The sequence below is a fragment of the Panthera leo genome, chromosome B1, assembly GCF_018350215.1.
Source record: "Panthera leo isolate Ple1 chromosome B1, P.leo_Ple1_pat1.1, whole genome shotgun sequence".
Lineage (NCBI taxonomy): Eukaryota > Metazoa > Chordata > Mammalia > Carnivora > Felidae > Panthera > Panthera leo.
The window spans coordinates 16930686-17002012 of record NC_056682.1 but is presented as its reverse complement, the minus strand read 5'-3'; the positions used below and the strand labels follow the sequence as shown (position 1 = coordinate 17002012).

Genomic DNA, 71327 nt, shown 5'->3' with positions numbered 1-71327 from the left:
AGGGCTTTGGCTCTCGTCAGGTCACTGTAGCTAGCAGGATGTGTAGACCTACTTACTGGTCCAGGCCTGCCTGGGTCACAAGTGCATAGACCCAAACTTGGAGGCAGAAGTTTCCCAGAAACAAATTAGGATACTGTTTCCAGAAAGGTGACTACATGTACAGTCACAAAACAATGGTTCGCTACTGGAGTTGACCTAATTGGGGTATGTGATTACTCTTATCTGTTGGTGGAGAGTCACCCTTGTGAAAGATAATTCCATTACGTATATCACAAAACCTTCTAAAATATTCACACACCCTCGTACCTAACATTGCTTATTTCCAAAATGTTATTCTACAGAAATAACTAAATGTGTATAAGCATGTGCATACAAAAATACCACGAGTAAGGAAGATTACTAGGCTGCAAAAAATGTCATGTATATAAAAAAATAGCTATAAATGGAAAGGTGAGCTATAAGAAAGTATCTATAATTAATAACATCTTCGTTAAAGGTGTAAATAGACGTGTGTAGAAAAATATCTCAAGGACTAAAAAAGATTTTTAACAGTGGCCATTTCTGTAACGTAGGACTTCAGACAATGTGCACTTTCTCGTTTGCTGCTTACCTGCACCTCTAATTTTACTAGAATAATTTTTTTGCCAAAAAGATAAAATTGAAGTGGCCTCAGTCCATAGCATCTCTGGCTTCTTACTCCTCAGTATTCAGTGGATTTGTATATGGTAATGATCATGGTAAAAGCAGTTAGACACGGGGGCAGATTTCCATTTAGAAGGGGGGGGGGGTCAGCTTCTTCCTGAAGAAATTATATTCCTTTACAAATGTAACCCTTACCCAAGAGGTATTTACATCTTAGCCATACATCTGGGGGGTAAGTAAATAATCAGTGAGGTGTGGTCTTTTTAAGTGAACATAGACTCAAAATCTACCCATAATGGTGGCTCAGAGAAAACGACATTCTATAACCATGAATGATAAACAGTGTCCAGAATCATCTGTATTCCCTGAACATTTAATGGAATGGATAGAAAGGGAAATAAGTTCAAAACCCGATACTGAAACCAGAACTACTCAAATGGATGATTTACTAATTTAAATTTAAACCAAATACTTTCATTTCTGAAGTAGTTCCCCAGTGGCCTGAAAGAGTAAAAATATGCAACGGGTACTTACGACACGACTTGGGTCGGACCCAGACCCTACAAAATGCCTACCCTGAATATTTAGATAAAGCTGATTTGTAGAATATGGTAATAATAAAAATTGAGGGCTGAGTGTTTAAGACCCGCTTTGTAGAGAGCCATTTACAAATAGAAGTTTCTGTTAACACAGGCCCAAAGACATTCTCACTTTGGGGCTCCCCAACGCCCATGTGTCTAAGGCATTGCATCTGAAAAGTAGCAGTTGCCTCTGAATATGAAAAGGATTTGTGTCCTGACTTTTGGGGTCTGCCTCCTTCCCGAAACTGTATGTTCAGTGGTTTCTCTGGGGCTGGCATTCTTGTTAACTACTCCTTTCCCACACACAACCTTAGGTCTTAGAGACAATCCACTCACCACAGGAAACTGTAGCAAACAAGCAAGTGAAGTAAGCAGCTTGCCTGAATGAAATCATCCTAAAAAAGAAAGCAACACAGGCATAATCCTGCTGGTTACAGATCATAGTTGACATGAAGCCTAATTTACGGTGATAGAGATTTTCTTATCAATGTCTGCCTCGCAAATCTAAGCACATAATGACCAGTACAGGGAACAGGAGCTTTCTGTATATTTAATGCCGGGGACTTCGCACAAGATTCCCACTGAGACCTCTAGACTACCGCTGTGTTTGTCCCTCACTTGCCACCTATGTGGCTGATAATTACCGAAAGGGAGTTGGTAGATGGAAACCTCTTGTTTGGAGCAAGAGGAAAATTATTGTAAATAATGGCAATAATGTCGGCCCAGAGTCCCTACGTAAAGAAAAGCACTCAACATGATCAAACTCATTTAAATTTTAAAGCTGTCAATATTCTCTTTGCTTTTAAAATGTCCTGAGACTAAAAGGTTTCATGTATAAGAACATCGAGTTTCTTCTACACTCACTAAATAGGCTGGAAATTACAACGTATACTGAGAGCTTCTTCTCAAAGAAGAAATATGCTTATACGCTTAATTAAAAAAATACACACACACACACACACACACACACACACACACACACACACACAAATTATTTGGAAGCAATCAGAATAATAGAAATTCTCTACCTGAAAGCGAAATTGCTTCCGTGGTTCTGGAGGTGAGGATGTCTCTCGCCACTTAAAAATGGATGGTTCAAGGCCTCCTAATGGAGCACTGCAGGCAGTATTTGCTTGGCTCCAATATTGACTTTGGTTTTTGGCCAACAGTTCCAACTTTTTGTCCTGTCAACATATTCTATGAACGTCCATTTCCTGTGTTCAGCTATCTAATATGTTAACTATTTCATGTTAGGGCCACCCTATGCACGCACAGATTTCCGTTTTCAGAAATGTTCATAACAACCCCAGGTATATGGAGTCATGCAGCCTAAATCTCATCTAACTGAACTTTTTCCATCACAGTTACCTGGATGACAGCTGACTAAGGGATGCATAGCTCCTTCTGGAAGGATCTTTTGACCAATGCTATCTATGCTTTTCCAAACTCTAGTCAAAGAAGCGTGCAAAGTAGTAACACAGAAGTTTTGAGTATGGAAGGGAATTGGTAGATGATCAGGTCCTTCTCCTACCCGATTCAGGAAACGAGATATAGCGGGAGCTGACAAACCACGGTTCACAGACCAAATCTGGCCCAGTGCCTGTGTTTTGCTTTTTGTGTGTTTTTTTTAATGTTTATTTATTTTTGAGAGAGAGACAGAGCGTGAGTGGGGGAGGGGCAGAAGGAGAGGAAGACACAGAATCCCAAGCAGGCTCCAGGCTCTGAGCTGTCAGCACAGAGCCCCACGTGGGGCTCGAACTCACGAATCATGAGAGGGACGTTTAACTGACTGAGCCCTCCAGGCGTCCCCCAGGCGCCCCCCAGTGCCTGTTTTTATAAATAAAGTTTTATTGGAACACAGCCACACCCATTCATTCATGTATTGTCTATGCTTGCTTTTACCCTACAACTACAGAGTTAAACAGCACGGTCTGCAGGCAGAAAAAGATTTACTATCTGGTCCTTTTCAGATAAAGTAATCTGAAACCTGCTATAAAGCACTCGTGGCAGAGTTTAGACTTCCCTGTCAGGATGCCTCATCTGGGAAAAAAAAAACAAAAAAAACCATACTGCTTTTCCCAGACGTCTGCTCCTGCTCAGGGAGTTCTATTTTATTCTTATATTTAATAAAAATTCTCCTTGTATACGGAGATATACCTTCTTTGCAACCTCTATCCTTCAGTCCTAGATTTACCTACTCGATCTACCTAAAATAATTTATTCTTTTTTGTGTGCTTTTTAAACTGCCTAAAGACCATAATCACTTGCCCACTAAATCTCCTTTGTCTTCTAACCCTCCAAGTTACAGTACATCATTCTGGCTAGTAAATTAGATTTTTAGGGAGTTGAGCCTTATGTAAATATTTTATGCATATTACTGCAGTGCAGAGCCGTGTTTATTAAAAATGTAGCATAATGTTGCCGGTAAAATATTTTCTGGCTGTAACGAAGTGGCATATTTCAAATATGCATGCTGTGCTGCCTTGTAGATTCGGGGCATTAACTAGCACACCAGCCGTCAACAGAAAGGAATGTTCTACCCCGTGCAGTATAAAAGAATTTAAATAGGGGATCTCACCTGTTACCAGCCTCAGCAGAAAAACGACGAGTGGAACACATCCACCTTTGCCTCCAAAGCACAGCAGAAACCCTCAGAGGTTGTCTCCCTAAAAGGTGCGATTACAGGTTTTAACCTACTCGCGTCGACTTCAGTGTTCCATTTTAATACCTCTTACAGCAAAACGCAAGTCATGCTCTAGCAAGGCAATAAAAGTCAAAAATTTCTTCTTGGAAGAACCAAATGAGAAATAATTCGAAGAGGGGCAGGGGTAGGCCGAATTCTAAAATGTCCCCCAAGATTTCCCAGTCTAATCCCGGGGACCGAATGTAGGAGGAGACGCCCTGTCTGTCCCCGATGACGTTGCCTTACGTGACAGAAACGATTTTGCAGGTGTAATTAGGATCGCTGAACAGTTGATTTGGGGCTAATCAAAACGGAGATGATGCGGGGGCCTAATCCCATCACGGAGGCTCTTTAAAAGCAGAGCTTGCTTCTGTGGTTAGCCTAAGGAGAAGGCAGACACCAAGGGCGAGAGGGACTTCGTTGGCTTCGACACCGATGGGGCCTGCGGCAAGGACCCCAGAGTGGCCTCTACTTCCAACAAATGTGTAATGACCTTGATGGAGCCCACACCTTGGTTTGGGGCTTGTGAGACACGAAAAAGGGAACCCAGCTAAGCCCACCTACTGACCCACAGAACACAGAAGGATAAATTAGGGTTGTTTTAAACTGCTAAGATCGCAGTCATTTGTCACATGGCAAAAGGACGCTAATATAGGTCTATTTATCTGAAGTGAAAGTGGCTTGGAGAGAGGGGGGTTTGCAGCGGGACACTTTGGGGAGAGGGGAATGGAGGAGAGTCCCTAGTGGAGCACAGGGTGCTGGATGGGAGGCTGGGCTGCAGACAGGGTGGTGATCTGCCCTGGGAGCTTTCAGAGAACCTGGGTTTTGTTTTGTTTTTTTAATTTTTTTTAGTGTTTGTTTATTTTTAAGAGAGAGAGAGACAGAGGACAAGCAGGGGGAGAGCGAGAGAGACAGAGACAGAATCTGAAGCAGGCTCCAGGCTCTGAGCTGTCAGCACAGAGCCCCGACGCAGGGCTGGAATTCGGGGAACCCGAGATCATAAACCCAGCCAAAGTCAGATGCTTAACTGAGCCACCCAGAAGTACCCCCCTCCACACTTTTTTTTTTTTTTTTTTTTTTTTTTTTTAAGAGAAAAGCCTTGAATTTCTCATGAAGCTGTTGTGGGGCCAGGAGAAGAGCCGACCAGGAAAGAGGCAGATGAACAAAAGCTACATTGTGCAGCTCAGTAAGAATCTCAGTTCACTGAGAGCTGAGAAAGGTCTTGGGAGGTGCACCTTGGACGCCTGAGGGATTTCTGCGGTCCGCATCGCTGTGGCATTAAGTGTCCCTGAGAAGGGCCTGACTTTAGGCTCTGTCCTTCCCGGTGCACTTCAGTGAGATAGTGTTTTACATATGTAATACCATTATTATAAACACATACGTAAGTAAAAGATATAGGAACAGAATAAATTACAAAATAAATAATTTAACAGAACTGCCGTGACTGCCCTTGTGGTGAGGCTTCAGCTGGAAGGGGAGAGTAATCTGCTCTTTGTAAGGGATCCGGAAGAGGAAAGGGGGCAGTAGCAAACAGGAGAGGCCATCCTTCAGCATCTCATTTAAAAAGAGATCTTCTATCCATCCTGGGTCTTTACTATGCTTCTTTTTCTCCATAGCACCTACCACTAGCTGACATCGTGCTACCCATTTGCTCATTTTTATGTTGTGTTTCTGCGGCACACCAGCTCCCACCTTGCTGTTAGGCTTGGGTCTCTAGCTCCGGAGCCCTGAGGAGTTCTCGGCAGACAATTATTGAAGGAGAGAGTGAAGTGGTGAATAAATAAGAAATTAAATGTTTTTAAAAGAAGGAAGGAAAGAAGGAAGGGAGGGAGGGAAGGAAGGTGGGAGAGAGAGGAAAGAAGGGAGGGAAAGAAGCGGGGAGGGAGGAAGGGTAAGGAAGGGGAGAGGAGGTGAAAGGTGGGGAGGGGAAGGTGACGGGAGGGGAGGGGAGGGAGGAAGGAAGGGAGGAAGGGAGAAAGAGAAAGAGAAAGAGAGAGAGGAAGGAAGGAGGGAAAAGAAAGAGAGGGGGCAGGAAGGGAAGAGAAGGAAAGAAAAAAGAAAGAAAAGAGAGAAAGAAAAAAACAATTGAGAACAGGGTGGTCCTTTTACCCACAGTTGTGGACCATCTAAGTCACGTACGAGAGTCACTGTCACTCTTGTAAGCAAAGTTGAGCTGCTGGTCACTGATAACACTGACAATTATCGGACTAAGAGGCAGACTGGCTCTAACTCTGTGAACGGCCCCTGTGGGGACCAGGTGTCCTCTTGAGGCTCCATCCAATTGCTCAGGAGGAGACACTGCCACCCTCGCCTTTCATCAACAACTTTGTTTCTGGTGGTAACGGATCAACAGTAGATACAACGTCGAGCGTCACCAACGGAGTAACAATTAATTATGAAGGCACAGGAGGCCGTGAACCCAGAAGCACGGTCACAGGCTTGCGGAGCTGTGGCCACATGAAAACAATTAGTTGTGCCTGAGCGGATTCAAAGTTTTAATTTTTTTTTTATGTTTATTTAGTTTTGAGACAGAGAGAGACAGAGCATGAGCGGAGGAGGATAGAGAGAGAGAGAGGGAGACACAGAATCTGAGTGGGCTCCAGACTCCGAGCTGTCAGCACAGAGCCCGACACGGGGCTCGAACTCACGAGCTGTGAGATCATGACCTGAGCCGAAGTCGGACGCCCAACCGACTGAGCCACCCAGGCGCCCCGAAAAGTTTTAATTCACTCTATGTCCATAAGAATAAAACTTCAGACCTGAGCAAAAAAAGAGACCGAGAGTACAAATAGGATCAAGGAGTTAGGCCTGCATCCTGGGAGAAGATTCCTGTGCCAGCACACCCTTTACTATTCAACTCAAACATAGAGATTTAAATGATATACAGTATTTAAAAACAAAACATTCTAGAAATAAGATAAATAATGTCTAAATACAGTAATGATTTTTCTTTTGAGGAAAAGGCTGTCCTATGTTTTTTGTATAGGAGTTTGAGCATCTCCTCGATTTCCAAGAGACCTACATTGACTAATACCAGGAAAGATAGGAAGGAGTTCACGTCCACTGTCCACCACAACAACAAGAAAATGCTGGGTAAGAGGAGACAGTAAGTGACGGGAAGGAAAAAGAAAGTGCCAAGGAGTTATCTCCTAGGAGCACGAGAGCAGGAGTAGGGACAGCTACAGGCTGGGAGTTAGTTTAGAGACTGAATTCAGTGCAAAAGGGCCAGAGAAATAACCCATTTGGCGAATTTCTGGACAAGAAGCACAGGAGAGAATACACAGTCCTTTTGTAGTAATCACGGGTGAGAGATTTATCCCTGGAATTTGGAATACAGCTAGCCAGAAGGAAAATGGGAGTGAATCTGGTTTAATGAAAGCAAGAAAAAAAAAAAGACAAATTAGCCTGGGCAATACATCAGGATGAGGCTAAGAAACTAGACCCTTGTGTTAGGCTAATCCCAATTTGTTCTAAGATAAAGCAGGGGCCTTTTAATTTTCCTACCATCTAGAAACGATGGGAACTCTGCATTTCCTCAAACGCTATTGCATTTTTCACTTCGTACACATACAAATATCAAATCACTGTTATGCACCTGCAACTAATATAATGTCGATTAAATCTTAATTTTTAAAAATCCTATCACATTTCAATGACTAGCAGACATATGTTATCGGCTGAGGTTATCCAGCCTGGAGGAGAAGTAGTGAACAGCACAAAGGAAAGAGGATGAGGACAGAAGACCACGTCCGAAGAATAGAGCACCTTTCTCCTTCCTGCAGCTGAGCTCACAAACACTGACTGGCTTTGGGTTAGAAATGAAAGACGATCAACCTAAACAAAATGGCAATACCCTGGCGCCTGGGCTCCAGCGTGCAGGTGAACAATTGAACAGTGCACAGGGCGGGCGTGTAGCTGAACTTGCCCATCCCCGGGAATGTGGGACTCAGAGCCTCCAGGATTCTCTCTGTTTCTTTTCTACGCATCTTCTCTCCCCTGCACCTTCTTCCCAGAGCTTCAACTGCCAACTGATCCCCGGTCTCACAACCTGAAACCTCCATCAATTCCCAAGGGGAGAATCTGAGCGGACCCTGCTTGGGTCAGTCCACTTAAGACGGTGAGATTGCCTGAGAACATCACGTCATCAACGAGAACTGTATATTTACAGCGTGCATATATGTTGGGGAAGCAAAAAGGCGAGAAACAGAAGAAAATTGGGGGAGGTATTGATCATGGGACAGTTTCAAAGATAAAGGGGGTACTGTTCCTAAAAAAAGGAGGGAGGTTTCTAGGCAGACTCAAAAATTTGTCATGTTCCTACCAGCACCTCTTTAGATGCTGGAAAGCAAAACGTTTTGATCTTCTAGATACAGTGTGTGTGTGTGTGTGTGTGTGTGTGTGTGTGTGTGTGTATGTGTGTGTGTGTGTGTGTGTGTGTGTGTGTGTGCGCGCGCGCGCACGCCGCACAGGCAGCACCTCTTTCGTTGTAAGGCAGGTCGTTTGGTCCAGAAACTGACATTCTTTTGTTGTCTGTGACAATGAACACAGCATCAATCAGTTCACTAGCCCGTCACCTGGAGAGGTTTCCAGCCTGCAATGCTGGGTTCCAATGATGCTTGTGGTTTTGCTGATTCCCAGGCCCCTCTAGGAGATTTCACTTGCTGCTATCAGCCGAGCAAACTGTGCTGGGATTTCTACTTCGTGTCCAGTTAATTCTTCAGACTCAGGAAGACTCAGCATCAGTCTCTGACGGGGCACAAGGAACATTTTGTTGGAACATCTGCGTAGCAGTGATGACACCAGTTCAAAAGTGCTATTTCCTTTATTACTCATTACGAATCAGTCACCCGCTAATGTGTCCTTTAAAGCTATCTATATTCCAAGATGACATCAATTCTCAGAATAAAATATAGCACCCATGATTAAAATGTAATTTATTTTTCTTGAGATACCTCTTTCAAGCAGCAGTTAGACAAGTAATAGGGTCATAGATACTTGATTATTCTCTTATTAAAAAAAAAATCAGCATCTGCATTTTGATACCATAGACCATTCTCCCTCTAACACGTTTACGAGAGTTTCCAACTAAAACACAAATAACAAATTATTCTGGAGCTACATGAAGATCTCAGGCTAAAAGGTAACATTAAGCAATGTTTTACTTTAATTTCACATCCAGGGCAGGGCCACTGAAAGAGAGAGAGAGAGAGAGAGAGAGAGAGAGAGAGAGAGAGAGAGAGAGAGAGAGAAAGGAAGAGAAAAAGAGAAAGAAGCAAGTTTTCAATCTAAATGCATAAAATTGAGAAATAATACTAATTTCCATGAATAAAACTTTGATTATCCATAGTCATCTGGAAATAAGATTTTCTACATATATCCACTTTCTAGCTAACAAAGTTAAGCATATGCTATGAACCTTTTTCAACTGTATCATATACTTCCTTGACTTTTTCTCATCAACTAAGCCACTGGGTTGTCCGCACTGGGGTGCCCTGGGATAGTAAAGTGGGTAGAGCTGCTGACCCTGGCCTAAATGACTCAGCCTGAAGCGCTTGCAAATGGCTTTGGTTTGCAATCTCTCCCTGGGACAGCCATCGAAGAAGAGAAATTCCATCCTCTTAGTCTGTTGCTTCTATCTGCTATTGCCTTGGGAAAACTGAAGCAACAATGATACTATGTTCATTAAAAGTCACTTTGTAAAGGCACTGACTGAGGGGATACAGGTATTGCCTACGGAATTAGAACTCAGAGAATGTCAGTTATCAGCTTGGTAGGTATGTTCCGGAGGACTGAATTTACTGGAAGTCTAACCCTAAACTAAGTGAGATATTCCTGAGTTACTAAATACAGATGGGTGGCTTCTCTTTCCCTTTAGTGATGGAAGAGCTCTAGAAGAAATATCCCAAAATCGGAGGCAGAAAAAGCTGTATTCTAGGGACACATCTAGCGACAGACCTGAGTTCCATCAAATAAGGGCATAACACAGCGCAGTCTGTCATGGTGGGAATGGAAGGATGCACAGACCTCCATTTCCAGCCCTGTCACCCACCAGCAGCGTGACTCTGGGCAGTAACTTACCTTCTCATTGATTTCAGACGCTTCGAATAAAAGGGAGTATAACTAGCTAAGTTCTAAGGTCCTCCCAGCCCCAAAAGCCATTACTCAAACCTCTGAGGCACTGTGGGGGATTGGAAATTACCGAGAGGCGTCTTTCCCAACTGTGTATGATATATAAGGCTAGTTGTGATGCTATGGATAATGAAGTCACGGCTATCGGCACCTGGTCAAAAGGGAAACAGGAACAGAACTTATGAGTCAACTTAAAAAATTATCCAGTCCAGGCAATATAATCTGAAAAGTGCCATAATAATTCTTCTTCTCATATTTGATGTCACTCATATAATTTTAAAACTTGAGCTTCTTAGGTCTAAGTACTTAATTACCCACCCTTTTCAAATTAAATGCATATGTGCACATGCATATACATGTTCCCCAGTCAGTAAGAATACCTTCAAAAAATTCTGGAATCTCAATTAAATTATATTCTTTCGGTGTGCCAATTGAATTGAATTGGCCTGTGGATCCCTCTGCTGAGAAACCTGTCATATGTTTACTTGGGTGTCGTCACTGGTTAACTCTACTTTGGGGATCGAGACCAGGGCTGAGACCTATGGTCGTGATGCAAATATAAAAACTCTTTGGGGAGCTTGATCCCAACAGAAGTGGGGACAAGAAAAAAAAAATAGGTCTAGGGACTCAGAGTATTGAACCCAGATCTAGAAATCGTAAATCCAGTTCCTTTCAAGAAAGACCGTTCACGTGACAAGGGCACAGCCCAGGACTATGGTTAGGACGCATCTCCGTTTCTCCTCGTCAGCTTGATCCAGATGCCATTCGTTGGACGAAGAATCAGCTCTCCCGCCAGACCAAGTTCTTCTCTTTTCTGGTTGGATTCTACCCAAAAGTGTCTCAGGATGCAGGAGAGAACGACCTTTTCTTCCATTGTGGCAAATTTTTGACCTTCAAGTTAATGAAAATGGCATTACTTTAAATATGCATAGATCTCAAAGGTGAGAAATCACCGGTCCTATTAGAGGAAGCAAGCAATTTTATATTTTCACAATAAGGAGAAGCAGAGTTACTTGAGGTGCTGGTTAAAAATGAAGATTCTTAAGCCCCCTTCCCCGCCCCTACCCAGTGCAGCCCAATAGCTGGGGTGGGGCAGGTATCTGTATTTTAGCAGCAATCCCAGATGAATTCTAGGGTCATTGAAGCATGAGAACCACTACTGTAGATGGCTTATTGGGCCTTTAATTTAATTTACTACAGAGTCACCAAATAGGCTTCAGATTCATCCATTTAAATCTGACCTCATTTTACTAACACCTGCATTTACATCCTCATAAAATGCTAGAGATCCTAAAGCCAAAGTGTGTATGATGCATGGTGATGTGCATCCATCTTGTTTAAGTACTTCAGCTGGCCATATGGTAAACATTCTTTTCTTCTGTTTTGCCAAATGCGATTCTTAAAAGCAACAAACATAGATATTAGGTTAAATAAAACTGCTACAAATACATTTTCTACCATATAAAATATATTCAACATGGACCCCAAATCTATAGTATTTTAAAACTCTACCATGAAACTGATTGTGCTGTATGTTATGAACTGAATTCTGTCCCGGTAAATTTATATGTTGAAGCCCTACCCCACCCTGTACCTCAGAATGTGACTGTGTTTGCAGATAGAGTATTTACAGAGCCTAATTAACTTAAAATGAGGTCATATGGATGGACCCTACTCCAATCTGACTGTTTTCATACAAAGAAGAGATCAGGATACAACACACACAGGAAAGACCGGGAAGATACAGGAAGATACGGGAGAAGACGACCATCTATAAGCCAAGGTTTAGAATGATCTCTGAAGAAACCAACCTTGTTGATATCTCAATTTCAGACCTGCAGCCTCCAGAATATGAGAAAATGAGTATCTGTTGTTGAAGCCACCCAGATGGGAGTACTTTGTTATGGTGGCCCTAGCAAACTATTCTACTTTACGACAATCTTTTTCGAGACAATAATGTAGAGTGAAGTGGAAGAAAAAAGAAACCAATTTTTAAGAGACCGTAGCCTAGGAGACATGACATCTCGAAGAAATTATTGTGAGGGGGCGCCTGGGTGGCTCAGTCGGTTGAGCGTCCGACTTCAGCTCGGGTCACGATCTCGCAGTTTGTGGGTTCGAGCCCCATGTTGGACTCTGTGCTGACACCTCAGAGCCTGGAGCCTGCTTCGGGTTCTGTGTCTCCCTCTCTGCCCCTCCCTCACTTGCGTGTGTGTTCTCTCTCTCAAAAATAAATAAACGTTAAAAATTTTAAAAAAGAAAAAGAAAGTATTGTGAGAAACCCACTACCACGTGGGCTGGAAAGATCAAACCAATTCTGATGGATACAAACCTATACAGTTTCTGGGTCCAGCAGAGAAAGGCACATATGCGAATGGGTGGCGTCCTTGCAAATTCTCGGGAAAGAACCGTTCCGGCTGGAATTCCTCAGGATTTGGGAAGTATCTTGGATCTCTATGCAGTGCATAGGGAACGATGATTGCTTGAGCGCCTTTCACAATTTTGTAACCCGCTGTCAAGAAGTAGGCAATATGCCATAAGAATGGAGCAAGACAGATGTTAAAAAAAATCCATCTTCCCTATTATTCTAATCATAGAGTTCTTACCAACTTCACAATCTTCAGTAAGATTGCGGGCAAATAAGGGGACAGAAGGAAAAAGGCGGAGGCTCTCCTTAATGACACATTCCAGGTATCTAAGTTTCTTCAGGTCTTCTACGGTAGCAGGACGATCAGACTTCCCTGATCAAAGTAAATACACGAGATGACCATGAAAGAACCATATGGGCTTGGGGAACGGGACATCAACAAGGAATTAATCCAAGCACCGGATGTTAAATACCTACAGCCAAAGTAGGATTTCTCATATTATACATAATCAAAATAAAATTAGACAATGTGTTAAGTGAAAGAAACAAGACACAAAAGGCCACGTACCGAATGATTGAATTTATAGGAAGGGCTCAGAACAGGTATATCCACAGAGACAGAGAGGCTGACAGAGACAGGGGCTGGAGGAAGAGGGAATGGGATGTGGCCGATTAATGGTACAGGGTTTCCTTTTGGGGTGCTGAACATGCTTTGGAATTAGAGTAAAAGTGGTGCAACACTGTGAATGTACGAACTCATATACTTTAAAATGGTTAATTTTGAGTTCTCAGAGCTTCCAGATGTGCATCTTCTCTTGAGCCAGATTCTTGGACTTTCCCCACAACATGGCCCCTAATCGCCTTTTGTTCCTGTGTCAAACAAAGAAACTAAGATGGTCTTGCCTTCCGGCCAGAAGAGACATCAACCTCCCTGGACTTACCAAAGGAAGAATGAGAATAGCAAGGAGCAACTGTAATGAAATCAGTACAGATGGACTTAAGGAACAAGCCAGTGGAGGGATTTTGAAAGTAGAACAGAAATATAACAAACGCCACTGAGCATGTTTTCAAAGGAAGTTGGAAATGATCGCCAAGATCCCAAATTCTGGGGTAACAACACTTGGGGTAACAGCCATCCACAGATCTGTATTCCTTGGAGAGGAAGACAAAGAGGCATTGCATTATCTGACCAGAGTTGAAGTGACAGATTTAGAAGATATTAAATCAGGTTATGGAACAGATGTTCACTTTGATAAAAACCCTTCCTTCAAAAACAAAGTTCTCTCCAAAGAATTTCATCTAGATGACAGCGTGATCCATCTTCAAAATCTACTGAAATCAAATGGGAATCGGAAAGGATTTGATAAAACATTCAAGTCAAATGCAAAATAAAGCCATAGGAAGAGGGAGCATGAGGAACCAGGGAGCTTCTTTCTCTGGCTTACTGGCCATCTTGATGGAGGTACAGATGAGTTAGGAAGGGACATCTAAGATGATGTTTGGTAAAACCCATCACAATACTACTTGGTTCCTGCCATGGATGATGGAGAAGGGGGTGGTGGTGGTGGTGGTGGTGGTGGAGGACGAGGAGAACGCACTAATGAAGAATAGAATGAGGATGATGGATTTCAATCTCCTGTCTTAATTTTCTCCAGCCCCCTTGTCCTCAGCCATGCTGTTCTTGAAGTCTCTTTCTCCTCCTTTACACAATGATTCTCAACTTATTGGGATGGGAGGTGGGGGGCAATACCTTGAGCATAATACAGTAGGAAGAGAAACTCTACCATTTTCTGTTCTTAATTCATTCTTATCTTTTTCTGTCTCAACCAAAACTTCATATAAACAACACATGGGGAAAAAAGAAAAACCTTCAGCTATCTTAGCTCTGCTGGAAGCTGGTGGGTGCCCGGTCCCCACGTGGGAGTGCCTAGAATTCTAGCTCTTTTCCTCCTTTTCCTCAGTACTGGGCTCAGAGATTACTTTGTGTCTCTACGTGATTATGGACACAGTTAGCATTTACCAAAATGTATCTGGTTACTTTCTCTTGGTTTTTATTTTAAAAAAAATGCATTTCTAGATCAGGGAAGTGTGGGTTTCAGATGTTTGGGTCGGGGAAGTGGGCATCTTGACAACATGGCTTCTCCTTCAGCCATGTTTAATTGTGATGTTTAATGGAAATCTTTATAGTTTAACATGACACTTTAGAAATAAAATTCTCTCCTAGTGCCTTGAGCCCTACCGCTCCATGGGAGACTCGGCGAGCCTGTAAGACCGTATTTGGGATTGACATTCTCTATTGTAATTTTGTTCCTGTTTATTTTTAAATTTTCTTTTTGTTTTACTGGAGGGAAAAGATGATGCTTGACTTTAAACATGAACAGGGCACAAGTGGCTTTGTTATAATAAAACTAAATACACACAGATAAATGGTTAATTTTATGTGTAACAAGAGGAATTTATACCTGCAACTCAATACCCAAAGATGAGTTGCTCATGAAATTTTAGAACTAATACTGGGGATAAAAGAAAAAGTGAGGGACAATCAGTAGAAAACATGAGAAGCGGCAAAATAAGGCATCTACTAATAATGATGCTTTAATCACATGAGATCAACAGCAAAAAGTACAACAGCAACAAGCTGGATATCGTAGAGGTTACGAAATGTGACCATGTTTTAAAAACACTTGTGAGCTTCTGAAAGACCAAGTTTACTCACCACAGACAATATGAGAGAATCGAAATCAATCCAGAAAAAAATAAATAAAATGACGATAGAAACAGAGCCCAAAAGTTAAGATTGCCTCCATTCTACAAAATAAAGTCTTCCTTTTTGAGATGTCTAGGCCTCACACAATCCGAACTCAAAACTACTTGTCCAACCTCATCTCTCAATACATTGTACCACATGTGTTAAATTCTAGCTGCCCCTCACGATTCACTACTGTCCTCCAAACTTTTCCATTTCTGTGCCATTGTCCATCTGGTTCTCCTCTTTCTAGAATGTCTTCCCTCTCCCGCTTTTTCCTTCCCCACTTCTCTTCTCTCTGAAGAGACACCATTTTGTTGGCCGGTTGACCCAATCTTTCATTTTCTCCTTCCAGCTATGGGAGCCACGTGATGTGTGATTCAACAAAGGATAAAGTTGATGGCACAATGCATAGCCTCTGTGTGGTCGGCTGGTAATGGCTCCTATATATGTCAGGTGCTAATCCCTGGAACCTGTAAATATTACCTTATTTGGGGAAAAGGTACCTTTACAGATTTGATTCAGTTAATGATATAAAAACAGGGAGATTATTCTGGATTATTCACCTGGGCTCCGAATGCCATCACAAATGTCTTTATAGGAGAGGATGAGAGAGATTAGACAGACACACAGACACACACACACACACACACACACACACACACACACACACAGAGTGAAGAGAAGGGGGTGTGAAAATAGAAGCTGAGATTTGAGTGATGTGGCCATAAACCAAGGGAGAGGCTGGTGGCCACCAGAAGTGGGAAGGAACAGATTCTCTCCTAGAGCTTCCAGGAGGAGTACAACCCCACCAAAACATTGACTTCGGCTCAGCAATACTGATCTTGGATTTCTGGTGTTCAGAACTGTGAAAAAAATAAATTTCTGTTGTTTTAAGCCACCCAGCTTGTAGAGTGTATTACAGAAGGCACAGGAAACTAATACATCCTTCATCCCCTCCTCCCCTTCCTCTTCATCTTGAAGATACACACAAGACCTCGAACAACAATCAAGGGCACAAAAGCCAAGATGGTGAAGAACAGAGAGAAAAAAAGAGCAAGACTGAGACTCTGTGACATCCCTATTGACCTCAGCCTAGGACTCCTCACCTGTTGATTGCTGGTTGTGTAATAGAAATAATGGCCTCGGAACTGGAGAGTGTGATGCTAAGTGAAATAAGTCCTACAGAGAAAGACAGATACCATATGTTTTCACTCTTATGTGGATCCTGAGAAACTTAACAGAAGTCCATGGGGGAGGGGAAGAAAAAAAAAAGGTTAGAGAGGGAGGGAGCAAAGCATAAGAGACTCTTATAAACTGAGAACAAACTGAGGGTTGATGGGGGGTGGGGGGGAGGGGGATGGGTATTGAGGAGGGCTCCTTTTGGGACGAGCACTGGGTGTTGTATGGAAACCAATTTGACAATAAATTTCATATTTAAAAAAATAAAAATAATAAATTAAAAAAAAAAAAAAAGAAAGGATGGCCTCTCCGCTTCACCCAACTTCCCTCTCATTTGTGGCCAGACGCAATCCTATGGGAAACAGCTCTCCTGGATTCCCTCTCACTAACATCACCTGCTCCCCACTGCTCCCAAATATCACCTTCTTCTTATCACTCAAGTGCACAGCCAGGACTCCATACTTTATGGACAATAGCTGGTTCATCTAGTAAGCAGTGAGGTCCTTGGAGACAGTAGCATTTATCTATGCACCCCCAGTGTCTAGCCTAGGGCAGTCACACGCCAGGTGGTTGGCCAATGCCTGTAAGTGAAGAGGGGAGGCCTGGCAAAGGAGACAGTACTGGAAGGGATCCCATAAGGGAGGCTTCCTGCTTATTACACTGTCTTTACAACAGGTCCTACAGCACATCCTGAATGAGCATGAATGGCGTCTGTTTCGGCGGACGTGGGACCCACAGAGCAGCTAATGTTGGGGCCAAACATACCAAACACTTCCTCCAGTTCCCTGTCCACGTGTTTCTGGACTTCTGGGTAAGAACCCAATAGATATAAGGACCAGTTTATTGCTGCTGCAGTCGTGTCATGGCCCTACAAAGGTGAGAAGAAACAATGGCTTAAAGAGCAGAGCTATATCGAGAAGATCGGACAGGATGACTCCATTTTGAATTGGATCTGACAGTTGCAATCTGACTCCAGAACATAACAAATTAATCCCATACAGCATCTCACCTTGGTGACAAACAAACATATAAAACAATCCCTTCCTGCGTAGACGGACGCTTGACCATCACATGGAGCTGTCTACTTGGTAAGAAGTGGCTCAGCTGTGCTGATAAGGGGGTGGGCGTTCCAAGGAACGGGGTAGGCCAGACAGTTTTGAAGTGGGGGGCGGGGGGGAGGAAGTCTGGTTTTTCTGAGCCAACTTGCCAGAACTGTACTTCTCCACTTCCCCTATTTGCAAGGTAGGCTCTACCCATTGAGTATGGGTATGTACCCAGGGAGTACATATGCAGTTCTGAGTAATTCTCCAGGGCAAGAAGTTGATTAACAGCTTCATTTAATTTTGCCAAGTTCTAGGCAAAACACTAAGCACTAACTAGGTGCAGAAACTAACGTGATTGTTCTTCCCCAGAGCTTCATGAAATACTTGCTACTATAATTCACATTTTAGAGATCAAATACCGAGACAGAGCTTCCCATTTTGTTTTATCTGCTACCCAGAGCGAAACTAAGCATGGAATTCACAGGAACGTGCTGCTGGGAGAGGGTAGGGGTAAAAACCTTCATATGTAATGACTGGCTCCCAGGCAGTTAAAGGCACGGCCCCAAGAGCCTGCATCCACGTTATGGAGGATGTCACATTAGGTCACGACGTGATAGTTTGTGGTATGCCTATTTGATGCAAAGGAGAAAAAAAAATGTAGAATTTCAGACTGTTAAAACTGGAAGAAAGAGATCATCAGGCTGGTTGTCTTCACGAAGGTGAGAGGGATGTTTGCATGCCCTACACACGTATGTATGTGTACGTGTAGGTGCATGCATGACAATGCATGTGTGTGCACTTGTATGCATGTGTGTGCACTTGTATGCATGTGTGTGCACTTGTATGCATGTACGTGTGTGCGCGCATGTGTGTGCATACAGGGTGGAGATGTGAGAAGGTCTCTCCACTTCAACATCAAATAATAATAGCCAAGATCTACGGTATGCTTCCTGAGCACAATTGTTGGTACACTTGAAAACATCATTCATCTAATCCGTGAGGCCCGTGCTCGAACAATGAGGACACCGAGGCCCAGAAAGGCTCGATGAGGTGCCCAAGGTTACACCTCTAGGACAGCTTATGGTGGGGGATCTGGCCCCAGAGCCTACGTGCTTAACACCTCTCCACTTTTTAGCTCCGTGGGTGTCCATTTTCCACATAAAATTTCTTTCCGGTAAAGCGCTCTGCTTAAAAAAAGAAGTTTAAAAATCACTGCCCTAGCCCATCTCTCTGTCGTACACATAGGAAAGCGATGACAGAGATCGGGGAAGATTGGGAGCATCTCACAGGGCCAGTGAGCACAGAGCCGGGAGGAGAGCTCAAGCCTACAGACGCTTAACGCGACCCGCTTTCAGCTACAGGACACAGACCGACCTCCCTCGAGACAAAAGGACGGATGTGCTCTAGCATTGCATCTAGACGGCCCCGGGGGGTGCAGCTAACACACCCGTGAGCATGTGCTGAGCCATCGGAAATGGTGGATGCCTTTTGCTCACCTCCGCTTCCAACATATTACCACGCGGTGCTTAAAAAAACCATTTATTTATCTCTATCTGGCAATCCACATATGTTGAGAGACTCACCCCTTGTGATATTTAATACAGTTAGAATTCTCTTTGTCAAAAACTGCATCTTTTATTATTACTATTATTACTGGAAGACCGGAAATCTTTTTTTTTTTTAGAATCTCAAACTGGTTAAATTGTCCATGGGGCGGCTCTTGTTCTCTTTCTAAGGTAGGGCAGCTCAGGGCAGTAGCTAAGGACTCATTGGTAGAGGCAGGAAGCAAACGGGCTTCTTTCAAAGGAAGTAGTGAAGAAACAGACTAGTGGGTTTCACAGACTAAAAAGAACATAGCAATTGTTGGCCGCTCTTCTTCTTGGAAAAGTCTGACAGACCTTAGATTTTCTTGAGGGGAAAAAAAAATGTGTCTATGCCGTACCCACCATGACTCAAAGATTTTTCTGAACACGGAAGTTGACCTGATACTTAATCAGGTTCTTAAATTGTGTAAATTTTAATGCTAATCTGATGACCCTTCCTTAGCTCTATGAAGCTACTTAAAAATTTCACTACACTTTAAAAAAATAATGTTGTAGATTCTAAAAAAATAGCTGGAATTTATTTAATGATACCTGAAAATAACATGATGATATACAATACCTCAAACATGAAAGTGTCCACTTCTTCTCGAACCTCTTCATGACTTAGCTTGTTCCCTTCATCATCAGTCACATTTAAAAGCAAGTCAAGAAAAGCCCTGCGTTTATTCTTGGAGGGGGAAGAGTCCTTGTCACCACTTCTATGTTCTTCGTCTCTCTTCAGTTCCTTGGCCCGTTCAGAGATGACCTGTGATTTAAACCATCATATGCTTTGATTTGGAATTCGTTATAATCTAACAATACACTCTCCTGTGCAAATATCCCAGCTTCTTTAACTTATTTTTTCTAAACCTTTCCTATCCTCAATCACCACTTAGGCTCTTGTAAAAATATAGTCAAGCTGCCTGTTAACATTTTATGGCATTCTTTGATAAGACTTGTAAACATGAATTTCATTGTCGGACAGCTTCAGAATTTTCAAGTGCCGTTTTTACAGACTTTCCAGTGGGGTGTAACGGTCTACTAGATGGTACCCTAGAGTTCTCCTACAGCCTGGTTGATTGCCCTATATGCATCGTTAACACAGACTGGCAACCTATATCCAAAACAACATCATGATCGCTTTGTAATTTTTGAATTGGAAATAGGAACAGCCAGTTAATTTTAATCTTTTCTAAGTTAAAATGATACTAGAAAGGCCCTTTGCCTTTGAAAACCACTGTCTAATACGAACATCTTCCAGAAGACCCTCATAATACTTGTCTCTATGTTCTTTTAACATAGCACCTTGTTTGTTAATAAATATTCATAGCTCATACCTCATTTTGCCATTTTAATAAACTCCCTTACTAAACTAACCTACTTTAGAGTAGGGAACATACGTGTCTTATTATTATATCTCTAACACTTGGCAAAGTTTTAGCACTTAGCAACTGCTTAATTAATATTTACTAAAGCGTGCCTGGGTAGCTCAGTCAGTTAAGCATCCGACTTCAGCTCAGGTCACGATCTCACACTCCGTGAGTTCGAGCCCCGCGTCGGGCTCCGTGCTGACAGCTCGGAACCTGGAGCCGGCTTCAGATTCTGTGTCTCCCTCTCTCTCTCTGCCCCTCCCCTGTTCATGTTCTGTCTCTCTCTGTCTCAAAAATAAATAAAAACATTAAAAAAATTACTAAATACATTGAAATGTAATCAGGTTGCCTACTTTTTTCCATTATTCAATTCAAATTTTATGAGACTCAGGCTTCATGGTCCTACACTGAGGATATTAACAAAAGCACAAAAATCTTGGACTTAAAAAAGTCCTATGGGGCGCCTGGGTGGCTCATTCGGTTAAGGATCTGACTTTGCCTCAGGTCATGGTCTCACGGCTCATGGGTTCGAGCCCCGCATCAGGCTCTGTGCTGAGTGCTCAGAGCCTGGAACCTGCTTCAGATTCTGTGACTCTCTCTCTCTCTGCCCCTCCCCCTCTCGTGCTCTGTTTGTATCTCTCTCAAAACTAAATAAACATTAAAACAAAATTTTTTTAAGTCCTAGAAATGGATAGTAGCAATGGTTGCATAGCAATTTGAATGTACTTAAAGCCCCCCAAATTGGACATTGAAAACGGCTATAAGGGCAAATTTTTATATTATATCACACTAAAAAAAATGAATTGAGGACTTACCTTATTGGTAAAATTATGTAGGATCTTCAGGTTCCTTTTGTGTTCCCATCCTTCTTTATACATAAGAAACAAAAAGTCAAGCCAGAGCCACGGCATCCTCATTCTTCGAGATATCAAATCACTCATCCTGTAAATGGGATACAAATACGGTAGCCGATACACCAGAAATGTCTCTTTCCTCGGCACCTATTCAATGCCTGCTCTTAACGAGGGAAATAAACGGGAATGAGGAGGACTTATCCGAAAGGCTACTAAGAGCCCTGTGCTTCATGCTCAACAATGGATTCACGGGCTTTTACACGTCCAGTGAAGCTTAACATTTTAATGGTTTCATTAGCAGAAGGAAGAATTTGTTATAACACATCCGGACTAGATGGGCACCTGAGGCCTGCTTCTCCTTCTCCAGAAAGAGTTCCTGACCTCCCAAGGCCGCTGTGGCTCTGGGATCACCCACTGGGATGAAATCTGCCAGTTTTTAACATGCACTCATTCGCTTAATCACGCCTCCGGAGTGACAGAAAAGCAACTGGTCGTCCCCTTCTTCAGAGAAGTGTTCACCGAATACCCATGTGTCACACAGCTGTCCCGAGTGCCTCCCTTGTCATGTCCAGCAAGATAGCAGCCAGACCTCTGTGTGATCTCCTCCTTCGAGACGGGCTTAGACACCGATTCTTCAGAGAGGCTCTTGCCGACCACTCACCCGTAGGACGTAGCCCTCTTTCCCTCTCTAATGTCAACTTGATCGTTTCTTTCTAAGCAATTATTAGAGTTTATGTTTACATTCATCTGTTTCACTGTGTGTGTCCCTGCTTTCTTCCTATTTGTGTGAGGCGATACAACTAGTCAGGACTAGTGCAGTGGATGGCAGGTTATAGACGCTCAGTACGCATTCATGAAAATAAGGTGAAATGAGCAGTGAACTTCAAGATAGGATGTGTCAGATCAAATCCTGGCCCTGACTCTTAATAGCTGAATAACTGCCAGCGAGTTTCAAGGTAAAAATTGATGATTTCCATGAAAAAATAATACATACTCAGCAGAAAACATGGGAAAGGAGAATGAACAGCCACAAAAACAAAACACAGTCAGAAAAAGAGACGCACGCACGCAAACAGTAATAACCGTAACTGATATTTTGGTATAGTGCCTTCCAGTGTTTTCTTCCTATAGATCATGTTTTTCAAATGTTTACTCATTTATTTTGAGAGAGGGAGAGAGCAAATGGGGGAGGGGCAGAGAGAGAGGGAGAGAGAGAGAATCCCGAGCAGGCTCTGCTCTGTCAGTGCAGAGCCTGATGCAGGGCTCGAACTCACAAACCGTGAGATCATGACCTGAGCGGAAATCAAGAGTCAGACGCTTAACTGACTGAGCCACCCAGGTGCCCCTCCTTCTATAAATAATTCTTTTTTTTTTTAATTTTTTTTTAACGTTTATTTATTTTTGAGACAGAGAGAGACAGAGCATGAATGGGGGAGGGTCAGAGAGAGAGGGAGACACAGAATCCGAAGCCGGCTCCAGGTTCCGAGCTGTCAGCACAGAGCCCGACGCGGGGCTCGAACTCACGGACCGCGAGATCATGACCTGAGCCGAAGTCGGACGCTTAACTGACCAAGCCACCCAGGCGCCCCTATAAATAATTCTTTATACCTGGTGGTTATTATACCAAAAATCTGGTTTTGCCTATATCACTTAGTGTCATAATGTAATCCCTCAACATATTATAAAATAATCGTTTTAACTTAAGGCATCATCTGGGTGTGTTATCATTTACAAAACCGTTCCTCTACTGCTCAAATACATGCTTAAATGACTGGGTTAATTTCAGTATAAAGTTTCATTTTGAAACAATGAAAAAGACACTCACAAATTATCAGCAATCCTTTTCAAAGCCCTAATCAAGAACCATTTTAAAGACAATCCAAAGGACTTCATTTACCTATAAATTGCACGGACGTACTCGGAATCATCATTACTTTGAGCGCCAACGTTCTTCCCCATGGCTGTTTCTGTAAAATAGAGGCAAGAAGAAACCGTTCAATTCCATCACCTATCCTGCGTTCATTTTCTAGCGACCACCCCTTAAAAAGAAGACGTAGGTCCTGCTCAGTTCTTATAGGTTTTGAAATTGTTCTCTCCCCCTTTTCTCTTGTACCTTCTATTCCCTGTTGCTGCTGCTGCTGCTTCCTTCCCTCTGACCTTCCTGGCATGTTGGCTTTATGACAATCCTGCCCAAAGCCTTAGCAGGGGCTGCTGCTTCTCAGGCGGCTGAGCAACGGGACCATCCTGAACAATCCAGGAGCCTTTCCAATCCCCTCCTTGGCCTTCCCAATGGAATGTTAGTTTCTGTGTGGGCCAGTCTACACTACACCGTACCTTTAGAAACAAATCACTGAGACTTACCACAAATTATATCTAAGGCACAAAGAGTGATGTAAAAAAAGCAGTTAAAGGCTTCTTGGTTAACATGTTTTTCAAGCTTATTAACCAATACATTTGCTTGTTCATTCATGACATCTAAGAAATCTTCCAGAATTGTAAAATGGAAAGTGGGTGTTAACAATTTTCTCCTAGATCGCCACTTGTTTCCAGTACTAGAAATAACAATACATGGTTACAAATAAAAGAGAAACAGAGTGTAAATTTAGCCAGTTCAACAAAATTCTCCCGAAACAACTTAATCTATAGGTTCTCGCGTGCTTTGGTCAGAATGACAAAGACTCATATATATATAGTCACAGAATGTGGGCATTTTAGATCTTTTTCTAAATTGGGTCGTATTTAAAGGAGCCCTCATAAGACTTGACAAATGGAAGAATTTGTCTCAATTTCTGAGTTTCCAAGTTAGAATATTTTGTCTCCCCTCGATTACTACCTTAGTCCTCAGATGATCCTGATGGTCTGTGCTTCTCCTTTGATCTCTATTCTCTTTAGATTCTTCACAGACCCACAAGGGTCCCACCTCTCTCTTGGTGGGTCCTCTCCCAGAGGATGGAGTCCTATTTTTGGACACCAGCTCCAGGACTGAGGTTTTTGTGCTCCCTATACTTGGCTGGGGCTGACTGCCCTTTTCACTGGATTTTCAAGATTTGCCTGTTCCAAACGCTCCTTTCCTTTACTCCATTCACACACCAGGACCTGATTCTTCTCGGGACACTGGTCATCACCATTGCTGAGTACCATGGCTACAGGTTACCATACACGCTGGACTCCTGTCCGTCAGAGCCCAGTGTTCTCCAGTCCTTTCCTTCCGGCTTCTCCCCAGCTTCCTGGTAGCACAGTCTCGGGATGGGAAGATTACTTTGTGCCAATTCCCGACATCACAAGTTACCAATAGAAGGAACTGATTCTACGAGACGGCTTTACAAAGCGACAATGACATACCTGGTAAGGAGTCCCAGGCCAAGCCATGGTTCTAGGAACTTGTACACACAGGATTTGTCAATTTGACTCGAACTACTTAAAATTACCTTGGAAAGAGGGGAAAAAATTGAGAGATATATAGATATCAAAATAATTTCAATTATAAGAGTACAGGACCACCTTTTAAAAAAATTTAGCGTCTTATCTTTTTTTTTCTTGATGTGTATTTATTTTTGAGGAAGAGAGAAAGCGTGAATACACACACACACACACACACACACACACACACACACACACAGAAAAGCAGGGGAGAGGCAGAAAGAGAGGGAGACAGAGGACCTGAAGTGGGCTCTGTGCTGACAGCAGAGAGCCTGATTCGGGACTCGAACTCATGAAGCATGAGATCATGAACCGAGCCGAAGCCAAATGCTTCACCGAGCCATCCAGGCGCCCAGAACACTACTTTTTAAAGTAACGTCTGGTAACTATTTCTCTGCGATTCTTTTTTATTCCTGTGCCTCTAAAAAAGTCAAATAGAGTGTTGAACATACAAGTGTCATTCGGTCTTGGGGACCAAATGGAGTTGAGAGAAAGGAAAATGTCCAAGACGATACCCTGGCTCCTACCATGAACTAGGAACCAAGAGGAGTCATTGACTGTGGGTAGGGGGACGGGGGAGAGGAGCTAGGTGAATCCAAGGACGACCATGTCTAGGAAGATAAAAGTCACAAGTTCATTTGTGGGCATGTTGACTTGGAGACATTCAAGTCACTATGGTCTGAAGGCAGGTAGGTGAGATGCTCAGGATAGGACTTGAACTAGAAGTGCATATTTGAGTGTCCCCAGCATGTAGGCAACACTGAAGGCCCTGAGTATGATTAGACCCCCCGGAATCCAAGTGAGGTAGAAAGGATGAGCACTTAGGTCTGAGCACAAAGTGCTGCCCGGGCTCCTTGTTCCAGTCCTGCATTCTGGATAGATCTCCACCCACACATACCAAGCCTGCTCACACCAAGTCAGCCATGGCCGAAATCCTATGCCTGTCTCCTCATTATCTACTCGGAACCAGGCTGCTACAGTGCGGTACAAGAGGAAGCACACATTTTCATGGCAATATCTAAGAAAGACATATCCCAGCGCCATCGCCTAGGAAATTCTGTTTTTAATTTTGTTCCATGCAAAGAAACCCTGCTTACCCCATTTTTACTCCCTGACCCAAATCCTTTGCTCATCAAACCACAAGATAGTCTCCCCAGAGTCATAATGATAAGTAAAACGTATTCTTTGGGAGTACACTCCCAATTTCAATAGCATGGATTAATGGTATCTGCCCTATCAATATCAGATGAGCATTCTTTTTTAAGAAAATTAACTTGGAGTAATACATTTGTAATGGATAGGAGACTCAGAGCATCTTGAGAGAAACACTCATACTTTATTAGTCTTATATTTTGAGACTGAGAAAACAATGTCTGGCAGGTAACATGTGCTCACCTTGTGGAATAACCTATTTGTGGCTCTATAAAACTGTATCCTTGTGTAGACTTTTCAAAAAAGGAGAATGTGTTAGACCTGATATCAGATGGGCACAGACATCTAGAGGCTACTGCCCACCCCCCATATTTACACTATATCTGGAAAGCATTAAATGGCACCCACATAGCCAAAAATATTTAGTGAAATGCTCAATATACTAAATTCAGTGGCTCAGTAGGTTGAGCTCACTCAGTAGGTTGCGCTCAGTAGGTTGAGCATCCGACTTCGGTTCAGGTCATGAGCACATGGTTCGTGAGTTCAAGCCCTGCGTCGGGCTCTGTGCTGATGGCTCAGAGCCTGGAGCCTGCTTCGGATTCTGTGTCTCCTTCTTTCTCTGCTCCTCCCCCACTTGTGCTCTGTCTCTCAAAAATAAATAAATGTTCAAAAAAAGTTTTTTTAATGTAATAACATTTTTGCTATCTTTATTTGGATGAGACTCTCACACCATCGAATATACAGTGGAAAAGTGATCCTATTTCCCACACACTCACCTCCACGTTTTCTGCATTATAAATGGCCAAGAGTGGTACTGGTCCAAGCCAGAGTTTCAGCAGTGGAAAATGCCGATATTCTTCTGTGTAACAAATCAGCTGCTGAAAAAATTCTGGGAGGAGAGATTTAATTTTAAGTGAGTTTCTTATTGTGCCTTTTGGGTTGTTTACTTTGGGCAAGTCATTTAATATTTGCCAAGTCTCTCACATCTTCGAGGTCCACCACACTGTTCCTGTTAAAGGCTACAATGACTGAACTGTGAGGGTAATTTAATTATGAGTAAGATAAGGTACAAGAAACGTGTACCTCCAAAGGACCCAATCCCTACTCTCAGGGAGCTGCTAACTATGGGAGATGGTCACTTCTGTAATACCAGACAAAACAAAATGGTTGCTAAGATAGAAGTTTAGGTCTGAGGAGTTACTGGTCCTCATGGACAGGACTGAAAAAAAAAAAAATTCATCAAGGAGACGGTATTCGAGCATTAAAACATGAGTTGTATTTTTATAGGCAGAAAAGGGGAAGTAGGAGTCGAGACAGAATGTAAACCAAGCAGCAGAAACAGCAGAGCAGAAGCATGAAACTCTGAAAATTCCCTGTAGGTGCAGCCACAACATTAGATGGGGTGATATCATTGGGAGGGGAGATTGGAGTACTGGAGGGTTTGATTTGCTTTTACACACTCATTGGCGGTTTCTGATGAGGATTGGCAAGACTGGAATCGTATTTTAGGACAGTAACACCAGTGTGTGTGAGATCTGTGAATCACCTGGGTATATTGGGGCCACAGGAAGCCGCTGGGGGTGGGGAAAAGGCTGGAGTTCAATGCAGCCAGGGTTAGGGGCATTGGCTGCGCTTTCTGGCTGGCGTTTGCATCAGGTTTGGGGAAATGGTGACCATCAATCCCAACTCCAGCATCAAAGTAGTGTGGAAAACTCGAGAGTCAACACTTTCCGTGTTGAAATCCACGAAGCCCCTGTCTGGGGAATGCAGCGTGGCCTCAGGAGAGATCAAGCCATTACAAAATTCTCAGTGAAGAAATGCCGTGTCGATGAGTGCCACCTGGGTAGAAACAAACGACAGCAGCCAGTGACCGAAGAATTGAGACACAGGGTCCAGGCCTCAGAGAAAAACCTGGCAAAGGTGAGGCATGTTTTCAGAACACAAGTCAAACAAGATGAGGTTAAGGGAGGACTTGAGTCCCAGCTGGCCAAGTGATTACATGTTAGGAAATGGACCAGAAGCCTCCTTCCACTGCTGGGAAAATCCAGCTAGGGAGGGGTGAGGAGAGGCGGGCTAGCCGGTAGGCAGATGTGGATGCAGGGCTTCTCCTGGGCAGAGGGAATGCCTGATTGACAACAGCAAGGCTAATTTCAACCTCACTGTGAGGCTACTAATACGGTACTTAAGGTACTTTGACAGAGTTGTTTCGACATGGGAATTTGGGCACCAGGGACAAATTGATATGGCATAAAAAACAAACTATTCAACTTTTCAGCACTGTTTTAATGTCAATAATGTGCGCAGGCTCGGCCCATCCCTGCTCTTCATCCATCATTAAGCTTCACCCAATCCCAGGCTTCACCCAATCCCAGGTCAGGTTGTGCACAGTGCAGCAGGACAGGAGCTCACGGATGTCCACTCCATATAATACTAAATACATAGTAATGACTTTGTTAAGTGTTTGCAGGTTTCAGCACATCGAAACCTAGTAATAATTATCCTACAAGAGCTAACATCCATTATGTCCTATTCATTTACAGCAGCAAGTTATTCTATGTCTGAGCTAGAGTTAGCGTTTTTGATGCACTGCCTTTTACGCCTCACCATCGTTACACGAAAGGCACGATTACTGTCGCAATTGACGAAACTTGCCCACTATCACAGGGAGTAAATGATGGAACCTGGCTTTGTACTTAAGGGGGTAAGACACTACAATGCTCCGTCTTGACCATTACGCCATATTGCCTTCAAGTGTCGCCTGGTCTTTAATCCTTAAAATAACCGTCATACAATTAACTTACAAGTTAAGGGTAAAAACTCTAACTTAGAAAATTTTAATATTGGCTTTACACACCTTGGTACTTCTGTGTTGGGTACATTTACATTTATAAATGCCGTATCTTCTTATTGGATTGACCCCTCTATTATCATGAATACCCTGTTGGTCTTTTATTTCAGTCATCGTTTTAAACTCTATTTTGTCTGGTGTAAGGGTAGCTTCCCAGTTTTCTTTCGGTTTCCATTTGCATGAAACATCGTTTTCCATCCCTTCGCTTTCAGTCTGTGTGTGTCCTTATGTCTGAAGCGAGTCTCTTGTAAGCAGCATAAAAATGGGTCTTGTTTTCCTATCCATGCAGCCACACTGTGTGTTCTTATTGGAGGATGCGGTCTATTTACATTTCAAGAAATTATCGATACTGCCATTTTGTTCAGTGTCTTCTGGCTGTTGCTGTAGTTCTCCTCCTGCTCTTTTCCCTTTAGAGAGTTTTAAACGACTCCTCAAATGAAAACAGCTTGGTCGCAAAGCCGGACACGGAGCAAAGCTTTGCCTGATGCCAAAATCCAGTTACTTGTGGATGGATTAAAAAGTCCCTTCGTCGAAGCGAGGATATTGTCACCCTTTTCACTTAGAAAGTAACTCCAGGGGGGCGCCTGGGTGGCGCAGTCGGTTAGGCGTCCGACTTCGGCCAGGTCACGATCTCGCGGTCCGTGAGTTCGAGCCCCACGTCAGGCTCTGGGCTGATGGCTCGGAGCCTGGAGCCTGTTTCCGATTCTGTGTCTCCCTCTCTCTCTGCCCCTCCCCCGTTCATGCTCTGTCTCTCTCTGTCCCAAAAATAAATAAAAAACGTTGAAAAAAAAAAAAGAAAAAAAAAAAAAAAAGAAAGTAACTCCAGGGAGAATTGCTTTAACTATTCCAATCAACTCACAAGTTTATTTTGAAACAGGTCTCATTCACTAGAGATTTCAATTTTCAGAATAAATTCCCAAAAGAATCCGATGAGATTTCTCAAGCATGTTATTTCTTGCGGGGAAATGGGAGCCCTATATATCGCCACAGTTACTCTGTAATGCTATAAAGTCTCAGGGTAGAAGGAGAGGTTAGCTCTGCTTTTAGTATCAACCCAGATGAGTTCTACCAACACGGTTCTCAGACCTCTAGATGCGGTATTGGATAACTTGTACCATTAGTCACACTGATGTTTCATTGGTGAAAGGTTAACTTGGATTTCTTCTGCCAGGGAACATTTTCGATATTTTGATAAACACCCCCCCAGGTCACTCCCGCCCCACGAGGCCTTATCTATTTCTGTGGGGATGCAATGACAGCATGAGGGTCAGGGGTGGGGGGAGGGGAGAGCTAGAAAAGAAATAATACTTCAAGTTTTGGAGTTAACGTTCAACTTGTGAAACTGCGATTTACAAATTAATCTGAGGCGAAACTGGATTGTGGTCCTCGGCTCATTTTAGAACCTGTCATTTGGGGCAAATCTTTTGAACCCTGGGTATCCCCATTTGCACACCCATGAAAACGGAGTGCTAAGATCGAATTCACTGTCTCCGATGGGAGACTGTAAAACCAGGTGCTTCTGAGAACTTTCTCACTCACGGTGATTTTTTCCCCTCATCCGTGAAACCTAACAAAAACAAGAAACAAAAACAAAAAACAAAAACAATGCACTGTTTCATAAATAAGGCTTTTAAAACCTGGTGTGTTAAGTTTGCCAGATGGCCTTGCCCTCGTATCGTAGTTTACTGTTATTACCTAACCTCCTTAAAAGAACTAAAATAAGAAGGTCAAGAAGGATAGAAAGTTGTGGTCAAATCTTGTGATGCGGGGAGGGAGGAGGGAAGCCTCAGATGAAATCTCTAGTCCCTGATTTTCGGAGGGCAGTGGGTGGGTGGAGGATGATGGGACTGTTTTCAGGTGCATTCCCTGCTCCAGGGAAGTTTCTGCTCTTAGGCTTTAACAGCCAAGAGAGAACACAGGCGGTGTTTAGAGATAGGAACAGCTACCAAGTGGGAAAAGAAGAGAAGAGGAAGAAGGACAGCTTATACATACTGCGTTCCAGCCTATGCATAAAAAAAAATTGATGTGAAACAGAGGCAGGAGCAATTTTATCAGGGGTCGTAAGGGCAAACCGGATAGAACTGGGAACCCACTCTCCAGCAGGGGACAGATTCTTGTTTCTCCAAAGCGGCCCTCAAGTCGTGGTGCTCTAGGCTGATGAGAAGGGGGGCTGGCGGGGAGCAGGTGCGACCGGCTGAGCCAGGGGCGGGTAGGGGGGAGGTGGGGAGGGGGGGGGAAGCTCCTGCACCCTGGGCCTTCCTGCTGGCGGGTCCGCGCAGGCTAGGAAGCCCACCGGCCCCCGCGTCTCTTACCTTTCCCTTCTGGCTTCATCATCAGCGCGTGTCCCACCAAGGGGTAGCAGCCGGGCAACGTGGGGAGGCCCCTCAACTGCTGCCATTGCCGCGCGCACCTCGCCACCATCTGCAGGAGGCTCAGGAGAAGAGTGGCTCCCGCCACGGAGACGGCGCCCAGCGCGCCCCAGATCAGCAGCTTCTGCCCCAGGCCCACCAGCCACAGCGCCAGCATCGCGCCGGCGGGCCGCTCCGCACTGGGACGGAGCCTGGCAGGACGGCAGGGCGAGGTGCTGGGCCAACTCCCGGAGTTCAAGTGCGCCGGTCCTGGGAGGAGTTCCGGGACTCCGGGAGCCCCCGAGCCGCGGCCGCGAGGATGCCAGCGCCCTCCCCCAAGAGGAAAGAGGTGGCGCCCGGGCCGCTCGCTTCTTCCTCCTCCGGCAGGCCTCCCTACGGCGGGGACCCGGACACCGGGGCTTCTCCCTGCGGCGGCCGCCCTGGGCCTCGGGACTAGGCTGGAGCCTCCCAGGCTCCCCAAACAGCAGCAGCCGGGTTGTTACTGCGCTGGGCACAAACCTACAGCCATGCACTCGGGCCTGTGTTTGGTCCAGCGGAAACTGACAGACGGGAACACTGCTCCTGGCTTCTATGGGGTGTTGCTGAATGTAAGTGAAGGCACTGGAGTGGGGAGGAGAAGAATGGGGGTGGAATTTGAGGCAGCTGCGTGTGGCCAGGGCGGGGCAGGGCTTTGGGCTTTAGGTCCCCGCTGCTGGTCACGCACGGGAGAACCGCAGCTACAGAGAACCGGCTATTTGAACATTGAAATAAAGAGGCATTTGGTTTGAAACTCAGCCTTTGGGGCTTATTTTTTTCCTGGCTGGGTCCCTGACCTCATGCTTCCTCGCGCAACGGGCAGGGTTCTACCCTTTGGGGCCTGGCTGCCTGCCTGCCTGCGGGGCTGCACCCCGGCTTCTCCATCACGCAGAGCGGCCTTCCGCTTTGATCTTGGGGCAGCTTTAGGGGCAACATCCTTGGGAGCAGCGGTTTCCAGTTTGCATCCGGTGGCCCACTGAGACGAGGGAAAGCTGAGTAAGGTTGCTGTGATGCAAATATTTTCCACCATATCCTCGGGACCGTGAAAAGTCAGCAGCCAGAAAAACAAGTGAGAGGGGAAGGTCAAGGCCTTGGAAAGAGGCGGAGTAAGAGAAGCTGGGAAAGGTAGGTGGGAGTGGGGCGGTTGTAAGGGGATGGTAGTTGTAGTGAGCTCTTCAAGAGGGAATGAAGGCAAAGCACTGAGCCTGCAGAAGGAAAAGCAAAGTGACTGGGAGGCTGGAATTCTGCCCAAGGACTAAGCTCCCTAACTACCAGTTCCCCTCTTTTCTTCAGGCAGCCTCGGTCCTGCCTTAACCTTAAAAATAAAACTCACTTATCTTAGCAGCAAAATGGGTATATTTGGAAACAGCAGAGAGTTGCAATTTTGAGACACAGCAGACAGCAAAACCATAGACAGGTGTGGAGAACAAAGAAGAAAAAACACTTAAAAAAAAAAAAGTTTATTTATTTTTGAGAGAGTGTGAGTGCTGCAGGGGCAGAGAGAGAGGACAGGGCAGAGGATCCGAAGTGGGTTCTCCGCGGACAGAAGGGAGCCCACTGTGGGGCTCCAACTCACAAACCTTGAGACTGTGGCCTGAGCCGAAGTGGGATACCCAAGGGCCTGAGCCACCCAGGGATCCCCAGAACGTTGTTTTATACAGGAGAGAGGGGATTGGGAGTGGCTGCTAGAAACTAAAACTCCTTTGTCTAAACTGGGCGTTTAGAGCGTAGTGGCTTCTCATTGGCTGAGCTGTGACAGTCTCTCATTGGCTGGGCTGTTGCTAGGGGAGAGAAAAACCTTTCTCCCTCCCCCCAGCCCCACACCCTAAGGGTTAGTAAAGTCCTGCCACCTGCAAGTACCTTTGTGTTGGGTCTGCAATTGAGGAAGAGTGGTAGGGTGTGTTAGCTCTCCCGTCTGGCCTCCTCCTTCATTTCACAGGAGGTTTCCATTCATTCATTCATTCATTAATTCGTTCGTTTAATTTTAGAGAGGGAGAGAGAGACGGAGAGAGAGATTCCTAAGCAGGTTCCATGCCCAGGGCAGAGTCCAAGGCTGGGCCAAAATCAAGAGTGGGATGATGCTTAACCCACTGAGTCACCCAGGTGTCCTGGAGGTTTCCTTTTATTAACTTACAAAGGGCCTAGGCTGGAGTGCCCCTCTCCCGGTGGCAGGTCCCCAAGCTATAGCAAAAGTGGCAGGGAAGTTGATACGTTGAGAAATGCCCGGATTCCTACTTTGCTTAATTACATTAGTTTTGTCTGCAGCTATCGTATAGGCTTCACTCAGCCATTTACAGGCCTGTCTGAAGTAGAGAAAAAACATTGCCTAGGGCTCCTTTCTCCAACTGATTTTTGTTCAAGCCATCTGTAAGTACCAACATGGAAAGAGGTTCATGAAATATTAAAACACTAACAATAAAACAAGTTGTAGAACATTAAGTCATGTCATGGGATCTTTGGGAGAAGAAGTTTCTCTCCAGCAAGACTAACGTCTGGAAAGAAAACTACTCATCAGTTCTATGGAGTGAGATTGGAGAGCAAAGTCTTGGTATTTTATTCACTTCCCTATTGTTCAATCACGTTAAGACTTTAAGAAAATGTATTTATCTAGTACCTTTAATATCATTAAATATATCTCATGATTTTTATTTTCTTTCTCTCTAAAGGATTGAGTCCACATCTCCCTCTGGATCCATTCCTTGGCTCCCCTTTACAGAAAAATCCCTCAAAAGACTGGCTATGCCTTTGGGCTTGAATTTCTCTCCTCATATTCTCTCCTGAACCCTCTGCAGTCAGGCTTCTGCCTTGTCTATTCCACTAACATAGATGTCCCCAATACCCTCCCTGTGGCTAAATCTTTAAGTCCTTTCTTGGCTCTTATCTAAATTGACCTATCAACAGCATTCAACATGTTTGAGTCCTTGTCACCTCCTTGGAAAAGTTTCCCCTACTTGATTTGGAGCATTCCCCATTCTTTGATTTTTGTTCTCCCTCACCAATCATTCCTTTCGGTCGGCTTTGCTAATTTCTCTTCACATCCCGTTCCTCTAGATGTTAGGGTGCCCACGGCCCAGAACTTTTGTTTTCCCCGCATGTCTACACTCGGTCTCTTGGTTATCTCATCCGTTCCAGCACTTAAATACCATCTGTCGACCGTTGCCAAATGTATCCCTCCTGTCTGTATTTCTTCTCTAAACCCCAAGTGCAGCTCCCCAAATGCCTCAACGTCCTCACTGAAGCATCTCAAAGACATCTCAAACGTGACGTGTCCCGACATGCTCCCTAGAGTTAAGCCCAAGCCTAGGAGTCAGTCTTGATTCCTCACACATCAAATGCAACCGCAAATCCTATTGGCTCGAATTTCAAAACATCCAGTCCCTTGACTCTTCAGCATCTGCACCACGACCATCTGATCCCAGCATCCTCTGGGGTCAGGTGACGCCACTCTGTGCTCAGCACTCGCCAGTGGCTTCCTATTTCAGATAATTTACGATTTCCAAGGCCAGAAAGGATCTTAACCCCTCAGCTCCTGCTACTTCGCTGATATCATCTCCCATTATTAACCCCCTGGCTAATTCCATGTCATGCCCCACTGGCCTCTGCTGTTCCTCAAACCTCCAGGGATGCTCCTGTTCTAGGTCTGTGTGTTTGGCCCTCTCTCTAGAATTTTTTTTCACCATAGATACATGTCTCTTTCCCCATCTTCAAGTCTTTGCTCAAATATAACCTCTGCAATAAAGCCTTTCCTATTTGATTCGAAGCTACAGCTCTTTCCACTGTTACCTTGCCCAGCTATTGCTACCTGAACTTGCTTAGGACACACCCTTACATAAAGAAGGTGCTTGATGGGTATTTGATGACATAATAAATCCATGATTATCACACAGGAATGTCATCTTCTGTGGAGAAACAAAGGTTAATTGGGAATTCATAAATGAGATAAACCTCTCACAAACAATGTGGTTATGCATTTTTAATTCACTGGTCCAAGTCTGCTTATGCAGTAAAAAATAAAGGAATGAATAACCTGTGTATTAGAAACCGTGGGCAGGTATGCAAATTATATACAAATTGGGAATTGAAAGCAGCTTTAGGAGTATAATGAATTTTTGAAAACTCTTTCAATACTTTTATTAAAAATTATAGAGGTGAGATGAAAAAGAATGAAAACTTGCCATTTGCAACAACGTGGATGGAGCTAGAATGTATTACACTAAGTGAAATAAGTCCGTTAAAGACATATATGATTTCTCTCGTATGTGGAATTTAAGAAGCACAACAGACGAACATAGGGGAAGGGAAGGAAAAATAAAATAAAAACAGAGAGGGAGGCAAACCATAAGAAATTCTTAAATAGAGAACAGACTGAGGGTTGCTGGAGGGAGGGGTGAGTGGGGGGATGTGCTAAATGGGTGATGGGCATTGAGGAAGGCACTTATTGGGATGAGCACTGGGTGTTATATGTAAATGATGAATCACTGCATTCTACCCTGAAACCAATACTACACTGTATGTAAACTAACTTGAACTTAAAAAATAAATTTAAAAAAATTATAGAGATAAAAATCCTGAATAAGAAAGGTGTACCTTAATTGGCATAGAAATTCCATTCTAGTTCAGAATAACATCAGCATGGACACTTCCTTTCATATTATTTTTAACATTTATTTTTTAATTCATTTTTTAAATTTACATCCAAGTTAGTTAGCATATAGTGCAACAATGATTTCAGGAGTAGATTCCTTAGTGCCTGTTACCCACTTAGCCCATCCCCCGTCTCACAACCCCTCCAGCTACCCTCTGCTTTCTATATTTGAGAGTTTCCTATGTTTTGTCCTCCTCCCTGTTTTTATATTATTTTTGCTTCCCTTCCCTATGTTCATCTGTTTGTATCTTAAATTCCTCATGAGTGAAGTCATGTGATATTTATCTTTCTCTAATTTCACTTAGCATAATGCCCTCCAGTTCCATCCACGTAGTTGCAAATGGCAAGATTTCATTCTTTTTGATTGCCAAGTAATACTCCATTGTATATATATACCACATCTTCTTTATCCATTCATCCATCGATGGATATTTGGGCTCTTTCCATACCTTGGCTATTGTTGATAGTGCTGCTATAAACATGGGAGGTGCGTGTGTCCCTTCGAAACAGTCCCGTATCCCTTGGATAAATACCTAATAGTGCAATTGCTGGGTCGTAGGGTAGTTCTATTTTTAAATTTTTGAGGAACCTCCATACTGTTTTCCAGAGTGGCTGAACCAGTTTGCATTCCCACCAGCAACCCAAAACAGATCCTCTTTCTCTGCATCCTCGCCAACACCTGTTGTTGCCTGAGTTGTTCATGTTAGCCATTCTGACAGATGTGAGGTGGTATCTCATTGTGGTTTTAATTTGTATTTCCTTGATGATGAGTGATGTTGAGCATTTTTTCATGTGTCCGTTAGCCATCTGGAAGTCTTCTTTGGAGAAATGTCTGTTCATGTCTTTTGCCCATTTCTTCACTGGATCGTTTGTTTTTTGGTTGTTGAGTTTGATAACTTTCTTATAGCTTTAGGATAGTAACCCTTTATCTGGTATGCAAATATCTTCTCCCATTCTGTCAGTTGCCTTTTAGTTTTGCTGATTGTTTCCTTCGCTGTGCAGAAGGTTTTTATTTTGATAAGGTCCCAATAGTTGATTTTTGCATTTGTTTCCCTTGCCTCCAGAGACATGTTGAGTAAAAAGTTGCTGTGGCCAAAGTCAAAGAGGTTTTTTGCCTGCTTTCTCTTCTAGGATTTTGATGGCTTCCTGTCTTACGTTTAGGTCTTTCATCCACTTTGAGTTTATCTTTGTGTATGGTGTAAGAAAGTGGTCCAGGTTCATTTTTCTGCATGTCGCTGTCCAGTTTTCCCAGCACCATTTGCTGAAGAGACTGTCTTCATTTCATTGGATATTCTTTCCTGCTTTGTCAAAGATTAGTTGGCCATATGCTTGTGGGTCCGTTTCTGGGTTCTCTGGTCTGTTGCATTGGTCTGAGTGTCTGTTCTTGTGCCATTACCATATTGTCTTGATGATTACAGCTTTGTAATGCATCTCGAAGCCCGGAACGGTGATGCCCCCAGTTTTGATTTTCTTTTTCAAGATTGCTTTGGCTATTTGGGGTCTTTTCTGGTTCCATACAAATTTAGGATTGTTTGTTCTAGCTCTGTGAAGAATGCTGGTGTTATTTTGATAGGGATTGCATTGAATATGTATACTGTTTATCTAGCAGTTTTCTATGGTATTTTACATGTTTTTATATTATTTTAAAATTCCTTCATTCCTTCCTTGGTTTTGGATGAATTAACAGACATTTCAATTAACACAGTCATTAACCTTCATTTAAAAATTGACCTCAGGAGTAATTCAATTTGCCTTTTTCAATTTTTAACAAAGAAATTCTAAGACTTACTTATCAAGGTAGAGTATTATGAAAACACGGCCCCAGTTCTTCCCTGATCACTTCAAAAAGCACTATCCTTGATGCAAGCATCATTTGCTAACCTCTAAATCTCATTTAACCTATAAATGAAGTGTACAGGTATAAAAATACATGCTCTAAGCAGGTCTTATTAAAGTCAGTGGCAAAGCCATGCCTCTGTTCTCTCTAAAATTGTACTTTTTCAGGGCACCTGGGTGGCTCAGTTGGTTAAGCTTCTGACTCTTAATTTTGGCTCAGGTCGTGATCTCAGGGTTGTGGGATCCAGCAGGATGCCAGGTTCGATGCTGACAGCACGGAGCCTGCTTGGGATTCTCTCTCTTCCTCTTTCTCTCTGCCCCTCCCCCGCTCATGCTCATTCACAGGCTCTCTCAAAATAGTAATTTTGTCAAAAAAATTAAAAAAGAAATAAAAATAAAATTGTACTGTATGCTCCAGTTGAAAATGATTACTGCACTTGGTTCTGTTTTTTAAAGCGGTTTTAGCAATAAATATACAAATAATAGATTTTCATTTAGAAACCTTTGAAGCCACAGAAAGTAAAGCTACCATAAAATCTATTCAGTGGTTCTCCATGAGAAAATAATTTCTCTTGGATACTCTTCCTTAATGTTAGTTTAGAATGCATATCAGTCATTTTTCCTTCTAAGAAGTCTGTGCTGACTGGGAAGGAGTTGAATGGGTCCTGGAAATTGACATGAATTCGCTTGAGCCACTCTGAAAGAGCAAGGTGGATAGAAAACCCACCGTTAGCAGGAATTAGGGACCAGAGGGCACCAGGACTAGAGGCCCTTGGGAACAGGGACTCCAGGCTGCTCCCGTGTCCAGGAATCCCTCACATTTGAGAGTGGCTAAATCAAGACTGGTATTTTAAGTGCCTATGGCTAATGTTGAGGGAGAGTTTTGAAAAATTTCTAAATGCTTCGGTCTGCTTTGTGTGGGTAACTAAGCATTAAAAATCTAGACTTACGGAGCTGGGGCCAGCCACCTACTCCGTAACAGGTTCCATAACTGTGAAAAATAAGTCAGGAGAAATGTAAGGGAGAAACAAAAAAGAGGCAAGGCTCCAGCACCATTTTTGTTCTGTCCTCTGTGATCAAGGGCAACACTAGTTCCCGTCTCAACACACTTTTTAATTTCCAGACATCTCTAAGAAGGCAAAGATCCTCTCTTCTTACAACCAGAAATATGTCTGAAAATAATTTATTATGCATTTAAATAATAGAACAAGTGTCATTGTAGATTAATAAAAAATAAATTGATACAATGTAAGTATCTGATCGGAAAAAAAAAGAAATTTTGGTGATTTGAGATCTGAGAATAGAAACATCTAAGAACATAAGTCACTATAAAGGAAAACCATGGGGCAGGTGGGAGGCAAACAAAAATGACCCTAGGGGCACCTGGGTGGTTCAGTCGGTTAAGCATCTGACTTCATTTCAGGATATGATCTCATGGTTCATGAGCTTGAGGCCCAATTTGGATAAAACAGAAGCCTTGCTTCCGGTGAGCTCCAGCCCTGCTTTGGGTGAACACGAGCCCCACTTTGGTTAAAAACAAAAAAAACAAAAACAAAAAAACAAAAGAAAACACACGCCCCGCTTCAATTAAGCCCCGCTTCTCTCCTCCTCCCTCCATCTCTCTCTGCCCCTCATGGTTTTCTCTCTCTCTCTCTCTGCCCTTCATTCACTTTCACCCCCCCCTCCACGGTCTCTCAAAAAAAAAAAAAAAAAAAGAAATAAAAAAGGAAAGAAAAGAAAATGACCCTAGAGCCTGGCCTCCAACCGATCACCTCCCCTTCGCAATCCCTTTCCATTTTCTGTATGAATGCCAGATAGGGGTACATGGTCGGAAGAGACACACGCAGGGTCAGAAGACAGAGCGGAAAGAACCACTGCCTTCAGAGGGATCAGGGAGGGTTCACAGCAGATGTGACATCTGAGCAAAGATCAGACTGTGATAAAATAAGCAGGAGGCTGCTTCAGGGCTTCCCTCCAGTGGATGAACACCTTCACCCGCAGGCAGCAAATAGGAAACCATACACGGTATGTGGAAATTAGGTTTCTAGTCAGTTTTAAAAGTCAATAAATTTGGAACGCTTTTGGATAGACTGCCTGAGGCCGAGCATGAAAGCCAGCAAAATGAAATTGGCTCGGGAGACAGTCGCTGTCATTTCTCAAAGAGGCTCGTGACTCAAGTACTTTTTAAAAAAAGGTGTAAGGGGGCGCCTGGGTGGCTCAGTCTGTTAAGCGTCCGACTTCGGCTCAGGTCATGATCTCGCGGTTCATGGGTTCGAGCCCCGTGTCGGGCTCTGTGCTGACAGCTCAGAGCGCGGGGCCTGCTTCCGATGCTGTGTCTGCCCCTCCCCCACTCACACTCTGTCTCTCAAAAATAAACATTAAAAAATTTTTTAAAAAGGTGTAAGAAAGTCAGCACAACGACCAGAACAATCTGAACCTTAGATAAACTGACATACTGTACCAAAGATTGCTTTGCTATTTTCTAAAGAAGGGAGTGACATCACATCAATTAGTAACCAGGACTTCGGTGGATTAGTCACAGAATGAGACACAAAACGCATGTCAAGACACAAAGTTACAGAATGGCCCATTCCAAGGCAATATCCTCTCATCTGTTGAGTGTGTAAATACATGCACTGCTTATGTGTGTGTCTGTGTCTGTGTGATCGATAAGATGATGGATTATAAACACCTATTAGATCCGAATGCTTCCAGTGAAGAAGGTCGGTGAATTTGACTTGGAGTCTCTTTGCAATGCAAGGATTCAAAACTAAGCTGTTTATGTGCTTGCGTTTCTCTCCGACGGGCTCAGGTCCCACTGTCAGACAAACTGATGCGTAGTAGAATACTTGTTCTTCCGTTATTCGTGTGATAAATGGCATGCTGAGACTGGCTGCTCCCAGCTCCATCAAGATGCCACTTGGAATCTCTTCCTTGAAGTCAGAGTCGTCCTCTGAAAAGATTTGGGTGGATACTGTGAACCTGAAACACCAACCACAAAGTAACGCCCATTAAACTGCTTCAAACTTCCAGCTCTCAAAAGGATGGCTTTGTACATTCAATGCAGATGATATTTTTTTTTAAAAAAAGAAAACCGAAATACTTTGATGTTGCTTTTCCATAAACCGGGAAATATGCAAAAACTGCCATCGAGGGTCCTGAGAGGAAGGAAGGGAGGGAGGGAGGAAGGAAGGAAGGAAGGGAGGGAGGGAGGGGGGGGAGGGGGGGAGGGAGGGAGGAAGCGAGGAAGGAAGGAAGGAAGGAAGGAAGGAAGGAAGGAAGGAAGGATGGATGTTGTTCCCCTTCTCCACTAAGCCTAAGTTCTGGCCCTGTGTCCTCCAAGAGCTGGTGGCTTTGCTAGCACCTTCTACCCTGAGGTGGATCCCAGGAAGCCGAGTAGTGAGTTCTGGTGGCCTACTGGCTTCATGGGGGCAGAAGGAATGTCAGCTGCCTTAAGAGACCCTTGCCACTGTTGGGGATTCCCCTCAGCTTCTCCCTTTCTCTTTTTCTTCTGCCACAGAACAAATGTCGATAAATTAATAGTTCCTGGTGCTTTTTGACCTGGAAGCAAAGGTTAAGAGATGACATGCCTGCTTGTCAGAAAGAAAGAAAATAAGTTCTTAGAATTACAGGAATACCTCTTATGTACCTCAGTTATTTCTACAGCCATGAGAAAAGCTCCTGACGGTCGGTAATAATAGTCACAAGACTCCTGATAAGAGAATATATATACTGACTTAGTATGGGGAGTAAATTAAATGTGCAGATTTCAAACGAATTCAGAACCCAGTTCCCTCTCGGAACCTCTAATCCTGGTGCCCAGTAAAGTATTAGACAGCTCCACTTAGTGTCCTGTGGTCAAGATCTCCAAAACGAAACTCATCGAAATTCTCTGCGTCCCCTCTGCCGGCACCACTGTCTACTGACCATCCAGGGGATCGGTCTCGTGTACCACGTGATGCTCATCCCGATTTGCGTGGCTCACGGCCCCTCCGGGCCGCCCCTCGACCCCTTTACCCATCTGCACAGCCAGCCGGTGGTCCTGCTCACCTCTCTCACGGTCCCCTCATCTTCCCCACTACACTGAGCGTTCCTCGAGAGAATCTGTAAAAGGCTAAAGCATCTGTGACATCACTATGCCACAGAACTACAGAAGGGCTGACGTAAACAGTGATAAAATTAGCGTGTTGTCACAATGCTTCAATTTTACTAGACTTAGGTGTAAACTGTAGCATTTGCCTTAACACAGCAAGTTACCCTGTGCATTTCACATGACCTATAGTCCCAATGACTCCTAATTCTTGAACAAACAACATATGCCTAGAATCTAGCGAGGTCCTCTCCGTACATTTTTCCAGCGATGGCTTGATCAACCCAGACTATTATAAAAAGAAGAAACTGAGGCCCAAGAAGGTTGAGGCTCTCCTAAGATAGCTCAGTGAGTGGGATGGAAACCTGGCATTGGGTTCCAGAGTGGCACAGTTCATGATAATACTATGTTGCCTCCTTAAACAAAAATACTGGTAACAGTTTTGAGAATTAAAACATCACTGGCCTGCGTTCGGACTAGAAACTTTACTCTAAAAGTAGCTACTGGGCTGAAAATAAGTATTTATCTGTGAAACTCTCCATTCTAAAATACTTAGAATATTTGTATTAATTTTATGGAGCATTTTTATAAATTAGATCTTTAAAGGGAATTAAGAGGAGGGTGTGATGAGAAAACATAAAAACTGTTATTGTGGAGAGAGACCCTGATTTGTCATGAGACTCCTAAGACAGCATTTTCCTTTTTCTGAGAGTGAGGCCCCAGTTTAATGCAGAGCATCTGGGCATTTTCCCCTTTATGACTAACAGCAGGCAAGGGCCTATCTTTGAAGTTTGGCTCTTTCTAGAGACTTGTGTCTGGCCATGGGTGACAAACACTTGTAATTTGCTCTTACATGGTCAAAAGAGTCCTACTTAGGTAGATGATCTTCCTTTTCTCTTTCCAAAACTTGAAACTTCACATCACACCTCATTTATTTACATGTGGAGAAAACTGACCTGTCAACAGACTCTGACTTGTCCATGTGTGGCCAGCAAATTCCATCAGGGTCAGTGAACCTTTTCGAGGAGTATCTAACTGTCAGAAGAAAAATAAAATGAGGGGTGAGCTTTATTGTTACACATATTTTTTTTTTAAACAAGATTCTTTTTTTTTTTTTAATGTTTATTTTTGAGAGGGAAAGAGAGAGAAAGACTGTGAGAAGGGGCAGAGAGAGAGAGGGAGACACAGAATCAGAAGCAGACTCCAGGCTCTGAGCTGTCAGCACAGGGCCCGACGTGGGGCTCGAACCCACGCGCTGTGAGATCTCCACCTGAGCTGAAGTCAGACACTTAACCGCCTGGGCCACCCAGGCTCCCCGTATTGTTTCAGACATTTTTAAAAGTCAACTTTATGGTTAACAGACAACCTACCTGAAATGTATGGGTTGTGCTGGGTCTTGAAAACTGTTCCACGGTCAGAGATCTTTCTCGAAGAGGCGAGCGTTCCAAACTGTCAGGTATGGCACTAAACACACGGTTCTGTGGATGCCTCCCTCTGTACTAAATAAAGGATAATATGTTTCGGTTTCAGGTAAACGCAATCCTTAAAAAAGACAAAAGAAGTTTCCTTTCTTTGTGTTTCAACCATTCACTCATTTATTCATCCATTCATTCCCTTATTTGAAACTTTTATTTAGATACTGGGAAGTATAACATCTATCAAGCATAAATGTCAAAACACATGTTGATTATGTCATTTTATTATTTAACCCGATAAAGCAAGTGTCCTAATAGATAAATACGGATTAAAAACCCGAACCGCATAAAGTACTCAATATTAAATTATAATAGAAATGTAATTTTGCGTTTATTTTTTTTTAATGTGATGTCCGCCTTCCTTTATGATTTTACTCAAAGCCACGACATTCTAAGGTTACACACGAAAGCTGTGCAATTCTTGCCTTTCTAGGAATGGATTCTGCCGCTGCACTCAGGGAAGCAAAGGAATGCAAGAGAAAACATTCCATCGGTTTTACTCCTTAGGCTTTTTAGGTTCCCACGACTGGGAACCTTCTGTGTTTTATGAAATAGAGATGAGTTAGTTACTCGTATGAGAGCGAAGTGGCGCGTCATTGTAACTGTGGGGGGACATCTGGTGATGCACACCAGCAGCCCCACACCTGCCCCACACCTTTTGCCATCACGTGGCTGCGTTGAGCCTGGGTGAAGAAGACATTCCCTCCGCACTGCAACGGACATGGTGCCCCTGAGTTGTAAACATAAGAGCTGATAAAAATGGCAGGGGCGTTCTACAGAGCTCTTACTTTATGCAGGCGTTATTTCCCATCTATAAATTCATGTCATCCTTATATCAGTCCTTTGAGGAAGGAATCACTGTGGCCCTTCTACGGGTCAGAAAACAAAGGCGCAAGGAGATTAATTTCTACTACGTTAATTTCTACACTACATTTGGGTGGCCGGGTTCAAACACAGATCTCCCTGTCTCCTGACCTAACCTTCATGCTATTTTCTTTGCTATACCATCCTGTCAGATTTTCTTTGACACCTGGACTTTCTGATTCGGTTCAAATCAGGTTTTCATTTCGCACGACAGTGAATTAACCCTCCCACCTCCCGTCAGGTCTCGCATGCCAGTTATTTTCAGGAAGCAGATTACAGAGACATTTTACGTTACTTGAGTTCGTACTTGGCCCCAGAAGGGCCAAAATTATATTGTGGTTGTTTGTTTTGCAGTAGACGATCTAAATGGTGCACTTAAATGTAATGAAATGTGTCTTACAGGAACAGGTCGAGATCCAGGAACTGCCACATTCTGCCCACCAGTCTCTGAGCCTATGGGGGGTAACCTGCTCCTTGAGGCCTGAGCCAGTGGGGAGGACCCCCGGTCTATGCCAGTTTGCCTGTAAACACAACAACATGTAAATGAACACCCAGGTGCAGAGACAGGGGGACAGACCTCACTACAAAGCTCCTCATCGGAACTGGTAATCACAGCTGCCTTTCAAAAGAAATGTTCGAGGAGAATGAGCAGAGTGCGGGAAAGACAAATGTAAAGAGGGGGACTGACCACCAGCTCCGGTCACCTTCTCCTTGCTCGGCAGTGACTGTCGAACTGTTATTTACTGACTGCTCTGCGATGCTAGTCCCTGTACAGGATACGGAAATAATTGAAGGTCTGGTTCCTCCTCTTAAGGAGCTTGTAAGTTACTGAAAACCCATGAAGTTATTAGAGAACAATGTAATCAGTTGATGTAATGAAGGGCTATGGTAAACGATTCTAAATAGAAGTGCTGTAGAAATTGAGAGAACGGGGCGATCAATGAAGGATAAAATTAATTACCAAGGTGTAGGGCCTCGATGAGGAAAACTATAAAACTTTATGTAAGGGCATTAAAAGGAGAGGCAAGATACGTTCTCTGATGAGAAAACTAAATATTGTGAAAGCGTCGGTCATCCCTACATTTGTAATAGATTTAATGCCATCAGGTTCAATGTGATACTTTTCGTTTTTGAATTTGACCACCAGATCATAGACTTTGTCAGGAAGGGTGAGGAAAGGTTCAGATGATAGACATTCCCCACCAGATACTAACATGGAAAGACTGTCTGGTTCATGCACAAGAATAGAAATGGATATTCTACAATAAGATTCCAATTCATTGATTCGTTAATAATCAAGTTATGAAAATTAAAATATGACCATACTGCCTATCAAGTTTTAAAATACACATACTACCCATAGTTTAGAGGCTGCAAGGAAAGAGTTTCACGTCCTGCCAGTGGGACTATAGATTGTTAGAACCATTCTGGGAAGAGCCTTGGAAAAATATGTGAAGAGTCATAAAAATATCCATAATCTTTGACCCGGTAGCTTTACTTCTAGGATTGTACCAACAGGAAAAACAATTTAAAGACATCCTTATTGGGATTTATATGAAATGATACTCTACACCTGAAACTAATATTACACTGTTTGTTAACTGGAATTTAAATAAAAACTTAAAAGATTTACATAAAATGATGTCCCCTGTACATTATAATAGTGAAAATATAGAAGGAAAAGTTCCAGTAATAGCGAAATATTTCACAAATTATCACATACCCATATGTTATTTCTAGTCATTAAAATCACGCTTTCACAAATATTTAACAATGTGGAAAATAGGAATAATGTTAAGTGAAAAAAATATGAAAAAAGCTATATTAGTAGGAAAACGTAGTATTAGAAAAAAGATAAAGGAAAGAAAAGAAGAAACGTAACCATAGATAAACTTGGTAGTGAATTTATCAACAGGTATCATTTTTACATTTCTAGGTATTAGGCATATAGGTGACCTTTGAAAGGCATACAAGGTGACTACTTGTAGTTTTGCTACTATTCTAATGTTCCACTGTGAACTTGTAGTACTTTGATAGAAAAAAGCAGGTTACTTTGCTAAAAGTGAAAGGGCACGAACAAAATCCCCAAGAGGGAAGGACCAGCACAGCTGGCATGGTTGTGGGTCAGACAGAAAAAAAAGGCTGAACCCAGTCAAGGCTGGTGATCAGAAGTAATGGAAACAGGTATGCATATCAATGAGGGCGACACTGCCCCCCAAGGGGCAAACGCTGGTTATTGGTGGGACAGACAAACCAACCCTTACTTTTTTTATGCATAAAACACAGACATAAAGAACAGTACATAGACTGTACGGTATATTTGTGGCATTAAAATTCCACAGGTGAGGGAGGAATTAGGAAAGACCGTCTAAAAGGGCTTCTTAGTATGCCAGTAATATAAAAAAAAACAGTTGAAAAACACAGGTCTATGGTGTATGGATAGGAAGGGGCAGAACATGAAGGGAAGGTATAGTTGGAGGCACAGATTTCAACAGAAAATACAAAAGGTTTCGGATGAAAGCCTGTTTGTGGAGCCCAGGGGGGCTGGGAGGAGGAGGAGAGGGCCAGCAATGTGCCAGTGACTGGGGCATGGGGTCAGGGGTCCCAAGTGACCACAGTGGGACTGGAGGAGGGGAAGAGCTCTTGAAAACAACTACCAGAGCAAATAACCCCGGATAACCCAAACACCAGAAATATCAGTTCCAGAGGGTGAAAGACACAGCAATCCATCACAAAGCCGAACATGGCTCTGTGTAATACATCCAGAAAAGTCCAGTTGCTGGTTAAGCACTGGCAGCTGATAATGCACCCCATCCCTGCAGGGGGATCCTAAGGCAGCCCCCTTAATGACTCCCTCCCTTGCTGCAGGAAGCCTGGGGCCAGTGGTCGGGGGGGGGGGGGGTAGGGGGTGGAGGTCTCGGAAGCTGCACAGCACCGCGGGGGAGCCCCAGGCTCTGCCTCTCCTTCCTGGGAGCTTTGGCGAGTTATGCAACTTCTCTCAGCCTCTGTCTCCTCCTCTTGGATCTGGGATCCCATGAGTACTAACTCAAAAGATTTGTGGCAGGGAAAAAGTCAAATAATAAATGTGACTCGTCCCACTGGTGCTGGTAACAGAAAGCTGTCGACAAACACTAGCTGTTATTAATGTAAAGACTGCTGGACACTTGAGTAAGTGATAAAGCTGGGCTGCTCCCCAGTACCTCTGTAATAAAGGAAAAGACAAGTTCCTTTCTAACAGGGCAATGATTTGATGTCGAACCCTAAGGTCAAAAGCTTTTCTGAAAGTCCCCCACACAGAGTGAAACACAGCCTTAGAGATAAAAAAGAATGAACAGTCATACTACTCCTGAAACCAACGTTACACTACATGTTAACGGACTAGAATTTAAATAAAAACTGGAAAGACACAAACGCAGGTTCTCTGCCTGACTTTACTTTCCAGCACGCAGCTTAACTACACTACCGAAACACATTTCGTGGGAAATATTCAAATTAATGAACTATTTAGAAGGTGTCCACCTGTCTCTATCCTCTGTCACGTGTGGCTTCTGGTTCCCCAGGAGAGAAACGAGACTTACGGCTTTGTTCCCCTTAGAACTTCATCGCTGCACACACTGGGGGTTTTCATCCTCTGGGAGTCTGAAGTGAGAGAAGGCAGCCTCAGATGTGCAGGTGTCTTCCTTGCGGAAGCGTGGAGTCCGCGAGCATCTGAGATTCGTCCCAGACGGTGCCGGGCCAAAGACGGAGCACTGGCCCCCACACCCAGTGATTTGCCTTCTTGTTCATTCCTGGGGGCAGGAGGGGTGGGGGGGGAAAGCCAAATTAATTACTCAGCTTGTAAGCATTAGGTGAACAGGGCATAGATAGATGTGCCCATTACGAGGCACTGTCTAGAAGAGTGCCCGCCTCAAGCAGATACTTCTGAATATTGGCTGAACGAATGGACAGACTATCATTTCCAATTCAACTTCCATCCCACTGAAGAATCGTCCACAGGAACATAAGGTCTAAGGTCCTCCCTGACTGCAATCACACAGGATAGCCCAGAAGATTAAGAATTCACAGCTATCTTCCCCTTATCTATTGACCCTCACCTAACGGTAAGTCACTTTTGTGGCTCCTATTGGAGCAGTGAGTTTTCATTCTCACACATGGCTGTATCCTTCCCTGAGTGTGCTCAGACACGCCTAGCACGCGGACTTCTGCAGGCCTCATGCTCAGGTGCATGCAGCCTAGAGAGCAGGCTGCATCGTTATTTCGCATACGTACTGCGTTCTATCCGCAAAACAGGTAGGTCTCTGCTGAAGTGGTTTTGCTTGAATTGTCATCACACAACTCAAATCACTATAAAAGTTGTTGGAGAAGCGATGAACCTGAGAAGAGTAAAAACAGTGAAAGTTAAAAGGCAGCCAGTGCCAATGCAAGAAGTGGCAAGAAGGGAGGGAGAAGTTTCTGGAATCCGGCAAGGGGAGCTGCAGGGAGAAACGCCACCAACCACTGCGACCTGGCAGAGAGGCCAGGAGTGAACAACGTCCCACGTTCTGCTCCCGTGTTGAGCTCCGAGAGCTACTTGGGGCGAAGGAGACCTCCAGACAGCCAGAATGTACCAGCGGCCAGGGCATACCAGGGTGAAGAACGTAGAGAGAGAATCTGGAGAAGCAAAGATAGGGCACCCCAGCTCCTAACTGGCCTGCTCCCAGAGGAAGTCCTTCACAGCTTGAGGAAGGTAGCTGCCAGGAAGGGCACAAGAGCCTAGGAAGAAACCCGAACACGAGACATCAGACCCTTAAATTTGAATCCCAATTCTAACCGCTTCCTGACTGGTGGTCTTGGGAAGCTTACTTGGTTCCTGAAGGTTTAATTCCCTAATCTTTAAGTCCAGAATACTGATACATACTTTGTATGAGAATTAAGTTGAATAACACTGGGAAAGCACGAAGAGCTAAATAATCCCGAATTCCCTATTTGGTCCCGCAATATGACCAGCTAGGATGTAAAACGACATTTGATTCAGGCAAACAGGATTTCTGAACTGGAATCATATTCTAGTTCGAGAATAGATGTAGCAGGCACAAGCACATTTTCCCCCATGCTGAACATGTAAAAACAAAAAAATGTTAGCGGAATAAATTAAGACCTATTGTCATTACTGCTAGAACACTTTGACTATTTCAAAACAGGCTCTAATAATATTTTATTTTCAACTTTGTCATCCATTCATTTCCTTTTAACATTGATCCAAATGAAAACAATGAATCAGCTGTAAAAAAAAATTTTTTGAAGCCCATTAAAGCTATAAAAAGAGGGTGGCCTGGATGACTCAGTCAGTTAAGTGTCCAACTCTTGATTTCAGCTCAGGTCATGATCTCACGGTTTGTGAATTCAAGCCCCACATCGGGCTCTATGTTGACAGCCGGAGCCTGATCAAGATTCTCCCTCTCTCACAGCCCCTCTCCTGCTTGAGAAGGACCCTCTCTGTCCTTCTCAAAAATAAAAAAATAAAAGCCACAAAAAGAAAATACTTGTAAAAAAAACTCCTTAGATTGAAAACTTTCCATATTTTTCGAGCTTAGTTATATTTTGCCTAATACTTATAGATTCTTTTCTATGTTGTCATCAGCCACCCATTTTTATGCGATTCATACTGCGTATGTGAACATGCAAAGTGGGAACCAATGTTGATCCTGCCAGAGCAGTTTAAAAACCCCAGAGAAAAATACAATTAGCGGAAGCATTCTGAAAGTGTATTTTGAACAGCAAAAGCAAAGAAGTCTTACTGCAAAGCCCTTACACTACAGAGTAAAACAACCCTATTAGATATTTCTATTTTATTTGTTTTTTTTTTAATGTTTATTTATTTTTGAGAGAGAGAGACAGAGTGTGAGCAGGGGAGGGGCAGAGAACGAGAGGGAGGCACAGAATCTGAAGGCTCTGAGCTGTCAGCACAGAGCCCCACACGGGGCTCGAACCCACGAACAGTGAGATCATGACCTGAGCTGAAGTTGGACACTTAACCAGCTGGACACTTAACCAACCTAGATATTTCTATTTTAAACTACCACTCCCTGACGGTACATCTTATTCAGACCTGTGTTCTTCTACACTTTGCAAAGGTAGTCTGTTCGTGTGCTCCTATGCTAGATGCATAGTTTTGCCTCTGCCTTGAATATCTTCCCTTTTCCTTTCAGCCTGACCAAATCTAATGTATCATTTAGGATTTAATTCAGGTATTACTCTACTTTATGGAGGGTATGCTATTTTTTTCTCCAGGGCATTTATGAGCTAAAGGATATCAAATTACAATATACAATGTGATGTGATGTGCTATGATATGATACGATACACAATTCGCATCTGGTTACAATGAAAGCTAACGCTGATCGAGTGCCTACTCTACCCTACACGTTGTACTCAGCATCTTATCTCTTTTGCTTCTCACAGCCTCCTGACCCACAGATCCCATCGATTATGAGACTGAGGCTTTGAGGGACTGATTCAAGATCACAGAGCTCGTAAATTGTGCCATCGGGCCCGACACTTGTAGTTCTGTGGCTCAAACGCTCATCCACCCTACTGTCTACTGGCCGCCTCACCTTGCCTGTGTGCCTGTGTGCGTGTGTGCAGTCTTGTTTGGCCTGGCTCGACTCCCTCCAGCTAAACTGCATGTACCTCAAGACCAGGAAACCCCTCCTGTCCTTTTTCTCTGCTCCCCACCCGCACAAGATAAGCTGTGCAAAACATAAAGTCCAAACTCTTTAGTGTTACTGAAGATCTCCCATGGGCAAGATCAGCCTTTCCAGCCCCACCCGCCACTAGATCTTTGATTAAGGAAGCAATTCAAGAAAAATGTCCTGAATGCCTAGAACGCACTAGGCTTTGCATTAGGAACTCTCACCTGTTTACAGAATTTTATCCTCACAGCAATACCTTGGACAACGTCTTATCATCATTCCCTAGGTAAAGGAAACTCAACTTTGGAACAGTTAAGTGACATGTCCCAAATAGTTCCTCCATAGTTTCTTGACTCTCACTACCCTGGTCTTGACCCAATGCCCCCGGTGGTCCAAGCATCCCCACCTTTAACCCTGCCCCGTCCAATCACTGTTCTCCAAACACACCCTCCCACTCCCCCATGCCTCTGCTTGGCCTGAAATGACCCACACAGACCTCCTGCCCGTGCAAGCCCTACTTGTTTCTTCGTGGTTCTGTTCAAATTTCACCTCCAACCTAAAACATCAAGGCTCGAGCTCAGGTCAGGATGAATCATTCTCTCCTTTATTCTCCTGAGGCCTTGTTTTGCACAGAACTGACCCAATGTATTGCATCTGACTTGCATTATGCTTTTCTTTCTACTTGATCAGGGACTATGCTTCGTTCATGTATATGATTGATACAACTGAATACACCTAATACAGTGCACTTAACGTAAACTCAATAAATGTTGAATGGATCCAACATATTCTCAGTGACTTTTTTTTTTTTTTATCATTTTGGAGGGAAGACAGGAGAACATCTGGATTCTTCATATTGGCTATAAATGCTGGGGAAAAGCATTTTTTCTCCTTCAAAATATGGATGGGCACCTGGATGTCTCAGTCGGTTAAGCCTCTGACTTCAGCTCGGGTCATGATCTCGTGGTTCGTGAGTTCAAACCCTGCGTCGGGCTCTGGGCTGACAGCTCAGAGCCTAGAGCCTGAATCAGATTCTGTGTCTCCCTCTCTCTGCCCTTCCCCACTCTCTCTCTGTCTCTCTCTCTCTCAAAAATAAATAAACATTAAAAAAATTTTTTTAAATAAAAATAAAAATATGTAAACAGTTCTACAGCTCAATGCAGGTGGGAAGTCTCAAATCTGAGTGTCTCTATTCAAGAATATGGTGATGCTACTAAACTCTATACACAAATTATTTTTATTTTTATTTTATTTTTTTTCCACAAATTATTTTTAAAGTAGTCCAATTGACAGACCCAAATACTCGATATAGAAAGGCAGGCACTCTGACGTAAAGGCCATAAAATACTGAAGGAAAGAGAGAGACTGGTAGAAAAACACCTACCTGAGGTGGATTAAGATGAGAAGCCAGGGATATACTTCTGGCTTCAGAGCTTCTGGATGGGGGAACACTCGACGCATCAGTGTTCGTACGAGATATGAGCGTAAGTGGAGATTTATTCTCAGCTACTTTCAACTTTTCTTTCTGTTTCTTTCCTTCCAAGTCAACGACAAAAAAAAAAAAAAAATCAGTATTATTAGGAAACATATTATCTAACATGGGTACTTAAAATTCTCTGTTCTAAGAGAATATTTGTTCTGGAGTTACCATGAGTCTACGACGGCCACTGAACCTTGTATAACACGGAGACCCCACAAGGCAATTGCCTGATGTGATGCTTCCCACACGCACGTTCTATCATTTCGGTGGTAGGTAGAAAACTAGGGATTATACGCCGGGGCAAGAAAAATTCTTGGTATTGTATAATATCCCAACTAATCTTTTGGTTGGAAAAGAACATATTTAAATTAACACGACCACTACCCTACTGATCACATAACATTAGCCAGTGTTGTCCATCACTGGCATTTCTAGGATTTGTTTCTTCTCGATCTCAAGTAGCTTCGAGAACATTTTACTAGGTTAAATGAAGTAACTGTACAATTATCTGTGTTTCCATTTTACTTTACAAAAACATGCCATAAACACTTAAAAACCAACATCCCAGTATTAGAGAGGTTATCCTATTATTAGAGATTTTTAAAGGGACTTTTAGCTCCTTTCTTGTGTATTTCTAGGTTACCGTTCCAAAAGTGCACACATATTATTTTTAGAACTCAAAAAATGATGATGTCCCCTTTGAAGGGATTAAAGATCACGTGTGAACGAGGGTGGAAAACTCACTTCTCTTCTCACCCAACCATATCCCAGGTGTGGCCACGCTGGGTGGGGCCACCAAGCTGGGCAACAGGGGTCATTTTTCTTTTCACTGGGGACACACGCTGCAGATAAGTACCTGGGAGTGTAACTTCCCAATTTTTTCTAACCAGCTCTTCCAATAGTTCTACCACATTTGTCCAGACATGATCAAACACTTCCGCAGCCACCGAATCTTTGATACAGTCGTGAGGAGAAACGGGAGGAAGTCCGTGTTTATGCTGCATCCTATGACGATGAACTGATTTCTGTTCGAGACATTCATCACCCCTAAGAACAAAACCCACTCTAATTACTAAAAGTATCAGTGGTTCAAGTTAAAACAGTGCTATCTATGTATCTATCCATCCATCCATCCATCCATCTACTATGCATGCATGCATATATTATGCATATATAAATAAACATAACATCCTGTTTTAAACAGTACATTGTTACTTTTTAATGCTACCAATTTTCAATCACAAGGCCAATTTTTATTATTCCATTATTTGTAGCTTTTATCTAGGAACCAATTTAAGCCTCTGTATCTAGTGCAGAGACGGGGCCTTCCCTTGTGCCCTTCTGGGCAGCCTGGAGCCCTCAGGTGGCCTTGTCCACTTTCGCCAGAATGCCAAACACACTTCTTGTTTCCTATCTGTGCCATATGGTCAAAACACAAAGGGGAGCACTGATCTAGCACAGACACATCCTGTTAGGAATCTAAAAACTTTTCGGGCACCTGGGTGGCTCAGTCGGTTAAGCGTCCGACTTCAGCTCAGGTCATGATCTCACAGTCCATGAGTTCGAGCCCCGTGTCGGGCTCTGTGCTGGCAGCTCAGAGCCTAGAGCCTGCTTTGGATTCTGTGTCTCCCTCTCTCTCTGCCCCTCCCCCGCTCATGCTCTGTCTCTCTCTGTCTCTCAAAAATGAGTAAACGTTAAAGTTTTTTTTTAAATTAAAAAAAAAAAAGGAATCTAAACACTTTGGGGAGTATATTACTGTCAAAAGAATGGAAAATCGTTTGGACAAGTAAAAACTACGCAAAACACCAAATGAGCAGATAATCAAAATAAATGCCAAAAAAGTTAACATTATACTAAGTCAATGCCAAATAAATTCTATTTACTCTTCTTTTCTGTCAAAAGCAAAATATTCTTCCATCTTTCCATCCGCATCGTAAACCTCTTCTTCCAGGGGTGAACCTGCTGAACAGGCAGCAGGCCGCGTGCAAGCGGGGCCTGGCAGTGCCGGGGAAGAGCACGCCCCTGGGAGTATCTGAGAGCCAGAGATGCACAGCCTGTGGGGAAAGAGCAGAGCCTCCGTGAGGGCGTGTAGAGCGTCAAGAAAACGATGCTTGCAGGATCTGGGCGAGTCTTTATCCAGAAAGTACAGAATCCCAAACAAACAAACAAACAAACAAACAAAATCATTGATTATCACATTCGATAAAAGTCGTATCCTTAAAAGCAACATTTTAACACGGGCATCAGTCAACATTTAAGGGCCTCTTAAAAGCTTAACTTACTCTATGAGTTTGCATCCCTTTTGCCGTAGTGAAAGGACGTCCTGGCACAGTCCCAACTATGTGTGACTGGCATGGAGAGATTTATCAAAATCTGTTGGTGAGCCAGAGAAGACGGGATAGAGCTTTATTCCTTCTGCTGTTGTGATGGAGCTTGGGATCCATCACAAGGGGTCAGTTTTGGGTTTGGCATTTAGCAAAAGGTTTCCCATCTAACCTTCAAAAGTTACCTCCCTTGATATCGTCATCCTCCTCATCACCATCAATTTATTTATTTTTCTAACTATAATTTATTGTCAAGGTAGCTAACATAACAGTGTATACAGTGTGCTCTTGGTTTGGGGGGTAGATTCCCACGATTCATCACTTACATACACCCAGTGCTCATCCCAACAGGTGCCCTCCTCGATGCCCATCACCCATTTTCCCCTCTCCCCCTCCCACCCTATCAACCTCAGTTTGTTCTCTGTATTTAAGAGTCTCTTACGGTTTGCCTCCCTCACTGTTGTAAACTATTTTTTCCCCTTCCCTTCCCTTCCCTCATGGTCTTCTGTTAAGTTTCTCAAGTTCCACATATGAGTGAAAACATATGGTATCTGTCTTTCTCTGACTGACTTATTTCACTTAGCGTAATACCCTCCAGTTCCATCCAGGTTGCTGCAAATGGCCAGATTTCATTCTTTCTCATTGCCAAGTAGTATTCCATTGGATATATAAACCACATCTTCTTTATCCATTCGTCAATTGATGGACATTTAGGCTCTTTCCATAATTTGGCTCTTGTTGAAAGTGCTGCTATAAACATTGGGGTACAAGTGCCCCTACGTATCAGCACTCCTGTATCCCTTGGGTAAATTCCTAGCAGTGCTACTGCTGGGTCCTAGGGTAGGTCTATTTGTAATTTTTTGAGGAACCTCCACACTGTTTTCCAGAGCGGCTGCACCAGTTTGCATTCCCACCAGCAGCGTAAGAGGGTTCCATTTCTCCACACGTTCGCCAACATCTGTTGTTTCCTGAGTTAATTTTAGCCACTCTGACTGGTGCATCACCATCAATTTAGAATGAGAAGCATCCTGTGAAAAAATGCTCTGCCCCTGCCCTTCCCTGAAATCTAAGCTTCCAAAATCAGTGGGGCCAAGGCTCACGGCTAAGACAGACATGGGAAGAGTATAACTAACAGGAAATTAAAAATGAAAACAAAAGGGGGCGCCTGGGTGGCTCAGTCGGTTAAACTTGGACTCATGGTTTCGGCTCAGGTCATGATCCCAAGGTGTGTGAGTTTGAGCCCTGCCTGGGGCTTCATGCTGGCAGTCAGTGCAGAGCCTGCTTGGGGTTCTCTCCCTCTAATTCTCTCTCTCTGCCCCTCCCCAGCTCGCTCTCTCTCAAAATAAATAGACCTAAAAAATAAATAAATAAGTAAATAAGAAAAAAGTATCACTAAAATGAAATTAAAAATACTTTCGAAAGTAACTCATAGGAACCTACTCTCTGCTGTTGTGCTTGTGCCCGCAGGCATCCAGGAAGGGTGTGTGGACCGTGGAACTAGGCTCATCGCCCTGGAAATGTTGGAATCCTTCATCAGTCGGCACTATGAGCTGTCTTCCTAATACTCTGCGCCGGGGGGAGAAAAAAAGAAAGAAAGAAAGAAAAAAGAAAAAAGATGGGAAATTACTAACACTTTTGATTCGGAAAAAGGCAAACACGTTTTGCAGTGTTCCAAGTCAGATGAAATGATGCTTTGAAGGCGTGTGTATGAAGTGACGAGGCACATGCCGGTCCACGAGAAGCACGATGGTGTCACGGAAAAAGCACAGGCTTCGAGGGAGCAGGCCGGGCTGTTCTCGCCACTGACGCAAAGATCGGAGGCAAAGTTCTCGGGCTCTCTGAGCCACTGATTTCACTGGTTTGTTTTTTGTATGAAAGCGATACTAATAGTTACCTCTAGGGCTGAGGGGTGGCTTAGAGATGCCAGAGCCAGACATCTAGGGTAAGGCTGGGCACACAGGGGCTCTCTATGCATGTTAACTAATATCCACGTAATGAATAAACCTGTATAAATATACATACCAGGCTTATATTCCTTGCAGTCTTTCCTTTTTCCACCCTCCCCTCCTTCGTTTTCGTCTGAACTATTTAAGACAGGAGTGGTGGGGGCAGGTCTGAGCTCCTGGCTCTTGGGTGACTGCCCTGTGCTAGAAAAGTCAGCACCCACAATGAGTACCGGTGGGCGTACTATGCCCTTCAAGACAGAGCGCTGATGAAGGACGGAATAGAGAAGATTTAAAAACTACTGAGTCAAGATTTCTTTTAAGTTACCTACTTGAGGTAACCAGAAAATCCCTCAACATTTGTAGGGGTGTTCTATCTAATCTATTCTCTCCGGATGTAATACAAAGGAACTTCAGATAACGGAGATGGATTTTTCTCCTAAGTGCATCTGGCTGAATAATTGAAGGAAGAAAAGCTTTTCTCCATACCCAGTCTATATTCTCCAGCTTTGCTATTGCAAACTAAGCTATCCTTGGGGCACCTGGGTGGCTCAGTCAGTTGAGCATCTGACTTCGGCTCAGGTCATGATCTCACGGTTCATGGGTTCGAGCCCCACGTTGGGTTCTGTGCTGACGGCTCAGAGCCTGGAGCCCGCTTTGGATTCTGTGTCTCCCTCTCTCTCTGTTCCTCCCCACCCTGTACTCTCTCTGTCTCTCAAAAATAAATAAACGTTAAAACAAATTAAAAAAAAAATAAGCTATCCTCTCTCATAAGGAATCTGGATGAGTTAGTAAAATTCAGCTATTCAATCACTTGGCAAATAATTACTCTGTTCCTCCCCGACCCCGACCCCAAAGACTGTTCTCAGCTCTGAAGACTGACGTGTTGCTCACAAACTAGTGAAGGTGAAAGGTAAAGGCTCGTTTCGACCCATTCCTGTAGTTGTCACGTATGCGAGGCCTTTCTGAAAATGAGCGAGGTTTGCTTCTCGCAAATTAGGCATTGGAATGTCCCAACGTTCCCTCAGACACCATTGCAAAGACTATGCGTTCTCAGTAAAGACATGTGTTCTGGATACATATTTTGATCAGGCAATTGCTTTCAGTCAAAATATACGAACGGTATTAAACAGGTCAGGAGTAAGCAGGTAGATCCAAAACCCATTCCAGAGGATTACTGTGGAACAACTTCCCTACCTCAGATGGAGGGATCTTCTTGCCCACTCGCCGCACTCGGCCACTAGATTCTGAGTCTGAGGGCTTACTTTCCCTTCGAACAACATTTCTTCCACCTCCCAGAATAGCTGCTGTACTTTCTGCACATTGGCTTTGTCAAACTCCTAGAACAGAAATGCACATTCAGTAGCAAGACTAAAAGTTGCAGAACTACGATGGGAGCCCGGGTGGCTCAGCCGGTTAAGTGAATGACTTTGGCTCGGGCCATGTTCTCGCAGTTCATGAGTTCAAACCCCGCATCGGGCTCTGTGCTGAGAGCCTGGAGCCTGCTTCAGATTCTGCGTCTCCCTCTCTCTCTGCCCCTCCTCTGATTGCACTCTGTCTCTCTCGCGCGCTCTCAAAAATAAATCAATTTTAAAAAATAAAAATGAAACTAAAAATAAAAAATAAAAGTTGCAGACGTGAGGCCTTCATAATCAGTAACACACATTTAAAGTGCTCCTTATTTTTTTTTTTTTTGTTTAAAAAAAAAATTTTTTTTAACGTTTATTTATTTTTGAGACAGAGAGAGAGAGAGAGCATGAACAGGGGAGGGGTAGAGAGAGAGGGAGACACAGAATCTGAAACAGGCTCCGGGCTCTGAGCAGTCAGCCCAGAGCCCGACGCGGGGCTCGAACTCACGGGCCGCGAGATCATGACCTGAGCCGAAGTCGGACGCTTAACTGACCGAGCCACCCAGGCGCCCCTAAAGTGCTCCTTATTTAGAAGGAGTACAACATGACAACAAGAATGTGGACTTTGCAGTCATTATAGAAAGGGCCATGTACCCTCTAGGGGTGATGGAACCTGAAATCGAACCCACAACTCAGCAGCAGGTGCACATTCACTTTGATACACCTGACCCAAGATGGTCAGGTCTGGTTGATTTTCACAGAACGCTGTTCAGTGTTTTCTGTTGTGCTTCCTCCCTTAAACTGATAACAAACTACATTCCCGCTACAGCAGGGGAGCTAAATTCTTTTAAAATGCAAATAGGATAAAAAAAACTACTAATATCTCCTCCCAGGAGGGGACTGGGGGACCGAGGTACTGAGAAAGGCTTACTTTCAATTTTCTCTTTTGGCTTTTGTTGCTTATTGCAAATATTACCTACCAAAAAAGTAAGTTAAAATTTTTTTCATTATTATTTTTTTAATGTTTATTTATTTCTGAGACAGAGAGAGACAGAGTGTAAGCGGGAGGGGCGGAGAGAGAGCCACACACACACAGAACCTGAAGGCTCCAAGCTGTCAGCACACAGCCCAGCGTGGGGCTTGAACTCACGGAACCGTGAGATAATGATCTGAGCCGAAGTTGGACGCTCGACCAACCGGGCCACGCAGGTGCCCCGGTACGTTAAAGTTTTTAAACAAAGAGCAACCAGGGGCGCCTGGGTGGCTCAGTCGGTTGGGCGTCCACTTCGGCTCAGGTCATGATCTCACGGACCGTGAGTTCGAGCCCCGCGTCGGGCTCTGTGCTGACCGCTCAGAGCCTGGAGCCTGTTTCAGATTCTGTGTCTCCCTCTCTCTCTGATCCTCCCCCGTTCATGCTCTGTCTCTCTCTGTCTCAAAAATAAATAAACGTTAAAAAAAAAAAAAAATTAAACAAAGAGCAACTGTAGGGCCTGATGTAATTTCAACTCTTGAAACGGAAGCCCCAAGAGTCTCTCTGGATAATTACACGAAAACACGTGCCGAAAAGAATTGCGGAACTTGCACACTATGAAGCAAGGGTCCTCAGCCTTCTTCCCACCTGCAGAGGCACGAGAGCGAGGGCAGGGGCTGTTCATCGCAGGTGCAGGAGTCCCGCCTTGTCTGAAAAGTCCTGAGTGATTGGGAGCTGACTCTTTTCCGTGTCCCTCTCACCACTGTGGGAGGCCCAGCTATGCCCCCGGCCAAGGAAGTGGACCCACGTGTGCCTGTCGAGTGGCCAACTGCTTCGAGAGAAAGCAAAGGAAGCCGGAACGCAAACCAAAAAAAAGAGCAGGAGCCAGCACTGGAGGCTCTTCCGCAGCCATTGCCCCCGTCCCCTATTCTCGGGGTCCTGGAGGGGAGAAAGGGGTGGGAGACCGTGGTGGGCAGAGCCCCCAACGAAAGCCAGAGCTGGAGGCTCACGTTCACACAGCTAAGAATCCCACTCCCGAAGAGAGCCAAAAGAGGGTTAAAGTTACCAGCTTCTGCCAGGATTGGAGGTGAGAGTAAAAGATGTGGTTTAGAATACTGGTGGGGGGGGAGGGGGAGGGTGCCTGGGTAGCTCAGTGGGTTGAGCGTCTGACTTCAGCTCAGGTCATGATCTCACAGTCCGTGAGTTCAAGCCCCACATCAGGCTCTGTGCTGACAGCTCAGAGCCTGGAGCCTGCTTCGGATTCTGTGTCTCCCTCTCTCTGCCCCTCCTCCACTCGTGCTCTGTCTCTGTCTCTCTCTCTCTCTCAAAAATAAGTCTATGTTAAAAATAAAAATTTAGAATGCCGGTGGGAAATTCCCTCATCATCGATGATTTTGTACAGTCTTTACTTCTCCACATTTTTCTAGTATTTAAGTTCCTGGTTGTCAAAGCCTGTCCTGAATTGCCAGCCATAGACAGGATACAAGAGATCATTTATAACATGGAGGGGGAGGGTTGGGAAGTGGAAAACAAAACCAAAATTCTCAACAGCTAAGATTCTGGGTTATGAGATTATGAGTGATTTTTATTTTTCCTAATATTTTCTGTATTTTTAAGTTTTTCCATGTGACATGTAAATAGGTTCATATGGATGTATGTGTATCTTTCAAAGTTGGTAAAAAGTTTATTTAAAAGTAAGAAAATGAGGCACCTGGGTGGCTCAGTCAGTTGAGCGTCTGACTTTGGCTCAGGTCGTGATCTCACAGTTTGTGGGTTCAAGCCCCACGTCAGGCTCTGTGCTGACAACTCGGAGACTGGAGCCTGCTTTGGATTCTGGGTCTCCTCCTCTCTCTGCCCCTCCCCTGCTCTGTCTCTCTCTCTCTCAAAATAACTTAAAAAAAAAAACACAACTCTTGGGGCACCTGGGTGGTTCAGTCGCTTAAGCATCCGACTTCGGCTCAGGTCACGATCTCATGGTTTGTGGGTTCGGGCCCCGCGTCAGGCTCTGTGCTGACAGTTCAGAGCCCGGAGCCTGCTTCGGATTCTGTGTCTCCCTCTCTCTCTCTGCCCCTCCCCTGCTCATGCTCTCTGTCTCTCAAGAATAAATAAACATTAAAAAAAATTTTTCCAAAGTCAAGAAAGCAATTCTTCATTATAAATTGTAAGCACAGAATTGCACAAAAGATTCTGAAACCTACGTCATCTCTCCAGGAGTAAATGGAGCTCCTCTCCGTTGATAAGCCAGTGGTGGAAGTCTGTGTGCCAGACCCAGACCAAGAGTTGTGGGCACCTGCAGGCGTGGGCCTTCCACTCGATGGCAACGATGATACGGATCCACTGCAGAGACACATGCAAGCAAAGTGGGAAGAGGTTATACGGGACGTGGTTCTCTTTCTCTGAGCTGCTTTTAAAACTGATTCTAAAACATTCATGCAGTGTCGCATCTCCCGACACTACAAACAAAACTGTTTTTGTTTTGCTTTGTTTTTTACTTTTAGAAATGCATGGCCAATCACTGATTCTGCTTCCTGTATTCATTATGGGAACGTTTTGATTTTGCAATCAGAAGCATTGAACAAGTGAATTCTTACCAGGCATATTTATCAATGGCTTTCTGCACATTTCTTGTAAAATGTGTAGGTAAAGGATCTTCGCTTTTCACAATGGAACTGTGCTTTCCAGATCCTTCTGCCAGTCCTCTTCTGAAAAATAAAATATGAAAACCATCTCTGATGTAATAATCAAATTTTATTCATTGAGACTTTTAAAATGTCCTTTGGCATAAAGTCGCTTCTTTCCTCCTGCTGCGTCCCCCCAACACACAAAGCGTGCATGCTTACACACGTGCTCACACACACCATATTTCCTCAAGAAACTGAAGGTCTAGGATCTTACCATCTCTATTTTTCTTAGAACAAGGTTGACATTAACCTATATGCCCCTTTATGTAAATGGGGGGGAGAAAACACAACTTTTTGTGACTTAGCCAGACCGGTAAACGTTGCCCCCAACTCTGAGCAGACACGGCCTCACTCCAAGGCAAGTGGACCATGAGCTAGATTTCACTTCCAACTTGTCCCTTGACTGGGTGCCCTTGTGATTACAAAAGCCAACCAGCCTTTCGGGAAAAACTTGATAGTTCTGTATTAACTCTGAAATGTATTAAATTCTGTTGAATCACTAAACACATGAATGAACAGAAGAAATGATCGAAATTCACAGACAATAGCTCATTTTAGCATGGCACCGTTGTCTGCCTAACGTGTGGCGAGTTTTAAGACATTAAAGTTAATGAAAAACAACAACAAAGGAAGAAATCTCTAAATTTTAAATAAGGTACTAAACCCGACTGGTGTAGGAGAGTTAATCATTAAAATGCCCTTTCAATGAACCTCTTAAAACATTTACTTCCCTCTTAGTCAAAGCAACTTCCTAACATTTAACAGTAAACAACTTTCATTCTTTTACAGAAATAATAGTTTCCCATACAAATAACTCATATTCTATATCAACTGAAGATATGGCAGTGATTTGGGGGGAACAAGTCAACTTTCAGTCTTTTTAACAGGGATACCACAGTAATACTCATTTAAAAAAAAAAGTCTGCTGTGTCATCAATTAAAATGTTGCCTAATTTACAGCATTTATATTAGTGAATGTAAATGGAGTTTAAAAAAAAATTAATACAGATTGGGGCACCCGGGTGGTTCAGTCAGTTAAGCGTCCGATTTCAGCTCAGGTCGGTTTGTGAGTTTGAGCCCCGCATAGGACTCTGTGCTGACAGCTTAGAGCCTGGAGCCTGCTTCGGATTCTGTGTCTCCCTCTCTCTCTGCAAACCAACTCTCTCGCCCACCCCCCCCACCCCCCGGCTCATGCTGTTTGTCTCTCTCTCTCATAAATAAACATTAAAATAATTAAAAATATTAATACAGAGAATAAATTCTGCCCTTAGTTATATACCTGCAGTGCTCTACAACAAAGGGAATTTGAAAAACAAGTTAATTCGTACAAACAGGTTAGTAAGAACCTCTGCCTTCCATACATACATCTTGTATGAGAGAAGAATAGAATCATGTATTTTTCCCCCTCCTTACTGCTTATGTGTCTTAGGTACAATCAGGCGATTCGGAGAATAAAGGTGCTAAGAGAAAAGAATACAGGACAAGCTTTTATGGTAATAAACACCTTTATCTCTGGCCTTATTCAGTCGTGTTTCAAAACCATCAATTACTTATCAATTTCATGCGCCTCCGTAACTCTTTAGAGAAACATAAAAACACTTATGATGGAAAGGAGACAATCAACCAAACGTTACATCAGAGAGAACTGCTTCGAGCATTAAGAAAGAAATGCTAGCCTACGAGTTCATCTGAATTAAATGAAATGTGCTCCTTCATAATATCTATAAAAGAAGAACACAGATCCATTAGAATCCTGCTCTGCCCCTGACAGGCTCTGTGTTCCCAGCAAGTTGCTTCTGTCTCCTGGACCCACCTGCAAAACAGTGCAAATACTGTCAACGGTTTCAATACGGTTGTTGTGAGATCTCAATTAGATCAAGTGTGTACAGTGCCCACGTCATCAGTGCCGGCTCTATCGGGTGGTTCCTGCTCACTGCTACCACGGCTATCACACATTCCTCTCTGAAAACACCGAGCTGTTTCTTTGCACCTCCCGCAGCATTTTGTATCGTACAGACCTCTCCCCACCCCTCAGCTTGTTATTTAGATCATTCTGACACTTTATTGTTTTCGTATCAAACGCATGCCTCTCACACAGAGATGCTCTAGGTTTGCTGAAAGAATCAACACGCAAAGATTAAATTAGCGACTCAAACAACAAACATGGTTTTACTCTAAAAGTCCATGCTTACTACAAAGGACTGCATTGCGACCAGACACAAACATACTCTTCAAACTCAACTCAAGACGTTTCTGCAGAATGTGTCATCCTTCGTGAAGAAAGAAAATTCACAGCTCTGGGAATAGCTGATGGCCACAGAAGTGTCTTTTACAACGAATCGGTTGCATAAAATGGTTTCTTGCTGTCAGCGCTGGAAGACTGAATTCGCTAATCGGAGGTATGCCTGTTTGTTTTGTCCCCAATGAACAATACCTTCTTCCTCCAGGAAGTTCACCCTTTTTCAGGGGCCAGGGGAGGAGGGGGGTCTTTCGAATCCAAGAAAATGCTTTACAAAATGAAAGCACTGATGCTTCTCTTCTCCTAGCACCATATCCTTTCCCCAGACAGCATTCCTACTGACTTCAAAGGGTAGCTGACAGATCTTCAAGATGCGGGGACTAGGTGTGTGTAGCAGGTCGGGGCTGGGGGTAGAGGACTACTTACTATAAGATGCCCTCAACCACCATCTAGGTCTGCACTAGTTCTCCAATTTTTTTTTTTTTCTCTGAGCTTCCTTTCCTTCAAAAGCCTCTGTATTTCTGTGGAACTTCTTGAACTTCAGAGTTCAGTGTGGTAACAGATACGTTTGACCACAGAGTTCAGAAATTCTGAAGAGGAATTTGAACCTATTAATGCAATGAATACCCAAAGTCACCAAAAAGCTAGGGATGGAGCTGCCCCCTGGACCCAGGCCATCTGACCTGCGTGTGTCTCCGGGGACCCCAAACTACCGACGTGGTTCAGTAAAACCAGAACCGATACAATTTGCCTTTTGTTTTTTCCTTTTATGTCTTGTTTTCAATCTCTGATTTCTTTCCTCTAACCAACCATTATACATAACACTGAACATCTTTAATTCCCTGTAAACTATCAATTCCCTTGTAAACTCTGCAGTCTAAAAAAGGGTACAGGGCACCTGGGTTAAGCATCTGACTTTGGCTCAGGTCATGAGCTTACAGTTCATGAGTTTGAGCCCTGCTCTGGGTAAGCACAAGCCCCACTTCAGGTAAGCCCTGCTTTTCTCTCTCTCTCTGTTCCTTGCTCAGTTGTGCCCTTTCCCTCTCTCTCTCTCAAAAATAAAAAAAATAAAGTGTACAGGATTTACAGGATGTGTCCTATAAGTACCTTAAAACTTGAAAATGGTGGAATGTCTATCAAGCTTTTATTAAATACACAGACACATAACAGTTTATTACATAATACATAGACACATAACAGTTTTACACAAGTTTCTGTCTATACTGCTTAGATTTTAGAGATGTTAAAAAAAACTGCTAATGGGTATATTTAAGGCTGTTCACTTGGAAAGAGGGAGTGGGTTTTAGGGCCGACTGAAGTGCACCCACTGAACTAGATGGCCCTAATTTGTCAGTGCATCAAATTTAAGGCTGAGTCCCAATCTCCATGAGTCACTCTTCCAGTGGACGAGGTAATGACTCTATTACTTAAATTTACTTTTTAAAACTCACCTCTTGATGCCCCACAAATCTCTGCCTCTTTGCCTTAATAGAAATTCAACATTCAACAGTGATCAGAGCTTTCAAAAGTTTGCATGCCTGCTTAAAAGGACTGTCTGAAATGAGCACTGTATTCTGAGTGGGTCGAAATGCAAGATGGTTTTCTGGATGGACTGTCTCTCACGAAGAGGCTCTTGCCCTAAAACACCCAACGCCGCCCCGACTTCATACAAGCACAGCCTGGAAGCAACCACAGCTGGCGGGGCCCATGGAGAATCTGTCATCTCAGACGCGACGCATGCTTCTCAGTGCAAGAGAGCAACTTCGCCTGGGAAAGCTGGATGATGTCAGCACTAGAGATTTCATGAATGGGTGCAGGGAAAGAGACCCGATGGATCCCAGCTTTGCAGCCAGGAAAAAAAAAAAAGCACGCACATGGCAAGGAGATGTGACACGATCAAAAGTTCATCATCCCACCTCCCTTCCCAGATCAACACTTACCCAATCACAATCAGCCCCAGGCCTCGGCTGGCGTCCCCCGGGCCCGGCCCCGCGCCCCGAGGCCTGGGCGCCTCCGGGCGCTGACATCCCGCGCGGGCCCCCCGCAGGCGGCGGGCGGCCGTGCGCCCCCGCGCCCCCGGGGCCTCGACTCCCCGCCCGCCCAGCCCTGCGCCCCCAGACCGCTAGCCCCGCACACGCAGCCGCTTCGCAGCCGGGAACCGCGAGCCTCGAGCGGCGCGGCCAGGGGCGCTCCCGGCCGGGTCTGCGCGGCCCATGGGCGCGGCTGCTCGCGGGGCGCCCCGCACCGCTTCCCGTCCCGATGCTACGGCCCCGCACGGGCCAGATTCCGGCGCGGCGGGGCGACGCCTCCCGTCCCCTCCGCGCACGCCCTCCCCTCCTCCTCCCCGGCCGCCGCGCCCTTCGCCGAGGGCGGTCTGGGCCAGGCGGCGGGTCTCGGGCGCTCCCGGTTTCCAAGCCTGGCCGGCGCTCCCCGCCCCCACACGCTGCCTCCCCGCCCTGCGTCCGCGGCCCGCGTTCCCAGGAACCTGACCTTGGAAAAGTCCTGCTGACAGAGGCCCGATTTCATACTCCAGTGACCTGAGCTTGGGCCGCAAGCCACTCGGCCTCTTGGCCCTCGCCTCGCCGCCCTCCCTGCGCCTCCAGTGCGCACGGTCGGGCTCCCTCTCCGCCCCACCCCGCGCGCCCGGGGCCTGTCCGGGCGGGGGGAGGGGGAGCAGGAAGGGGGTCTGTCCGGACAGGTGTTTGCTATACTTAATTCTTTTAAGTAGGATTTTAATTAACAGGAGAAAGACCGAGAACTTGAATTAACAGGAGAAAGATTTCACCTATCCCCGTGCTCCCATCAAAGGATTCCTAGGTGGGAGGTAGGTGGAAGGGAGGTTAAAAAATATGGAAGCCGCAGACCTGGTAAATGCAAGATGCTAAACCGATTAACAGGAACTCTAGGCCTAGTTGTGCACCACAGATTTGTCTCTATTCATGTTCCGTCTCTCCAGCTTCATTCAAATAGATGCTTTATCTCATCCCACCCAATAACTTTTCTACAAGCCAGCGAGCATGCCTGTGTTTAGGTTTTTTAATATGCGCTTGTGTCAATCTTGAAGTCACACAATTATACCAGGACCCCTTTGTTGGGAGCTAGCAAAATATCCAAGCCACCATTGAGAGAAACAGGAGTGATTTAGCTTAAATAATGTACATTTTCAGGCAAAACAAACCGCTTCTTGAACTAAGTATACGAGAATGCTCACCACATGTACCACCACAAAATCGGTTTTGAAGTGATAAATGGTTACAAATCCTAAAATTAATGGGATTTTAAATCCTGATATGTACATACGTGTATATATGTGGGGGGTATGTGTGTGTGTGTGTGTGTGTGTGTGTGTGTGTGTGTATCAGGAAAACTGATGGTGCCTGAAGTAAACACACACCTGCTAACACTATTGATATGTAAAGGGAGGCGTGACAGGGAAACAAAAGAAAGAAGAATATTATGATCCAAAGATAGGCCATCTTGTTTACTTTTTTAACACCCATGCTTGGTAGATACCATTATCCAATTTCACTGATGAAAATACCAAAGGCAGAAAAACCAGAAGCAAAATGTTCCAGGTCACTCCACGAGGCTGTGGGGTGTGTGTGTGTGTGTGTGTGTGTGTGTGTGTGTGTCCCAGCTATCGATTATTGCACAACAAACCACCCCAAATTTAGTGGATTAACACGGGAGTCATTCTGTTCTCACAAACCACAGAATTCAGAAATTTGGGCAAGACTTGCGGGGTGATTATTCTGCTTTGGCTGGCATTGTGGCTCACTGGCATTATTCAGCTGGTCTACCATTATTCGGCGGTATTCAGCGGGCCTCTGGACTGGTCTGGAGAGTCCAAGAAAGCTTCACCCGCATGGTATCTAGCACTTTGGGGTGGGGGAATGGCTGGAAGGCTGGGCACAGCTGGGCCCTTCTCTCATTGCAGGCTCAAGACCTCCCCGGGGAACCTCTCCAGCGGGGCAATCAGAATTCCCACATGGCAGCTCGGGGCTCTGAGAAACCAAGGCTGAAGCTGTCAGCTCTATGAAAGGCCGGCTTGGAACGGGCATAGCGTCACTCCCATTGTACTCCATCGTCAAAGTGGTCACAGATTCAAAGCGTTGGGAAAGAGAACGCATCCCTCTATGGGAAGTGCGTCAAAGAATCTGCATTTACTCTGCCACTATCAACTTCCGTCCAGATGTTATTTACACGCCTCCCTGACATGCACAACATACTCAAGCCTCTCAAAATTCCCTAAATCTGATCATTTCAGTCATATTCAAGTGAGGAGGAGGAGGAGGAGGAGGAGGAGGAGGAGGCTCCTCGGGGGCATTTCCTCTGCATCTGAAGACCTGTGAACTAAGAGACAAGCCAGCGCCCTCTGCCCCACAAACAATGGGGAGACGGAGACCGGAGAACCACAGCGGACACTCGTGTCGCAAAGGAGGGGCAGTGGGAGACACAGCAGCCTCTGGCCCACGGCTATCCGAATCCAAGCAGGCTCATGTTTCCAAATCCTTGATCGGGACCCACTTCTGCTCCCTGGCTCCCTCCTGGCTCTTCGCTCTGCCTTCTGGGCTTCTGGTTCCACCCTCTGAGTTGTCCTCATGAGGAAGAAATGGCCCAGGGCAGCCTGCTTCCTTCCAGAGAAGCTTCATGGGGGAGGAACCAAAGTCAGAGTTGCTTCAAGCCCAAGCTGATAGTGCTTCTAACACTCCACCAATATAATTCTCTTACATAAATTCTGTCCTGTCCTTTCAATTTCATTCAAGTTCCCTCCACTAGCCATAAGCCACTCAGACCCTTCTTTCTGGGACAGGTCATTGGGGCACCTTTGAGGCTGCTACGGGACAACGCTCTTAAGCCCCTAAATCTTCCCGAGGCTTTAGTTAGCCGAACCTGTGGTTCCCCCTCTACCACCGCCCGGGAGCTGATCTCTGTCTGCATGGAGGTCATTTCTTAATTCTGTTCAGAGACTCTGATGTTGAAACAACCCACTCTTCAAACCCAACAAGTCCTGACTCTCACATGTCATACGAATTCCGCTCAATAACTGAACAGCTCCTTCTTTAGTTCATCTCTCTCCTCTCAAATTTCCAAACCCAAAGCACTACTGATTTAGAGCCAGAAGTCATAAAATCTTCCCGCTGGACCGGTCTAGAGAGCAGTATGCCCCAGCAGAAATATAATGGAAGCGACACACATAATTTTAAGTTTTCTAGTATCTGCATTAATAAAGTTAAAAGGAACAGTTGAAATTGTTTTTAATAATGTATTTTATTTAATCCACTCTATCTAAAATCAACTGTATCTCGACATGTAATCAATATAAAAATTATTGAGATATTTTAAATCCTTTTTTTTTTTTTCCGGTGCTGTCTTTGAAATCCAATGCATGCTTCCCATTTAGCGCACATCTCAGAACTAGTGATGTTTCAAGTGCTCATTCACTACATGTGGCTTGTGGCTTCTGTACTGGCCAGTGGTCTAGACTATAAAATCCTTTGACTTTTGCTGTTTTTTGAGAGAGAGAGAGAGTGAGCAGGGGAAGGTCAGAGGGCAAAGGAAAGGGAGAATCTCAAGCCGGCTCACGCTCAGCGCAGAGCCCGATAGGGAGCCCTCTGTGGAGACTGACGCAGGGCTCGATCCCACAACCCTATGGTCAGGACCTGAGGACGAATCAAGAGTCACACGTTCAACTGACTGAGCCACCCAGGCGCCCCTAAAATCCCTTGACTTTTATTTTTAATATGGCTTAAACATTTTAAGACTTCATCATTCTTAGCCAAGCCTAAAGTTGTGCGTTATTTATATCTACAAGATATATATGCATATGCTAAGTATATATGAGAATATGTATATATTCTCTTATAAATATGCACGTTTCCAAAGTATTAGTCATAAGCTTCATCAATATGCAGTTAAACGCTTAACTGCATTATCACAACCAAAGCTACTGATCCTGTCAGTTTATTCTTAAAGGCACATTGACATTTCTATAAGCAGACAAAAATTCATTTCAAATAAAAAGGATTAAAAATGTTCCACATTTGAATATGATTTATAAAAGAAAAACATTTTCCTCAATGTTATTTGTACTTAGAGCATATCATTTTTCATCCTTCCCTGGATTTGGGAACCAAAAGTAAATACCTATTTCCGCATTCTTGATGGAGTGTTTTACATTCTAAGGGGGGTGGGGCTTGAGGTCAATAATCACAGTAATTAAATAGAAGACCTCAATTCCTAAAATAAGGATATTAGGATCTGCCTTAACCTATTTTGGAGAATTCATTTGGATGAAATGAAATTGTGCATGTGACCATCCTCTGAAAAATCTATTAGAAATGTAAAGATCTATCACTAGTCACAAGCAACGTTTCAGTTGTCAAAAACCGACCTGATTTCAAATACTGGCTCTGCCTTGCTCTAGCCAGGCAATCCCGAACTGGTAGCAATTCCCTGAGCATAAATTGTCGAAAGCAAATCTAATATTATTCTCTTCCTTGTAGAGGCCTATGAATTAGAGATGATTTTTAAAAAGTGCACGTAGATGCCTAATACATTGTAACTTACATTACTCCAGCTCTTGAAACATTGAGTTAATTACATTGAGAGTTTAAAAGAAAATTGAGGGGCGCCTGGGTGGCTCAGTTGGTTAAGCATCTGACTTCGGCTCAGGTCATGATCTCACGGCTGGTGAGTTTCAGCCCCGCATCAGGCTCTGTGCTGACAGCTCAGAGCCTGGAGCTTGCTTCGGATTCTGGGTCTCCCTCTCTCTCTGCCCCTCCCCACTCGTGTTCTGTTTCTCTCTTTCTCTCAAAAATAAATATTAAAAAGAATTTTTAATTAAAAAAGAAAAAGAAGATTGAGTAGAGAGCTCACTTGTGTCCATATTATTCTTATGCAGTTATAATATGCAAATGTTGCATATACCCTTTTATATTTATCCAGTTCAGGCAATCTTTCCTTTGCACCAGTATCACGTAAACTGAAACAGTATGCATCAAAATCATGTCCTTGCTTTGCAAATGTACACACACACACACACACACACACGTATTTTCTATCTCCACCCTGGAGCTGTTCACCAGTGAGCACACCCACCCAGCACCTAGATCTTGGTTTCTAGTACAATCCTCCAATAGGAGGAACTAAGTTTCCGTGGAGAAATATATGATTCCAGGGCTGGGGCAGGGAAAATATAAGATCCTGGAGCATGTGCAGTGCCAGAAAATAAGGACGTACTCAAAAAACTACAAAAGAGTGGGGGCATGTCAGGGGCCAGCCTGAAAGAGCCCTGAATGGCGAAAGCTGAAACAACTTGAGTACCAAAATAAATAATGTGGTATTGAGTTACAAACCAAGGAACAAAATCAATATCTATGAGTACATAGTGATATAAATAAATGAATAAATAAATAAATAAAGGGGGAGGAGGAAAGTGGTGAATCTCGTACAGAAAAATTATAAATGAATCAGGTCACTGCTTCTCCTTTCAGGAAACAGAGCTTAGTATCTCCGACCCTCAACCTTGAGTGTGGGCTTGATTCCAAAGAGTACAGTATGAAAGGGAGGCGGGTAACTTTACAGGGGAAAAACCTGACCAGCACTCTGTCAGCCAGGCGATCAAGGTCAGCATCATTAGTGATGAGTCACGATGGAAGCCGACACCCTTAACAAGATATGAGGAGAATGCCGCTTCATCTCTGTGGTCTTCCTCCCTGAAACCCATAATAACAGTCTAATCATAGGACAAATTCTAACTGAGAGACACTCTACCA

At 44.0% G+C, this 71327-nt stretch overlaps 3 protein-coding genes and 1 pseudogene across 3 annotated transcripts in view; 1 reads left to right on the top strand and 3 right to left on the bottom strand.

The window, feature by feature from the left end:
- Positions 1 to 1617, bottom strand: part of KLKB1 (kallikrein B1) — a 25415-nt gene extending 23798 nt beyond the window's left edge. Inside the window, exon 1 of the mRNA XM_042933830.1 lies at positions 1560 to 1617. Within this exon, the coding sequence (XP_042789764.1) occupies positions 1560 to 1617 (58 nt within the window). The remainder of the gene's footprint in view (positions 1 to 1559) is intronic.
- A 7541-nt stretch (positions 1618 to 9158) lies between these two features.
- Positions 9159 to 31124, bottom strand: LOC122217408 (cytochrome P450 4V2). Its single transcript, XM_042934338.1, has 11 exons — positions 30911 to 31124; positions 26527 to 26639; positions 24521 to 24606; positions 23540 to 23730; positions 23076 to 23145; positions 21140 to 21266; positions 19535 to 19720; positions 17094 to 17196; positions 12639 to 12773; positions 12365 to 12544; positions 9159 to 10926 (listed from the first exon to the last, which is right to left on the bottom strand). Exons 1-11 carry the CDS (start codon positions 31122 to 31124, stop codon positions 10754 to 10756), a joined length of 1578 nt encoding a protein of 525 aa, XP_042790272.1. The 3' UTR covers positions 9159 to 10753.
- LOC122217187 lies at positions 13247 to 14011 on the top strand (annotated as a pseudogene).
- An 8901-nt stretch (positions 31125 to 40025) lies between the features above and the next one.
- Positions 40026 to 61325, bottom strand: FAM149A (family with sequence similarity 149 member A). Its single transcript, XM_042934336.1, has 13 exons — positions 61221 to 61325; positions 60828 to 60966; positions 57508 to 57650; positions 55808 to 55933; positions 53927 to 54097; positions 52900 to 53090; positions 51948 to 52099; positions 48162 to 48265; positions 47471 to 47680; positions 44293 to 44413; positions 42924 to 43052; positions 42510 to 42588; positions 40026 to 40445 (listed from the first exon to the last, which is right to left on the bottom strand). The coding sequence occupies exons 3-13, from the start codon at positions 57591 to 57593 to the stop codon at positions 40372 to 40374; spliced, it is 1443 nt and encodes a 480-aa protein (XP_042790270.1). The 5' UTR covers positions 57594 to 57650; positions 60828 to 60966; positions 61221 to 61325; the 3' UTR covers positions 40026 to 40371.
- Between the last annotated feature and the right edge of the window lie 10002 nt (positions 61326 to 71327).

Coding starts and splice junctions, on each gene's coding strand:
- LOC122217408 (XM_042934338.1), bottom strand. CDS start 31,124: ATGCTGGCGCTGTGGCTGGTGGGCCTGGGGCAGAAGCTGCTGATCTGG. Junction 26,640..30,910: donor GATGAAGCCAGAAGGGAAAG/GTAAGAGACGCG, acceptor CTCTCCTCCCAG/AATTTTTTCAGCAGCTGATT. Junction 23,731..24,520: donor GGCCTGGGACTCCTTACCAG/GTATGTCATTGT, acceptor TGTTATTTCTAG/TACTGGAAACAAGTGGCGAT.
- FAM149A (XM_042934336.1), bottom strand. CDS start 57,593: ATGTTGTTCGAAGGGAAAGTAAGCCCTCAGACTCAGAATCTAGTGGCC. Junction 55,934..57,507: donor AGAAGATCCCTCCATCTGAG/GTAGGGAAGTTG, acceptor CCCCCGGCGCAG/AGTATTAGGAAGACAGCTCA. Junction 52,100..52,899: donor TTGGGAAGTTACACTCCCAG/GTACTTATCTGC, acceptor TTGACTTGGAAG/GAAAGAAACAGAAAGAAAAG.